The sequence below is a fragment of the Bufo bufo genome, chromosome 6 (genome assembly GCF_905171765.1).
Source record: "Bufo bufo chromosome 6, aBufBuf1.1, whole genome shotgun sequence".
In the NCBI taxonomy this organism is placed as follows: Eukaryota; Metazoa; Chordata; class Amphibia; order Anura; family Bufonidae; genus Bufo; species Bufo bufo.
The window spans coordinates 164,133,550-164,205,638 of NC_053394.1; the positions used below are offsets into that span (position 1 = coordinate 164,133,550).

The 72,089-nt window shown below is 44.9% G+C and overlaps 1 protein-coding gene across 1 annotated transcript; it reads right to left on the reverse strand.

The window, feature by feature from the left end:
* Positions 1-6,227: 6,227 nt before the first annotated feature.
* RPL7L1 (ribosomal protein L7 like 1) lies at positions 6,228-34,322 on the reverse strand. Its single transcript, XM_040437554.1, has 7 exons — positions 34,214-34,322; positions 30,478-30,583; positions 20,753-20,916; positions 20,305-20,442; positions 17,438-17,547; positions 8,144-8,354; positions 6,228-6,613 (listed from the first exon to the last, which is right to left on the reverse strand). Exons 1-6 carry the CDS (start codon positions 34,285-34,287, stop codon positions 8,146-8,148), a joined length of 801 nt encoding a protein of 266 aa, XP_040293488.1. The 5' UTR covers positions 34,288-34,322; the 3' UTR covers positions 6,228-6,613; positions 8,144-8,145.
* Between the last annotated feature and the right edge of the window lie 37,767 nt (positions 34,323-72,089).

Consider the following 72,089-nt stretch of genomic DNA (forward strand, 5'->3'; position numbering starts at 1 on the left):
TTTTATCAAATCAGGGGAAAGGGGAGTTTTTTATCTTTTTTTAACTTTCAGCTTTTTTTAATTTTATTGAAAACACTTTTTTTTTTACAAACTTTATTTCTGTCCCACTCTGGGACTTCAACTTTTGGGGGTCTGATCCCCTCTGCAATGCATGTATTGTAATGCATGCCTGTTAGTGTATGACACTGAGTCATACACTAACAGGTTGCCTAGGAGACCCAGCCTGAGGCTGGATCTCCTCGGCTCCCATAGAAGGCAGGTCCCGATGCCGTGCAAGGCATTGGGCAGCCTCTGCACGGTATCAGGCTGCCTTGTCAGCCATCGGGTCCCCGCCACAGCAGCATGGGGACTCGATGCGCTCCTTCACCCGCCGCAAACCACTTCTATGTCACGGTCAGCGCTGAATGCGGCATAGAAGGGGTTAATCCACCGGCATCGCTGTAAACAGTGATGTCGGCGGATACAGCAGGGGCCCGGCTACCAGGGACGACCGAACCCCTGCAGTGATCGGGCAGGCGCAGTGACTGATCGGAACAATTTTTTGAGACTTTACTAAGAGCATGATATCCTCTTTACCTACGGGTCCATTCACATGTCTGTAAGTGCTTTACGGTTTGCAAATTGTGGATGCGGGAAAACATGGATACCGGCCGTGTGCGTTCCGCATTTTGCGGACCGCACATTTCCGGCTCCATGATAGAAATGCCAATGGACAAGAATAGGACATGCTCTATCTTTTTTGCGGGGCAACGGAATGGAACTATCGATGCGGACCGCACACGTTGTGCTGTCGGCAACTTTTTCAGTCCCAATGAAGTCAACGGGTCCTTACGAATGCGGAGCAAGATCTACAGATGTGTGAATGGACCCTTAAATCACAGTTACTACGTGTAAAACATACAGTGATGATGAAAGACGTAGGATCCACCTGGATGAAATTAGAAAAATAGGACTATCCCAATAGTTTGCTTAAGACCGAATTCCGGAACGGAACGTTTTTTAGCCGGAGAAAATACTGCAGCATGCTGCGCTTTTTGCTCCGGCCAAAAATCCTGAAGACTTGCCGCAAGGCCGGATCCGGGATTAATGCCCATTGAAAGGCATTAATCCGGATCCGGCCTTAAGCTAAACGTCGTTTCGGCGCATTGCCGGAACCGACATTTAGCTTTTTCAGAGTGGTTACCATGGCTGCCGGGACGCTAAAGTCCTGGCAGCCATGGTAAAGTGTAGTGGGGAGCAGTATACTTACCGTCCGTGCGGCTCCCGGGGCACTTCAGAGTGACGTCAGGGCGCCCCAAGCACATGGATCACGTCATCCATGCGCATGGGGCGCTCTGACGTCATTCTGGAGCGCCCCGGGAGCCGCACGGACTGTAAGTATACCGCTCCCCCTATGGCAACCAGGACTTTAATAGCGTCCTGGCTGCCATAGTAACACTGAAAGCATTTTGAAGACGGCTCCGTCTTCAAATGCTTTCAGTACACTTGCGTTTTTCCGGATCCGGCGGGCACCTCCGGCAACGGAAGTGCACGCCGGATCCCAACAACGCAAGTGTGAAAGAGGCCTAACTCACACTGGCTGAATGTGCTGGGCGACCTATCCGGAATTTCTCTGGAGGTCAGGGAATTTTTTGCTATCAATGCGGGGACGGCTTCAGTACCCGGAGTCTGGGATGCCATGAAAGCATTCTTGAGGGGAGTCTTGATGAAAGAAATTAGCAAGCATAAATCTAAGTCTAGAGAGGCGGACGTTAAAGCTCATGTCCTAGTGGCTGAGGCTGAGAGGGAGTTTGGTCGATCCCCTACTCTGATTAATAGCGAGGCTCTGGCGGTAGCTCAGGAGCAGCTGAGGTGTCATTTAGTGCAGGCTGCAGAGAGGAAAAGTAGTTTTTATCGCCAGAGATCTTTTGAGGAGGGTGAGAAGGTAGGTCATCTGCTGTCGGTTGTTTCCCAGGCCCAGAGAGGTTCCTCCTGTATTCAGGAACTGAGTGATGGATTGGGGAATAGTAGTCAGGACACGAAAGGAATATTGGATATTTTAAAAAGTTTTTATGTGTCTCTATACGCTTCCACTGTCTCTAGCTCGGAGGAGGCTTTGAACGCCTTCCTGATGGAGGCACAGTTATCGGTGCTGTCAGACGAGGATAGAGAAAGGTTAGAGGAGCCGATCTCACTTGAAAAATTGGAAGCTGCACTTGGGGATATGGCGAACAGTAAGGCTCCGGGGGCAGATGGCCTACCTGTGGAGGTATATAAAGAGTTGCAGGGGATACTCCTTCCTGAATTGCTTAAGGTACTTGAACACTCACTGGAGGCAGGTTCGCTACCACATTCGATGCAGGAGGCTATTATTGTAGTTATTCCTAAACCTGGGAAAGACCCCAAACTACCAGATTCTTATAGACCAATTTCGCTTTTAACGGCGGATGTAAAGCTCCTAGCAAAAGTGCTGGCGAACAGGTTGTCCAGAGTGATTTTGACCATTGTGCACCCGGATCAGACGGGTTTTATGCCTGGGAAATCGACCGCTATAAATCTCCGTAGACTATATGCTAGCCTGAATATCCTGGCAGATAATTGTGGAGACAGGGCCTTGCTTGCTCTTGATGCCGCCAAGGCGTTGATAGCGTGTAATGGAACTACCTGTGGGGGGTCCTGAGAACCATGGGTTTCGGAGCGCGGTTCATTCAGTGGGTAAGGGTGCAGTACTCGAGTCCCAAGGCAAGAATTAGAGCCAATGGGGGGTTGTCAGATGGTTTTGCCTTGGCCAGGGGCACCAGACAGGGGTGCCCACTATCGCCCTTGTTGTTTGCTCTAGCAATAGAGCCGCTCGCGGCTTTTATTCGCCTGTCACCGAATATTGATGGGTTTCGATATAGTGTGCTGCATAATAAAGTGGCTATGTACGCTGATGATACTCTGCTATTCTTGGGCGATACTGGTGCATCCCTGGATGCGGCCATGGCATTGATTGACAGATTCGGGAGCTTCTCTGGGCTTCAGATAAATTGGCAGAAGTCCGCTTTGATGCCAGTTGATGGACAGGCCCTGTCAGGTGGGCGTGTTGATAGTTTGGATCCCTGGGTGGATAAATTCAAATATTTAGGGCTGTATATAACACCTAGACTGTCGGACTTTGAAGACCTTAATCTGTCTCCGCTGCTAGGTACTTTTAGACTAAAGGTGAGTACATGGTGTAGACTTTTCCTATCGGTGGTGGGTAGAGTAAACCTTTTAAAAATGGTAATGATGCCCCAGCTGCTTTATGTATTGAATAATGCTCCCGTGTGGATTCCTCTGGATAGATTTAGGAGAATGCACACTATGTTTAGAGATCTTATTTGGAAGTACGGTCAGGCTAGGATTAGGCTGGAGACGTTGCAATACCCTAAGTCTGAAGGTGGTCTGGCTGTTCCTAATGCATGGATCTTTTTCTTAGCTTCCCAATGTCAGCATTTTAAGGGATGGATTAATTTCCAATTGCCGGATATGACGGGACAGATACTGCAACACTGGTTGGGCAGTCGGGACCTTATGGGTATTCTGGAGGGGTCGGGAATGCATGCTGGGAGAGAGAAGTTCATGCTTATTGATCTTATGAAGAAAGTCTGGGCGAAGGTGAAGCAGCTTAGAGGTGTAGGTGGCGCCTGTGAACTTTCCCCAATTAGGAATAATTACTTGTTGCCTGAGTTCCTAACAATGTCAGGACTCCGGAATTGGGAATCTCATGGAGTGATGAGGATTGGCCAACTAACTGAGGGCAAGATATTTAAATCGTTTCAGAGTTTGCAGCAGGAATTCAATATTCCCAGGGTATGGTTTTATAAATAGCTTCAATTGAGGCATGCCTTTGAGGTCACGATGAGGAAAGGTTGTACAATAGCACAAATGGAGGTGGTCCATAAACTTGTTCTTCCGACAGGGGGAAAAAAAAGAAGACTGATATCGCAGGTGTATACTCTCTTACTGGTCAAATTTTTAGAAGGATTTCTGCTTTCAAGGATGAAGAAGTGGGAGGCTGACCTGGGAGTCATCTCTAATGATCAGTGGGATGACATACTGGAAGGAGTTCCCAGAGTGTCCCTGAGTGAATAGGGCAAGCTGTCTCAATTATTCATCATTCACAGAGTGTACAAAACGCTGGTGTTCTTAAAAAAGGTGGGGGTAAGAATTGATGACAAGTGTCCAAAGTGTATGGAAGATGGCGCGGATCTGCTACATATGCTTTGGTCTTGTCCAGTAATAGGTAACTTCTGGGAAGGAGTACTGAACATGATTAATAGTAGTATGATGCTGAGACTTCAAAAGGATGGATCCCAAGGTGTGTGTGTTGGGGTATGTGTCAGATATTGGAGGGACTGAGTCGGTTAAGGTAGCGGTGGGGAGGCTGTTGTATGTGGCCAGGAAGTTGGTGGATCCAGGGGAGTCCGCCCACATTGGAGGAGTTTGTGCGGAAGGTGCATGACATGTTGATGATGGATAAAGGTGTGTTTGTGAAGAGAGGTTGTCCTCAGAAGTTTGAGAAACTATGGAGTGAATGGTTATCTCACACTCATGTTGTTATCTAGGCTTTCTTGAGGGGTTCACGATTTGTTCATGGGGGGGAGGAGGGGGTGGGTGGATGCTAGGATAAATGCATCTATTGTCTAATTTTGGTCTTACGTTTCTATACATTATATACCGCTGTATGGTGATCCTTGTATGATGTTATCATATGTTACTGCTGTATACGGACTCCATTTTGGAATGAAAAAAGACAATGTATTGTTTTAAAATAAGATGCTTTTATTTGATTATTAAAAACGATTTGATTCAAAAACTGATGAAACATCCTCTTTAATGAGGTAATACGAAAGCCCATTGACAGATGGATAAAGTGTATTGAAAAACAGGTAGATTATGTAGAAAAATGATTTGTCTTTTCTGAAAGTTAAAATAAATTCCACAGCCAGAGTGCAGTTATTTGGAGTTCTTCTCGTCATGGCACCTAAGGAACACTGGGGATACTTATCGACACTGACGTTTCCTATGCAAATCCTGATCTCCGATGCACCTCATTTATTAAGAAGCAGATGCTGGCCTCCCATGCACCAGAAACTCAAACCAAACAGCAGTTAGTGGCTTGCGTAGACTTGAGCTATAACTTTAAATATAGTAAATGTTGTGGGCCATGGAGGCCCCACCACCTACCACTAAGTCCTGCCACTTCAGAAAAGTGTCAAGAAGCTCAAAGTTGCAGATTATGACTTTTGTGGCATAAAAAAAAGGGTTGTATGACATTTTGATACTGATGGCCTGTTTTAATAAGCTGTGGAGCTCTGGTGAGCACTGTGACCTCCTCACAGCTTACCAAGCACAGCACCATACATGGTATAGTGACTGTGCTTGGTATCGCAGATCTGCTTCATCCACTTGCATGTGACTGAGTTGCACAAAGGTCATGTGATCAAAGAACGTGACATCACAGGCCAAGGAAAAGGTGGCAGCCTCTTCCAACAGTTGAACCGTAGGGGTCCTGTCTGCATCTTTTGCGGCCCCATTGAGATGAATGGCTCCGCATCTGATCTGCAAAAAATGTGCATCAGATGCAGACTGAAACTATGGCCGTGTGCATGAGTCCTAACATCCTCAAACGCACTCATTTTTAAGAGTGCTTTGAAATTTTTTTTTTTCCAAGGAGGCCTATATCTCTCTCCTGTAGATTGTAATCTCTTATGGAAAGTGACCTCTCTCCTGTAGCTTGTAATCTCTCATGGGAAGTGACCTCTTTTCTGTAGTTTGGAAGCTCTTATGTGCAGGGGCCTCTCCCGTAGATTGTACGATCTTATGGGCAAGGACATTATATAAAGATCAGCTATTGCATGTTAAGGGCTCATTCAGACGGCCGTATGCTGTCTGCAAAAACGGACTGCATTCAGTTTTTTGGCTGATCTATAGACTTCAATAAAGGCCATGTCCTGATTTTCACTGATAAGTATAGGACATGTTTTATTTTTTTGCTGAGCCGTGCAAATGGAAGAAAAGTGCCCCATAAAAGTGAACGGGACAGCATCTAATCCACAAAAAAAAAAACATTTGCGGACAGCATACGGCCGTCTGAATGAGCCCCAAGTCTAATAATGTATATTCTGTGCTGCTCCTTTATTGAAAATCTGCAATGAATGTGCCAAGTCTATATGTGGTAAAGTCTATTATTGCAAAATAGCTGGAAAAGTGCGACTCTCAGAAAAGGATGTAATTTTTTTATTCACTCTAAAAACACCAGTCCAAATAGAGGTATAATATAAACTTTAATTTACATAAAAATAAAAAAATCAAGAAAGTTCCTGATACCACGTCAGGCTGACATAATGTTATATACACTATGAAAGTACTCCTTTACCATAGTCCATGGCCGCATGAGTCCAGGTAAAATGTCAAATTCTTTACAGGTAATGTACATTTACTCTGACAGATAAAGTTTGAAGGTGTCACAAGTCAGATGTCCAGAAGATTTGGGGGTCCTGCCGCTCTTCGGTTTACAAGTCTTCATGTAGCAATCCGCTGTGCTCAAGAAACATCTGAATGAATACCACTTCAAAGGGCACTGGTGATCCAAACGTGTGAGGAGAGCCTGAAAAATAAGAAAACACAATCTGTATACTCCCAAAATTGACATAGAACACATGGGGCAACTTACGTGGATCCACTTCTTAAAGAAGACATGCCTGTTTTAATAGCTTCATGCATTCCCCATGTAATAACAATTCTGGAGCATCTATTCTTATGGCTCTATGTACCATTCCTTTGTTAATTCTGCTAGCAGTCTGCAGTAAGGGTACAGAGGGGTGGTAACCAGTTGGGGGGTGTACCTGCACAGTCTGAAAATGACAGCACTGATTGGATAGAGTGAGTCTGTGCAGGTACACAGCCCCAACTGGTTACCTCCCCTCTGTACCCTTACTGCAGACTGCTAGCAATTCATTCATAACTTCTAGTAGAAATAATAAAGGAATGGTACAACATAGAGCCATAGGAATAGTTGTTCCAGAATGGTTATTACATGGGGGAAAGCATGTAGCTATTAAAACAGGAATGTTAGCAGCAGTGACAGGTCCTCTATAAAGGGTTTACATAGTTCCCTCTACCAAGTTAACAACCAAATTCTCTCCATCAAGCACTAAAAACTGCAGTACTACATGAACAGTATAGCATACACTGACTCTGCATCGCTACCTTATGTGTGTATACTCCCTCCTACTGTGCTGCCACAAACCGCCACTGTAATACATTGACCGGACTCATGAACTTGGGCTCAGGAAGTCCTCTCATTGTTTCACTTCTCTGCAGGTGAATAAAGGGGTTGGGGTCAGTATACACAAAGTAGTGATCCAGAGTAAAAGGGGTTGTGCGAGAACGTTAAGTTTTTTCAAGAACCCATGCGGCATCAGAACATCACAAGCTTGGAGAAGGAGCAGGGAGCCAGCACCAGGAACGGGTAAATCAGCTTCACTTTAGAGTTCCGGGAAGGTTTGCCCAAAACACTCAATTCTTGCACAATACCTTTAATGTCCGCTATAGTACATATACATATTTAATAGTGCTTGAGGGAGGGGGCAGACTCTCTTTAAATGAATGTTCCCGCTGACCACCGTTTTTCACCTAATTAGGACCAATATTCTGTAATGACCAATTTCTCCCATTAAGGGGAGCTTACTGCTTATAGCTTAGGATGGGCTCACACTAGACTTCTTGGTTCTGCTGGACTACGAAAATAACAGATGTGCCCGATCCAGCAGATAAACTAACAAGGCCGGATGGACCCCATTGTCTATAATGAGGTCAGTTAGGTTTTTGTTAGGGAGTCCAATTTTTTACCAGACAGAATAGCGCAACATGCTGAAGGAATCTGCAATGAAGGCTCCTAACAAAGCCCCCAACACCGATATGAACAGAGCCTTACACATTGAATTCAATGGTAAAACAGTACGCAGTAAGGACTCATTTACTCCAGTCCCAAGAACAGCATTTGGAGTTCTGGTATCAGAAAAATGGAGCTCCAACTGTTAGGGGAAAACAATGAGGAAAAACAATGAGGAAATTAATCAGCACAGAATGGCAGAGCAGGGGGCATTCACGTTCAGATTGCTGGCCAACTTCTTACCTTTAGTTGAGCTTCCGTATAAGCTGGTTAATGCCAACACCTCGGTTTCCAGGATCGCCAACTTCAGTGAGATAACCTTTCCTGTTAATGCCTGCGTGACGGGCTATAGACAACTGGAAGGGGCACAGGAACTTATTTACAGCTGTAAAGTTGCTTCCTGCTGAATATAGGTCATGAATCACATCTTCTAAGCAGATGATTCCAAATTGCCCTAAGACAGGAGGAAAATAAAGGTCAATACTTAAGAGTCATTCGCACACCTTTACAAGCAGTTTCTGCCTTGTTTTTGTAATGAACTGCAACATGTGCCAGGGTAAAACTTGTAATCAGTCACCAAGTTTGGAAAATGTGAGTGAGTAGTCTCCAAAGAGGCATAATTGAACCCCTTCCCGACATATAACGTAATAGTATGTCATGGTGGCAGGTGTGTTCCCGCATTTTGACGTACTATTACGTCATGGTGATCGGGCGGGCACCGAAAGTTTTTTAATAAAAATAAACTAAAAAAAGTTTCAAGAACAAAAACGAAAAAAAACAAAAACGCCCCTATCACATGATCCACCCCGTCCGATAAACACTGTAAAAAAAAAAAAAAAATAGAATAAAACAGTGCAAAAAAAAGCCCTTTTTTGTCACCTTACAAGCACAAAAATTGCAACACCAAGCGATCAAAAAGGCGCATGCCCCGCAAAATAGAACCACTCAAACAGTAATCTCATCCCGCAAAAAATTAGCCCCTACCTAAGACAATCGGTCAAAAAATAAAGCTATGATCTCAGACTATGGAGACACAAACATTTATTTTGTTTCAAAAATGCCATTATTGTGTAAAACTTAAATAAATAAGAAAACGTATACATATTAGGTATTTCCACATCCGTAATGACCTGCTCTATAAAAATATCACGTGAACTAACCCCTCAGGTGAACGCTGTAAAAAAAAAAAAAAAAAAAAAAAAACTGTGCCAAAACAACCAATTTTTGTGGTCACCTTGCCTTATAAAGTGTAATAATGAATGATCAAATAAAAATCATATGTACCCAAAAATGGTACCAATAAAAAAAAGTCAACTCTTCCTGCAAAAAATGAGCCTATAAAAATATGGCGTTCAGAAAATGGACACAAAAACATTTTTCTTCAAAAATGCTTTATTATGTAAAACTGAAACAAAGAAAGTAGGCATATTTGATATAGTCCGTAACAACCTGCTCTATAAAAATAGCGCATGATCTAACCTGTCAGATGAACGTTGTAAAATACAAAAACAGTACCAAAACAGCCAATTTTTGGTTACCTTGCCTCACAAAAAACGTAATAGAGCGATTAAAAAAAAATCATATGTACCCCAAAATAGTACCAATAAAACAGTCACCTATCCACTAGTTTCCAAAATGGGGTCACTTTTGGGAGTTTCTACTGTAGAGGTGCATCATCAAGGGGGGTTCAAATGGGACATGGTGTCTAAAAACCAGTCCAGCAAAATCTGCCTTCCAAAAACCATGCGGCAGTCCTTTCCTTCTGCGCCCTTACATCAGTTTACGACCACATGTGGGGTGTTTCTGTAAACCTCAGAATCGGGGTAATAAATGTTGAGTTTTGTTTGGCTGTTAATCCTCGATGTGTTAAAGAAAAAATGGATTAAAAAATAGAAAATCTGGCAAAAAAGTAAAATTGAAAAATTTCATTTCCATTTTCCTTTAATTCTTGTGGAACACCTGAAGGGTTAACAAAGTTTGTAAAATCAGTTTTGAGTAACTTGAGGGGTTTAGTTTCTACAATGGGGTCATTTATGAGGGGTTTCTATTCTGTAAGCCCCACAAAGTGACTAAAGACCTGAACTGGTCCTTAACCTCTTCAGGACACAGGGCGTACCGGTACACCCTGATGTCCTGGTACTTAAGGACACAGGGCGTACGGGTACGTCCTGTGTATTTCCGATCACCGCCGCCCGGTGATCGGAACCCGGTGCCTGCTCAAAACGTTGAGCAGGCACCTTGGCTAAATGCAAGGCGGGGTCCCGTGGAAGGTGAAATAAGGCTGTGTCCTTACACTGCTGGGGCTCCGATCGGAGGGGTCCCTGTGGCCACTGCCACCAATGATTAATACTGGGGGGCGCACTGTGCCACCAATGTTTTTAATACTGGGGTGGGGGGGGCGCACTGCGCCACCAATGTTTTTAATACTGGGGTGGGGGGAACACTGCGCCATCAATGATTAATACTGGGGTCTTGGGGGGGCGCACTGCGCCACCAATGAAGATAAATCTCTCATTTATTCATATACAGGAGGCGGGAGCTGGCTGCAGAATCACATAGCCGGCTCCCAACCTCTATGGCGGTAGCAGCGATCCGCGGCACCTGAGGGGTTAACTACCGCAAATCGCGGCTACCGCTCAGAGGAGGTCGGGAGCCGGCTATGCGATTCTGCAGCCAGCTCCCGCCTCCTGTATATGAATAAATGAGAGATTTATCTTCATTTGTGGCGCAGTGCGCCCCCCCAAGCCCTCCAGTATTAATCATTTATGGCGCAGTGCGCCCCCCACCCCAGTATTAAAAACATTGGTGGCACAGTGCGCCCCCCCACCATTAATCATTGGTGGCAGTGGCCACAGGGTCCCCTCTGCCCTCCGCCTCCGATCGGAGCCCCAGCAGTGTAAGCCTGGGGCTCCGATCAGTTACCATGGCAGCCAGGATGCTATTGAAGCCCTGGCTGCCATGGTAAGCTCCATGCTGCTGTGTGCACAGAGCAGCAGGGAGAGTGTGAGGTCCTATTCACAGCCTCTCCCCTCCTCTTGTCCTCCCTCCTCTCATTGGCGGCAGCAGCAGCACGGGGGGGGGGAAGAGACACTGCTGCCTTCTCCCCTGTGCTGCTGAGGGAACACGGAGAGCGCTGTCAGCAGCGCGATCCTTGTTCCCAGTACGTTAACGGAATATCGGCAAAATAGAGGCCCATACCGATAACGGTCAAAATCCTGAATATCGGCCGATAATATCGGTAAAACCGATAATTGGTCGATCCCTAATATAGAACAACCAAAAATCATATGTACCCTAAAATAGTACCAACAAAACTGCCACCTTATCCCGTAGTTTCCAAAATTGGGTCATTTTTTGATTTTCTACTCTAGGGTTGCATCAGGGGGTCTTCAAATGTGACATGGCAGCTTAAAATTATCCCAGTGAAATCTGCCTCTCAAAAACCATATGGCGTTTCTTTCCTTCTACGCCCTGCCGTGCTCCCATACAGCAGTTTACAATTACATATGGGGTGTTTCTGTAAACTACAGAATCCGGGTCATAAATATTGAAGTTTGTTTAACTGTTAACCCTTTCTTTGTTAACGGGAAAAAAAATTAAATGGAAAATCTGCCAAAAAAGTGAAATTCTGAAATGTCATCTCCATTTTTAAAGTTTGTAAAATCAGTTTTGAATACCTTGAGGGGTGTTGTTTCTAAAATGGGGTCATTTTTGGGTGGTTTCTATTATGTAAGCCTCACAAAGTGACTTCAGACCTGAACTGGTCCTCAAAACGTAGGTTTTGGAAATTTTCTGAAAAATTTCAAGATTTGCTTCTAAACTTCTAAGCCTTTTAACGTCCCCAAAAAATAAAATGGCATTCACAAAATGATCCAAAAGTAGACATATGGAGAATGTAAAGTAATAACTATTTTTGGAGTTATTACTATATTATAAAAGTAGAGAAATAGAAATTTGGAAATTTGCAAGTTTTTCAAAATTTTTGGTATATTTGTTTTTTTTTATAAAGAAAAATGACATTTTTGGACTCAATTTTACCACTGTTATTAAGTACAATATATGATGAGAAAACAATCTCAGAATAGCCTAGATACGTAAAAGCGTTTTAAAGTTATTACCACAAAGTGCCAGATGTCAGATTTGCTAAAAATGGCCTGGGCAGAAAGGTGAAAATGGCTTGGTCCTGAAAGGGTTAAGTGAAAATAGTGAAAATTTTGGTGCAACCAAAAAATGCAGTGAAATCAGCAGGCAGCACACTACAGAGCAGGAGGAGCTGAGCCGATTGGGAAATGATTCAGTAAAACTTGAATTTATATATTTAAAATCTCTCTTATTTCTGACTTCAGTTGTACACTGGGGAGGTGTGCTCAGTGATTGATGCACTCCCTGAATAAGTGTGTATACATAGATGGCTGTCAGCCACTGATAGCTGGTCATGGGGGTGGTCTTAAAGGAAAACTGTCACCAGTTTTCTGCTGCCCTTACTTTTAAATCCTAACAGCTCCAATACATAATGAGTCCCAGGGGTGTAGCTATAGGCTCATGGGCCCTGGTACAAGAGTTCAATTTGGGCCCCCCCTACCCTCAATACCGTTTCCTACCACCACCAGACCCCTGCGCGCCCACCATGCCCAATAGCAGAACTAAAATTTCAGAGAAAATAAAATTTTAATCCAATAAGTGCATAATAATAATGATGATGATAAAGATGCCATCTAAAAGTAGTAAATTTTTATTTTATTTTTTAAAGTAGGCAGTCTGTGGCAGCATAGTGACTTCGGTGTTACAGGGGGCTGTCCTCGCTGCCAAAGAATCTCCCCCTGCCACTTGATTGACAGGGACGGATATCTCGCCGTACCAGGACAATTGCACACCTGCGCTGCTGCTCTGAGTAGTGGCGCATGTGCTCAGAGTCAGAGTCTCTGCTGGAACAGAGACTGTGCATTCACTGCAACCCAGAAGTAGCAGCACATGTACTCTGCTCTTCTACCATTGTAGCAGCAGTGCAGGAGGGAGACTTTCAGGGCCCCACAACATGTCCAGAGACTCCAGCCTCCAGCTCTATCAGTCAAGAGGGAGGGACAGATGAGATTACTCATCTGCAGCAGCCAGCAGGGACAGTCACAGACTGGGGGTGGGGGAGGGGGGGTTAGTTTATCACGCCACCAGTTAATACATCCCTGTGGCCCACAGCAGAAGTATATGCCAATCGTCCACCAGCAAGGCAGCTGGCACTGGGATCTCCATGTTATTGGTCAGTTAATACATCAGGGACCCCCTGGCATGGGGCCTGGGCATAGCCAAGTGCAAACTGGGTGATCCAAAGGCAGGACCGGGTGGCTGCCCTCATCCACCAGCCCGTCCCTAATGCCAGTCAATACCCCCTTAGGAAATCTCTCATTAGATGTGAGAGCAGCAGCGATCGATCAGCCAGGATTAATGTGCACAGTGGGAGGCCCCCCCCCCTTAGGCAAGTGACAAACTGCCCCCCTTCCTCATTCTTAGGCAAGTGACAAACTCAGCTCTGCTACATCTACAATGAGCAACTACAACAAATGTAATGCCAAACTGCAGTTCCTCTATGTGATGCCTTGGATAGCTTCCACTGGACCCACAGGCTGTGGGTCCAGTGGAAGCTATCCAAGGCATCACATAGAGGAACTGCTGTTTGGCATTACATTTGTTGTAGTTGCTCATTGTAGATGTAGCAGAGCTGAGTTTGTCACTTGCCTAAGACTGAGGGGGGGGGGGGGGGGTTTCCTAAGGGGGTATTGACTGGTCTGGGCTCATCACGATCTCACCGGCGCTCTGGGTCAGCCACCAGGCGGGTCAGGGGACTCACTCAGGCCAGGGACAGTCACTTACTGGACCGGACCAGGACTCCGGTCGGACGGTACAGTAGTTTATCACGTCGCCGGCGCCACGCTCACCTCAGTATATCAACAGTCAGTCAGTGTCTCGCAGTCGCAGGATAGGAGAGAGGAGTCACTCGCAAGTTCGCAGCACCTCTGCACACAGCTTCCTCTTCCTGAATTAAAGCCGCTCCCCCTCCTCACTTCGCCTGCCCTGCACAGTCAGGGCTCGCCTCTCAGCCTCCGCTCCCTGTGAATCTGATTTCAGTTATCAGCTGCGGGCCGCGTTCTCCTGGCTTAGGGGCCCGGTCGCAATTGCGACCGCTGCAAAACCCTATAGCTACGCCAGTGATGAGTCCCCATTTTCATGAGTTCCCGGCTCTCCCTGCACCAACTGCCTCTTATTGACAGCAGCAGGTAGGCGGGGAGAGCCAGGAGCTCATAAATATTCGGGACTCCTCATTATGCACTGGAGCCGTTCAATACAATATGGCTAGGTTAATTAAAGAAAGTGACCCAGCATTTTTCTAAGGGGATATATCACTAGTTTGTATTGCCCTTAGCTAGTACACCATAAAACTGGTGACAGATTCCCTTTAACCACTTCCCATCTGGGCCCTTTGCCCCCTTCCTGACCAGGCCAAATTTTGCAAAACTGACATATCTCACTTTATGTGGTAATAACTTTGGAACGCCTTTATTTATCCAAGTCATTCAGAGATTGTTTTCTCGTGACACATTGTACTTCATGATAGTCATAAATTTGAGTCAAAATATTTCACCTTTATTTATGAAAAAATCCCAAATTTACCCAAAAATTTGAAAAATTTGCAATTTTCTAAATTTCAATTTCTCTGCTTTTAAAACAGAAAGTGATACCTCATAAAATATTTATTATTTAACATTCCCCATATGTCTACTTTATGTTGGCATCATTTTGGAAATGTCATTTTATTTTTTTAGGACGTTAGAAGGCTTAGAAGTTTAGAAGCAATTCTTAAAATTTAAGAAAATTGCCAAAACCCACTTTATAAGGACCAGTTCAGGTCTGAAGTCACTTTGTGGGGCCTACATAGTGGATACCCCCATAAATGACCCCATTGTAGAAACTACACCCCTCAAGGTATTTAAAACCGATTTTACAAACTTTGTTAACCCTTTAGGCGTTCCACAAGAATTAAAGGAAAATGGAGATCAAATTTTTAAATTTCACTTTTTTAGCAGATTTTCCATTTTAATCAATTTTTTTCTTTAACACATCGATGGTTAACAGCCAAACAAAACTCAATATTTATTACCCAGATTCTGCGGTTTACAGAAACACCCCACATGTGGTCATAAACTGCTATATGGGCACACGGCAGGGAGCAGAAGGAAAGGAACTCCACATGGTTTTTAGATGCCATGTCCCATTTGAAGCCCCCTGATGCACCCTTACAGTAGAAACTCCCAAGAAGTGACCCCATTTTGGAAATTAGGGGATAAGGTGCCAGTTTTATTAGTACTATTTTTGGGTACATATGATTTTTTGATCATTCATTATAACACTTTATGGGGCAAGGTGACCAAAAAATTGGTTGTTTTAGCACAGTTTCTATTTATTTATTTTTACAGCGTTCACCTGAGGGGTTCAGTCAAGTGACATTTTTATAGAGCAGATTGTTACGGACGTGGCGATACCTAATATGTATACTTTTTCTCATTTATTAAAGTTTTACACAATAATAGCATTTTTGAAACCAAAAAATTATGTTTTAATGTGTCCATGTTCTGAGAGCTATAGTTTTTTTATTTTTTGAGAGATTTTCTTATGTAGGGGCTCATTTTTTGCGGGATGAGGTGACGGTTTTATTGGTACCATTTTGTGGGACATACGCGTTTTTGATCACTTGGTGTTGCACCTTTTGTGATGCAAGGTGACAAAAATTGCTTGTTTTGACAGTTTTTTTTTTTTTACGGTGTTCACCCGAGGGGTTAGGTCATGTGATATTTTTATAGAGCTGGTTTTTACGGACGCGGCAATACTAAATATGTCTATTTTATTTTATTTTTAATTTTTTTTTTTATTCCTTACTTGGGATTTTTTTTTTTTTTTACATGTGAAACTTTTTTTTTATTTTATTTTTTCAACCCTTTATTTTATTTTACACTTTTCGTCCCCCATAAGGTCATACAAGACCTCTGGGGGACATTTACTTCACTTTTTATTTTTTTTTCACTGTTGATTTCTCCTGTAACTGGGGCTGACATAGTAGCCCCAGTTACAGGACAAATGCACCCCTATAGAGGCTGTACAGCAGCAATCCAGCGCTGTACAGCCTCACAGCAGGGCTGATCGAGGTCTCTGAGAGACCTCACACAGCCCCTGCACTCTCCGGTCCCGGCGGTCACATGACCGCCGGGCCGGAACAGGAAGCGCACAGCGCTTCCTGCTCTGCAGACACAGCGCTCGGTGAAGGGCACTGTCCCTGCCTTGTCTTAGGGTTGCCCTGCTGTCACTGACAGCGGGCAACCCGATCAGCAGCTGCACGATTAGCGTGCAGCTGCTATTTCTGACAGGACGTTTTAAAACGTGCTGTCAGAAATAGACGTCCACCCATAGGACGTTTATATCCTATGGGCGGACGTGAGGCGGTTAAAGTCTATGTACACCTTTGGGGGCTTTTTTTATTTTTATTAGTGGATTCTACTCATTATGAGCATAAAATCATTTTTTCAATTGGTCTTCATTAGAAAATATGTAGTCCTTTTCTCTGAATTTTCTCTCTGCTCTGTCGGTTGAGGAGTTGAAGGGTTTCTCGTCTCTGCACTCAGACCTTATAAACACAACAAAGGTCAATCCTTATCTTATTGATAAGGACGTTTGATAAGTGTTATTAGAGATCAGGGTTATTAGACGACTGGCACAAAGTGAAAGTACCAGTCACACAACTAGAAAAAAACAGTTAAACCTTTGTGACAGAACGGCTCAATATTTTTAATAAAGAGCAATTGAAAAAAATTATTTTTAGCCGCAAATGAGTAAAATGCAATCAAAAAATTTCCCCGAAGGTGTACATAGCCTTTAAGGATAGAAGGAGCAAATATATGTGTAAATTACAAGTTTTACTGAATATTTTCCCATAAAATTACATATCAATCTGCTCAGCTTATCCTGCTCTATAACATGCTACCTGCAGACTGCACTGTATTTCGTGGTGACAGGTTCTCCTTAATTCTATGCTCAAAATTGGTTACTTTAAGATGTAAATTTGGCGAACATCACTACCTCTGTAACTTTGATAGTCGGCAAATACACAGTTTTGGAAATGCTGGACGATAAAGAAAAACTATCAGGACTGACACTGCTGTAAATATACCACCAATGGCTGATCAGCAGCAGACCGAGAGCTGAAACTCTAGAAAGCAGTTGTAGCAGTGCTAGGAAGCCCCATGCCACCTCATCTCCTTTATTCCTCCTTCTTTGAGGGCCACATGACTGGTCCACTATAGTCAATAGCAGGACACGTAGCTGCATGAAAACAGCGTGCCCACAGAAGTGGTGGCATAGGGCTTTCCTAGAACCTCTTCATTTTAGCATCACAATCACAAAAGCTGATCAGACATCCTAGTAATAGTCACAGACGTCTATTGCCTAAGACAATGCCTGAAACAATCATATGTATTACGAAAACAAGACACTTACCCAACTGCTCTTCTATCATATTGTTGTCCGTTAGAGGCATCTTTTTGCCTTTCACCATTCCTTGTCCACGTTTTAAGATGAGTTCTCGTACAGATTTCAAGTTTGGGAAACTGCAAAATAATAACTGGGTCAAATACGAATAATCTAAAGTAAATATATTTAAAAATATTACATCTGAGAGAACTGAATGGGAAACTCCTCTGATCAGAAAGTGATAGTATGAGATTATGGGAGTTTATAGCAGGCTTTCCTCCGTACACTTCTCTAGGGCCATCTGGTAATCTAGCACTCATCATGCTCCATTTGTGCTAGATTAAAGGAATTACATTAAAATATAAATGCCTTTATTTCTGTCTAATGATAGAAATCTGAGCGGTGGCCTGACATCAGAAGTCAATATCATCGCCTCACATGTATTTATGATACCAATTTGATGTGCATTTCCACTTATTATACAATATGCAAAATAATGAATAAGGCTACTTTCACACCTGCGTTCGGTACGGATCAGTCTTGTATCTGCACAGAAGGATCCACACCGATAATGCAAACGCTTGTATCCGTTCAGAATGGATCCGTTTGCATTATTCATAACAATAAAATAAAAAGTACGGATCCTTCTTGACTTCCATTGACTTTCAATGTGGGACTGATCCATTTTCAGTTGCACCATATTGTCAGTGAAAAACGGATTCGTCCCCATTGACTTACATTGTAAGTCAGGACGGATCAGTTTGGCTCCGCATGATCAGACGGTGACTGTCTAAAAAACGCAACGGAGACAAAACGCAGCCAAATTGATGCATTCTGAACGGATCCTTATCCATTCAGAATGCATTGGGGCTGAACTTATCCATTTTGGGCCGCTTGTGAGAGCCCTGAAACGGATCTCACAAGTGGACCTAGAAACGCCAGTGTGAAAGTAGCCTTAGATAGAAACTCTAATGTAATGCAAGCCTGAACAAACCATAGCCGGCTGTAAGAGCCAATAATGATGAGCTGTATGGCCAGATCTGCACGTCATTCAAGGCGTGACACCACCCTCCAGTAGATAGACCAGAGCCCTCTCTGGTAGTTACACTAAATTGCTACTCCCTCCCTCGTTAAAGGGGTTGTCACATGACAAACACATATTCCCTGGTGCTCCTGGCAATCATGAGAATGGGGCTGTGTGTTCCCGTGTTTGAATGTGAAGGCAGTCATATATGCACTGCCAAGAACCCGGCAATCGCCAGCAGTCCCATAGAATAGAATGGAGCAGCAGTGCACACACACTCTAAATGGGAGAACACAGGGCCCCCTATCTGGTGATTGATGGAGGGACCAGCAGTCAGCCCCCCCACACATCAGACGCTTATCCCCATCCTGCTCATAGGGGTAAGTGTTTGTCATGGGACAGTATAACTTATCCATCGCCTCATTATGAAAGGTCCATTCACACATGGTAGTACAGATCTGCACCATAAAGTCAACATGACAAAACCACAACCGCCATTCTGCCACGATGTGGCCCATGTGAATGTATCTAAAAACTGTGCCCCACACTCTCCACTTCAATTACCCAGTGAAAGAGATTGAACGCCTGTAATCCGGCCAAAATAAGAAAAGGTAAGGACCTACCTCACAGATACTGCACCGCCGCTCTGGTTCTTCCCGCCAGGCTCTAGTTACCAGTTGCAAGGTCGACGTTACGTCGACAATATGTGACCCCTGCAGCCAATCACATGGTGTTGACGTAACGTCACCGATGCAGCCAGGTAAACAGAGCCTGGAGTGGTGGTTCTGGATCTTTGAGGTAGGTCCTTACTGGAAAACCCCTTTAAAAAGCTGCTGTCCCATCTTTCATTTAAATGCTAGTCACATAAGGCTTTCCTTTCACCCCTAATAGTCACAGGGGCACTAACTTCCCTCTTCCTCAAGAGACAGTAACAGCTTCCTAACAGTCCACCACTACTCCTAGAAGTCACAGCCAAGTATCCCTTATCTAATGCCAGAGTGTGCCCTCTGCTGGAAGGAAGCTACATATGAGCAGCCCACTATATAGAACAGCTGCATGCCTTTTTCTGCACTGCTTCTCAAGACGACATGGACATTGAGGCACCAGGAGGAAGCACTAAGTTGCCAAAAGTTCAGTGGGCAAAACCAGTTTACCAGGGCTTTACCATGGTGACTAGTTTGTATCCAGCCCTGCTTATGATAAGATACTGTAGGGTTTCTCAGAGAACATAACATCTCAATGGATTCCCATTCTACTTGGGGGAGATTTATGAAACTGTCTAAAATAAAAATGAAAAATAAAATAAAAATAAAAATAAAACCATCTGGCAGCCAATCACAGCACAATCAGTTTTCAGGATCACAATAATGCAGGAAAGCTGAGCAATGATTGGTTAAAGCCTCATGCACACGTCCGTGAAACAGGAACCGTATGATACCGGCCTGGATTTCTCCTGCGTGCAGGAGCGCACGGCGTCACTGGTTGCTATGACGCCGTGCGCTTCCTGCTGCCACAGTACAGTAATACACTGGTATGATCTAGCAGGCATGCTCAACCTGCGGCCCTCCAGCTGTTGTAAAACTACAACTCCCACAATGCCCTGCTGTAGACTGATAGCTGTAGTCTGTTCGAGCATGCTGGGAGTTGTAGTTTTGCAACAGCTGGAGGGCCGCAGGTTGAGCATGCCTAATCTAGAGCGACCAATGACGCCGTGCGCTCCTGCACTCAGAAGAAATCCAGGCCGGTATCACGCGTGTGCATGAGTCTTAATATGGGCAACAAAGACTGTTTTTCAATTAGATTCATAAATCTTTCTTCATTCTATTTTGAAGCTCCGTGACCCCTGGGGGTAACACACAATGCTACTCACCCCCATGCCACGTATGGCTCGATCGCTTGTATCATCTTCAAAGATTCTGGGGTCAGCTTCACAAAAACGCCAGAGAAAATCTTTCCCAGTCTAAAGATTTTGATGATTCTGAGCACGTGCTGGTTCACACCCTGAATGCTGAGGGACAGATTGGAAAGCTACATGAGGCAGACATAAAAAATAGACGGAAGTGACCATGTCTAGATAATCGAATACAGGAAAAGACCAACCAAAGGAGAAAAGGTTACTTGCCACCAGCCATACCGGCTGTCATGGGGCTACCTGCATTGTCAACCAGTCACCCATAATGTCTCTCTGAGGTCCCTCTGGCAGAACCAGCCCCCGACCCCTCCTTCATCAGAGACCAGATAAACAGGGACAGCTGGCGGTGTAACAAGTAACCAGCTTCTCTTCCTAGTACACAACATGTGTCACTACGGCAACGTACTCAGTAATTCTCACTACAAAGGCGAGCTTCTCGCTGGATATGTTGGGGATGATCTTCTTATAGATCTGCATTCTGCGTAACCTGCAGTCATCTCTCAACTTTCTTCTGGAGTCTCTCACAAAACTTTCAAGACGTTTAAATTTTATCTGCTTTCCCGGCTGAATCTGTAAAAGTAAAAAAAAAAAAAATAAAAAAAAAAAGTGGATTAAAAAGTTTAAAAAAAAATGTCAAAATCCTAACCCAACCCTTCCGCAAAAAACTGCAATGAGTTTAAAGGGGTTCTCTGTGCATGTCATCTAATCAGCAGTTGGTACCAACCTGAGGAAGGAAGATCTTTTAGTATTAACCCCTTCCTCTAATGCCACCATCTCTCCTGCGGGCTCTTCAGCCCAAGTCCTGACCGGATGTGGCCACATGTTTTCCTGCTCAACGCAAAGCAGTAAATACAGCTGAACAGGTAAAGGAGCGGCCGCATCCAGCCTGTGTAAGTGCAGCATTGACGGAGCAAGGCACGGGTAAATACTTTCTAAAAGATCTACCTTCCAATATTGATTTTTTAGAGCAGATACCGATAATCTATGAACTTCCAGGCTGATAATTTATACCAATATTTTATATCTTATAATATGTATTATATTAGTTGGTAGTCACTGAGGTGGTGGAAATTTGCATTTGGCACTAGTATATTATAAAAGTAAATAATAAATTAATAAAGCCCTTAGTTGGTAGTCCATTTATAATTTACATTTATAATATACTAGTGCTAAATGCCAATTTCCACACCATCCCCCCCTTCTCACTGACTTTATTAACCCCTATCAGACCTTAATTAATTCCTATCAGACCTCAGATGAATAAAATAAACTCCTCACCTCTCCTTCATCTCCAGGTCCCGCGTCTCGCTCCCCTGTCTTCTCCGGCCCCCGCTGAACTGTCACCAGGCAGCGTCAGCTTATAGTTCTGACGCTGTACGGGGTCAGGACAATGCAGCGCGGGCCCTATCAAAGAAGACCAGGGAGGGAGAGTATCCGAAGCGCTTGCTGCGCTTCTTCCCCACTCCAGACGCATACTAGTGCGCACTTCCATAATGGAAGTGCTCACTAGTATTTGCTTTATATGCATTATCGGTATATCGGCAAGGTTAGAGGCTGATAATGTACAAATTCCTAAATATATGCCAATAATATCGGTACTTCCGATAATCGGTCGATCCCTAGTACCAACTACTGATTAGATATAATATGCAGAGACCCCTCTTAAAGGGAACCTGTCACCAGGATTTTGGGTATAGAGCTGAGGACATGCGGATGTGCTAGCGGCCATCTAGCAACCCAATACCCAGTCCCCATAGCTCTGTGTGCTTTTGTGTGAAAAAAACCGCAATTAGACTTACCGGTAATTCCGTTTCCTTGAATCCACCATGACGGCCCACATTGACCTCTGTAGGGGCAGGAACACATAGAGAGTTTAAATTCCCCCCACCCCTCCACCTCCTCAGTGCTTTACAAATTATCCGAAAGGTGGAAAAGAGTAAAAGATATTGATTCATACCCTTAAACTCTTATTTTATATATATATTTATTTATTTTATATTTTTTTTTTTTACTACATATAATATGTGTGTTTTTTTGGGATGGGAATAGTACGGGGCCGTCATGGTGGATTCAAGGAAACGGAATTACCGGTAAGTCTAATTGCGGTTTTTCCATTTCATCCACCATGACGGCCCACATTGAGACGTATCAAATGACTACATGGGTGGGGATATGGCCTGTATAATCTTCCGACCAAAAAGAGACTCATTCGAGTCCGGAAGATTAAGGCGATAGTGTCTTACAAAGGTGTTTGTGCTAGCCCAGGTTGCAGCCCTACAAATCTGGTCTAGTGAGACGCCTCTTTTTTCAGCCCAAGAGGAGGCAGTGGCCCTAGTGGAGTGGGCTTTAATATTGCCGGGACTGGGCCTGCCCTGTATCCTGTAGCAACACTCGATGGTGGACCTGATCCATCTAGCTATGGAGGATTTGGCTAGCTTCTTCCCTTTATTTTTCCCAGAGAATTGAACTAGTAGATTATTGTCTATTCTAAGAGCCCTGGTAGCCTCCAGGTATTGAATTACCGTATCCTTAACGTCTAAGAGATACAAGTTATCATCAGACCCTGCAACTTCGGACCTAGTGATAGAAGGTAGAAAAATTTCCTGTTCCTGGTGGAAGGAGGAGACTACTTTAGGGAGGAAACCAGGGTCGAGCGTTAGGCGGATGTGATCATTACAAATTTGGAGATATGGTTCCCTGCAGGATAGGGCCTGAAGTTCTCCAATACGTCTTGCTGAAGTAATTGCTATCAGGAAAGCAGTTTTCAGAGAAAGGTGTTTTAAGGAGATCTCTGATAACGGTACGAACGGAGGCTTTGTTAGGCCTTCTAGGACGATGTTCAAGTCCCAAGTTGGAGCTCTAGATTTAAGGGTGGGTCTTAACCTTGAAGCTGCTCTAATAAATCTCCTGACCCATCTGTGATTGGCTAAGCTGCAGTCGTAGAAGGTACGGAGGGCTGATATTTGTACTTTCAGAGTACTAGGTCTCAGACCTAATTCCAGTCCGCTCTGGAGGAAGTCCAGAATCTTGTTTATGGGGGGAGAGGAGGTGTCCGGGCGATCAATTCCTAACCAAGAACAGTATCTTTTCCATATTTTTAAATAGATGGAAGATGTCACTTTTTTTCTACTGGCCTTGAGCGTGAGAATCACCTTATCTGACAGGCCTCTGTTCTTTAAGGTTTCGCTCTCAGGATCCAGGCTGCCAGTCTGAAGATTCCTGGGTCTGGATGCAGAAGTGGGCCCTGGACTAAGATGTCTCTCTGAAAAGGAATTTCCCAGGGATCCTCCAGCGATAGCTGTCTTAGAGTAGAGAACCAGCTCCTCTTTGGCCACAGGGGGGCTATTAGGATGAGAGTAGTTGGTTCTCCTCGAAGCTTCTGGATGACTCGCGGTAGTAGTGGTATCGGGGGAAATGCATAAGCTAGTCTCCACCTCCACTGAATTGATAGGGCGTCTATTGCCCATGGACCGTTCTCTTGGTTTAGGGAGCAAAAGCATTCTACCTGCGTATTCTTTCTTGAAGCGAATAAGTCTACTTCCGGATGACCCCATCTTTTTGAGATCCTCTGGAAGATTTTTCGGTTCAGGGACCATTCCCCTGGATCTATTTTTTCCCTGCTCAGGTAGTCTGCTACTGTGTTTTCGCAGCCCTTTAAATGGATGGCGGAGAGCGACAAGGTGTTCTCTTCTGCCCAGGAGAAGATTCTCATTGTTACAGCACCCAACAGGCGTGACCTTGTCCCTCCTTGGTGTCGTAGGTATGCCACAGCTGTGGTATTGTCGGATAGAATTTTTAGATGATGACCCCTCAGTAGGTCCTCTCCTTTTGTTAAAGCTTCGAGGACAGCGTACAGCTCTCTGTAATTGGAGGATCTTCTCCTTATGTCTTCTGGCCAAGCACCCTGTAGAAGGTGGTCTCCTATTTTTGCTCCCCAGCCTTCGAGACTTGCGTCTGTTATTACCTGAACGGCCGGATAGTTTCGCCACTGTAGACCTCCAAGCAGCCTTCTTCTTTCTTTCCACCAGCTTAGATCTGATTTTACGGACTGAGGAATCCATACAACTTTGTCTAGGTTTATCTGTCTTCCATCCCATACACTTAGGATCCAATTTTGGATTACCCTTGTGTGGCTTTGGCACCAGGCAACCGAGGGGATGCAGGCAGTTAGACTTCCGAGAAGACTCATGGACCGTCTGATGGAGCATCTGTGAGAACTCTGAAATATTCGGATCTTCTCTATTAATGCTACGGTTTTGTCCTGGGGGAGAAAGGTCTTTAACAGGGCTGAGTCCAGTTCTACGCCTAGGAATCTTATTCTTCTGGATGGAATCAGCGTGGATTTTTTTATATTTATGATCCAACCCAGACTTTCTAGGAACTCTGAGAATCTCTGAGTTGCAGACAGATTTTCGGCTTCTGTATTGCCAAGAATAAGGAAGTCGTCTAGGTATGGGATAATTGTTATGCCTTCCTGACGAAGATAGGCCACCATTTCCACTACCACCTTTGTGAAGACCCTGGGGGCCGAGGAGATGCCGAAAGGGAGGGCGACATACTGAAAATGGTGGATCAAGCCGTCCGGCCCTTTTAGGGAGAACCTTAAGTACTTTTGAGAAAGATGATGGATAGGGATATGGTAGTATGCGTCTTTGAGGTCGATTGACGACATAAACGCTCCTTTCTGTATTAGGGGAATAGTGGATGTGATGGTTTCCATCCTGAATTTCCTGTATAAGATGGATCTGTTTAGAGGTTTCAGGTTTATGATGGTTCGCAGGGATTGGTCTGGTTTCTTTACTAGGAAGAGGGTGGAGTAGAAGCCTTTCCTTTGTTCTAGTTGCGGGACCCTCTGAATTACCCCTAGATCTAAGAGGTCTCGGACGCCCTGCCATATTTTTGGAAGTTCTGTTTTGCTCTGGGATGAGATGCAGAATCTTCTTGGGGGGATAGAAGTGAATTCTATTTTGTAGCCTTGAGAGACTACGTTTAGAACCCAGGGATTTGAGGTGATCTGCTCCCAAGATGGAAAAAACCCCCTCAGTCTCCCCCCTACTCTGGCGTCATTGCTGTTTATTTTGTCGGTTTTGGGGATTGAGGATGAAGCCTCTCCCTCTTCCCCCTTTGGGATAGCTCCATCTGCCCGTTTTTCCTTTCCCCCTGTAGGATCTTTGCTGGGGCTGGAACTGACGAAAGGGCTTCTTTCTAGACTCCTTGTCCTCCGGAAATCCCTTTTTCTTATCCGCTGCTCCCTCTAGAATTTTATCTAGAGTGGGCCCAAAGACAAACTCTCCAGAAAATGGGATAGAACAGAGTTTGGCTTTGGATGCCTTGTCCCCTGACCATGCTTTCATCCATAATGCTCGCCTGGCTGCGTTAGAGAGAGCAGCGTCTTTGGCTGAGAAGCGGATGGATTCCGCGGAGGCATCCGCTAAGAATGCTGTGGCGGAACGAAGGAGTGGAATAGACTCCCTGATTTCTTCTCTAGGGGTCTTATTTTTTAGGTGTTCGTCCAACTCCCCCAACCATATATACATAGCCCTGGCTACTGAAGTTGCTGCAATGTTTGCTTTTACCCCAAACATTGCTGATTCCCAGGATCTTTTTAGAAGCCCGTCTGCTTTTCTGTCCATTGGATCACCCAATTGGGAAGAATCCTCAAAAGGAAGAGCGGTTTTCTTTACAACCTTCGCAACCTGTATGTCGACTTTGGGGGTCTGATTATATATTTTGCTTTCTGCTGGGTCAAAGCAGAGTCGGTTCCTGAACTCCTTGGGGACACCTAATCTCTTCTCAGGATCTGCCCACTCCTCCATTATCATTTCCCGTATATTCTCGTTTATAGGGAAGACGATGGAAGTCTTGGATCTAAGGCCGCCAAACATTTCATCTTGAACGGTCCGGGGTCTAGGGGTATCCTCGATTCCCATTGTGGACCTGACTGCTCTGAGTAAATCTTCCATCTCGTCTGTGGAGAAAAAATATTTTTTGTCCTCCTCCAAAATTTCCCCCTCGGACAAGGGGTCCTCAGCAGGAATCTGTCTGGATGTGACGGAAGCTTCCTCTACATCCTCGCCCTCAGATGAGGAGACGACCGACAGTTTGCGTTTCTTGGGAGGGTTAGGGACACTAGTAGGAACAGACATAGTGGCCAAAGAAGATTTGATTTCGTCCGTAATAAAAGTTTTCATTTCGGACAGGATATCCGGTTGCTCTTCCTTCCATATTTCAGCAGTGCAAGGCTTGCACAGCCTCTTTTTGTAATTTTCAGGTAACCTTCTTGAGCATGCACAGCACTTTGAGAGCTTTGCTTTAGTTTTAGAATCTTTGCTGCCCTGGAGGAAGCAACCAGATATACCGTATTCAGAATTGTAACAGAAGTAGAAATTTTAAAATACAATTTCCCCCCAGAGGGGACTCACTGTACTGATGGCCGAAGGGTCAGAGCCTTCCTGGCGAGGAGTAGGTGCTTCAGACATCGCGGTGCAGCAGTCAAAGGCTGATACCGCGGTCTTTTTTAAATTCTGTCCCGGCGTCTGACGTCATCAAGCAGCGCCCTCGACTGATAGCGTAAGCCTGCGCCGCACCAGCTTGTAGAAAAAGGTACGTGCGCCGCCCGGCCCGCCCATAATGCGCTTCATGCGCCGCACCACTCCTGCTGCCGGTCACCTGTAAGGAAGGACGCCAAGCGCCGCGCGCGAGGCGCCTTGTGAAGCCGGCACCCCCGACTATTACCCAGAAGAGGGAAGGAAGTCTGAGGTAGGGAAGGACCGCAGGCCTCAGCATAAGCTAAGACGAGGGTCCTCGTTGCTCCAAGCTGGCCAGCCTTAGCCCCTGCCGTGGGAGGCCAGCAGGAGATTCCTGTAAAAGAATAAAGCTTGCTACCCTCCAGGAAGGAGGGCTCTCTCTACATGTTGGCCCCTGTAGGGGCAGGAAAGCACTGAGGAGGTGGAGGGGTGGGGGGAATTTAAACTCTCTATGTGTTCCTGCCCCTACAGAGGTCAATGTGGGCCGTCATGGTGGATGAAATGGAAAAAACGATTTGATACATATGTAAATTAACCTTAAAATTAATGCAAAGATGAGTCCTGTACATGAGATGAGTCAGGGACAGGACTTATCTCAGGTTAATTTGCATATGTATCAAATCGGGTTTTTTTACACAATAAAAGCACACAGAGCGATGGGGACTGGATATTGCAGATGTGCTAGCGGCCATCTAGCAGCCCATGTCCTCAGCTATATACACAAAATCCTGGTGACAGGTTCCCTTTAAACTTAGTGGGGTTTTTTTGTTAGGAATTTGAACATTTTAAAAACGTTTTAATGCCCAGAGAACCCCCTTAAATGGGTTGTTCACTACAAAGGACTTTTTCTACAGACCAGACCTGCGGTGATAAACATACTTGCCTCATCCCTGCCACTGGGTTCCAGCTCCATTGCAACCCCGTAGGCTCTGCAGGTCCCAGGTCTCCCTGCATCAACATTAAATTTGATGCAAGCCACATGACCGCTGCAGTCAGTGACTTGCCGCAGCGGTGGAGTGTTACATGGCCCAGTCACCTGAAGCATGGGTGACACATCATTGCTGCAACCAGTAATTGGCTGCAGTGGTCATGGGACCTACATCAACATCTGATGTGTTTCTGGGGCGAAGTGAAGCTGCTGCATCTTAGCAGACCCTGATCAGCATTGCCTTTAAAAAAAGGGGTGCTTTAGGGGGCACAATACTTGACTTGCCCTAGGAGCTGACAACCCACGCTAAACCACTGCCTGGAACGTGCAGAGCTGGCGGGGCAGCAACAGAGTCAGAATACAGTGACCGGGATCAGGCAAGTATGATTACCACCATGGGTTCGGCCAAGCTGCTGGGTCTGTAGAAAAGAGGTGAACAATCACTTTAAAAGGAAAACTGAGAAAAGATGAGTACCTGGGGTCAGTACTGGGCCCTATTCTCTTCAATATATTTATTAATGATCTTGTAGAAGGCTTGCATAGTAAAATATCAATTTTCGCAGATGACACTAAACTGTGTAAAGTAATTAACACTGAAGAGGACAGTATACTACTACAGAGGGATCTGGATAGATTGGAGGATTGGGCAGATAAGTGGCAGATGAGGTTTAACACTGACAAATGTAAGGTTATGCACACGGGAAGGAATAATGCAAGTCACCCGTACATACTAAATGGTAAAACACTGGGTAAGGCCTCATGCATACGGCCGTTGTTTTGGACCCATTCACTTCAATGAGGCCGCAAAAGATGCGGACAGCACTCCGTGTGCTGTCCGCATCCGTTGCTCCGTTCTGTGGCCCGGTAAAAAAAAAAATATATATACATATAACCTGTCCTATTCTTGTCTTGCGGACAAGAATAGGCAGTTATATCAATGGCTGTCCGTGCCGTTCCGCAAGTTGCGGAACGCACACAAACGCCATCTGTGTTTTGCGGATCCGCGTTTTGCGGACGGCAAAACACACACCGGTTGTGTGCATGAGACCTAACACTGACATGGAAAAGGACCTAGGAATTTTAGTGAACAGCAAACTAAGCTGCAAAAAACAGTGTCAGGCAGCTGCTGCCAAGGCCAATAAGATAATAGGTTGCATCAATAGGGGCATAGATGCCCGTGATGAGAACATCGTCCTACCACTTTAGGCTGCTTTCACACTAGCGTTTTGGTTTCCGTTTGTGAGATCCGTTCAGGGATCTCACAAGCGGTCCAAAACGGATCAGTCACGCCCTTAATGCATTCTGAATGGATAAGGATCCGCTCAGAATGCATCAGTTTGGCTCCATTCCGCTTTGGAGGCGGACACCAAAACGCTGCTTGCAGAGTTTTGGTGTCCGTCTTTCGAAACTTAGTCAAACGGATCCATCCTGACACACAATGAAAATCAATGGGGACGGATCAGTTTTGGCTATGTTAAAGATAATACAAACTGATCCGTTCTAAACAGATGCATGCAGTTGTATTATTTGAACGGATGCATTTGGGCAGATACATGACGGATCCGCGCCAAACTAGAGTGTGAAAGTAGCCTTACAAATCGCTAGTCAGACCACACAGAGTACTGTGTACAGTTCTGGGCTCCTGTGAACAAGGCAGACATAGCAGAGCTGGAGAGGGTCCAGAGGAGGGCAACTAAAGTAATAACTGGAATGGGGGGACTACAGTACCCAGAAAGATTGTCAAAATTAGGGTTATTCACTTTAGAAAAAAGACAACTGAGGGGAGATCTAATTAATATGTATAAATATATCAGGGGTCAGTACAGAGATCTCTCCCATCATCTATTTATCCCCAGGACTGTGGCGAGGGGACATCCTCTGCGTCTGGAGCAGGGATCAGCATTCTTCATCTTCCAGCATGCACACTTCCTTGGTTGTTATTGTAACCCCACAGAAGATTCTGGGAGTTGTAGTGTCAGAACAGCTGGAGTGCTGGAGGTTGCTGATCCCTGGTCTAGAAGAAAGAAGGTTTCTACGCAAACGTAGAAGAGGATTCTTTACGGTAAGAGCAGTGAGACTATGGAACTCTCTGCCTGAGGAGGTGGTGATGGTGAGTACAATAAAAGAGTTCAAGAGGGGCCTGGATGTATTTCTGGAGTGTAATAATATTACAGGTTATAGTCACTAGATTTCTGGAGAAGGGTCGTTGAACCAGGCAGTTATTCTGATTGTTAGGATATGGAAGGAATTTTCCCCCCTAAAATGAGGTGGAGATTTATCAAAGTGGTGTAAAGTAAAACTGGCTTAGTTGCCTATAGCAACCAATTAGATTCAACCTTTCATTTTTCACAGCTCTATTGGAAAACGAAAGGTGGAATCTGATTGGTTGCTATGGGCAACCAAGCCAGTTCTACTATACACCACTTTGATAAATCTCCCCCTGTGTTACCCGACTACTCCACGTGACCACTGCAGCCTATCACAGGTCACCTGGGGTAGTCTGGTAGGTCATCGTTGCAGCACCAGAAACATAGACCACGGGAGCACCAAAGTGGTGGAGCTGGAAAAGCAACGGGATTGAGCGGGTGAGCAAAGAATTCTTGCATGCATTTTAAAACATTCCCCTCTGCAAAATTAGCTGTGGTCCCAGAAAAAACTGCAGTAGTGCACAAGTACCTTTCTCTTTTCCTCTAGAGCTCTCTTGGCCTCTGCTGCCTTAAGACCCTGATATTTCTTCCTTTTCTTCAGAAGATTCTCGGGGACACGTGGAAGTTTCCGGGGTCTAAGAGAACGATAAGAATTTATAAGGCAGGGAATGCAGCTTGTCTGTTATTTTGGTGGACAACTTTCCACACAATCCTAATACATTTTGCTAAAGACTAGCATACAAAAATACCATATAATAAATGTACAGCCCCCAGTTACCTCTGGAGTAGAACAGGGGACCCCTGACCCACATCTCTCTGGGAGAGGCCCCCCCCCCCAGTATGGCCAGACCCGCGATGGTAATCACACTTACCTGATCCCCGTCACTGAGTTCCAGCTCTATCAATCCCCATCTGGTGCTGCAGGTCTTGGGTCTCCCAACGTCAACATCCGGTCTGATGCGGGTCACTTGGTAAGGACATGTCACCCATGCGTCACATCATTGGCAGCAGCAGCCATGTAACCTGCATCAAATAGGATGTTGAAGCAGAAGGACCAGAGACCTGGAGCACCTAAGGAGGAAGTATGGAGCAGGAACCCAGCAACGGGGATCAGGCAAGTATGATTCCCACCGCAGGTCCAGCGACAGCCACTCTGAGGGGTCTGCAGAAAAGGACCCCAGAATGGGTTCACAGACCTGTACTACAAGACGTTTCGATCGGAACTCTCCCCCCACCTCCTGGCCTTACTCAACTTGTTTCTACTGTGCTCCCCAATCCCGTCGTCCATGATGTCATCCCACATTGTAGTCATCCACAAGACAGGTAAAGATCCTCAGGACTGCGCTAACTATAGACCAATCGCCCTTCTTAATGCAGACCTTAAAATTTTAACTCAAATTCTCGCTGCTCGCCTGAATGTGTGGCTCCCCACCCTGGTCCATAAAGGACCAGGTGGGGTTTATCCCCTATCAACAGGGTGGAGATAACGCTCGCCGGGTTATTAATTTGATTGACGTGGCAACTCGCACCATGACCCCCACAGTAATTTTGAGCCTTATCGCAAAGAAGGCCTTTGACCGGCTCGACTGGTCTTCCCTATTCGAAACCCTCCGAACCTTCGGTATCGCAGAACCCTTTATAAAAAGCCATTCTCAGCCTCTACTCTGCCCCTTCGGTACTTGTCAAGTTGCCCTTCTGCTCCTCCACTCCGTTTAACATCTCTAATGGTACTCGTCAGGGCTGTCCACTTTCACTGTTTATTTTTGCGCTGTGTATAGAACCCCTTGCGGCACACACGACTGAACCCCGACATCCAGGGACTTAAAGTTCGGGATAAGGAATTCAAGATCTCCCTTTACGCAAACGACTTCCTCCTCACCCTGACCAATCCCCACATCACACTACCTAACCTACAAACAGCCTTATCACATTACGGCGCCCTCTCAGGATATAAGGTCAATACTTCTAAGAGAGGCCCTACCTGTCCTTATACCCACCTGTGACCTAACACTGCTCCTAAGAAACTTTCCTTATCGATGGTCGGATACCACGCTGAAGTACCTGGGGGTTTATATAACCCCTACGTATGCCTCCCTGTACTCTAGTAACTTCCCTCCCCTCTTTCGCGAGCTCAAATCCCTCCTTGTTAAATGGAAACCCCATACATATCACTGCTAGGCCGCATAGCAACGGTGAAGATATCCCTCCTTCCAAAATTGCTTTACTACTTTGAGACCCTCTCAGTGTCAGAACTATGCCTCCGCCAACAGGCCATTCTCGACTTCATATGGCAAGGTAAACGACACCGCATCCCCCGCAAGGTCATGTTTGACCCAATATTATGCACTATTACTGGGCTTCTCATTTACGTGTCATTCCATTTTGGGCGTCCCAACAGGCACACACACCCTTGATCATGGAGAGTACCAGGGGTCCCTGAATCCCCAATGATCATGACATATGGCAGCAATACTCAGTCACCGACTAAGATGAAAATCCCCCTTCCATCACTGTACGAGAGGGTCCCTTGTTTTAGAAGGGTTGTCACAGAATGACAGCTTATCACCTGTCCAGCAGATATGAATGGAGTTGCACTGCGCAGGCTCCACCACTGCTGCATTCACACAGGACCCTCATCCTTATGATCTGTGGGGGCCCAGCAGCCAGACCCGTAGCCATCAGACACGCATCATCTATTCTGTGGCCATGTGGCAAGTTCTCATTCTTGGACAACCCCCTTTCTCCGCTCGGTGTCAGTGAATAAGCATTCTTCAGAAACCCTGCAGGATGCTCTTGCCTGTCCTGACAGTTTGCTACAATGTATCAGTCTGGTGTTCAGACCATGTGGATACATTGTAACAGATGCTCAGCTGTGAGACAGGTTGCTTGCTCACTAGATTCAGTCAAAAGGGTAGCCACAAGCTGTAACACCCCATGGATGCCATTGCCTATCAGCCATATGTTTAGCTGGTTTACATGTACTATACTGGATGTCTCTTCAGATAAGCGGCCCACCATTCTGGCTCATAGAGGGGCACTCCAGCTGTTCTGAAACTACAACTCCCAGAACGCTCATTTCACTTCTATGGTAGTTTAAAAAAAAAAACACAGCCAAACAAGTGTGCACGCTGGGAGTTGTAGTTTCACAGCAGCTGGCGTGCCGTAGGTTGCTGACCCCTGCTCTAATGGAACACATGGACAAAAGACTGAAAAGGCAAACCCTTAAAGGGGTTGTCCAGTTTCAAGAGCAAACCAGAGAACTCAGGATCAACTTTTTATAAAGAACACATGATCAGTTACCAAAGATCCTGCGCCGTCACAGCTCAGTTTCTCCCGGCAGGGCTCTGCTTTCTTGGCTGCAGCTACCAATCATTGGCCCCTTCAGTGCACCTCTGAGGCTACAGATTGGCTGCAGTGGCCACATGATGTCACTGCTGCAGCCAGGAAAACAGAGACCTGCCGTTTGAACCAGAGCTCTGGCGGTGAAGAATCTTGCGGAATGGGTGCGGACCCATTCATTTTCTATGGGGATGGAATGGATGCGGACAGCACACAGTGTGCTGTCAGCATCTGCATTTGCGGAGCGCGGCCCCGATCTTCAGCTCCGCAAAAGATAGAACATGTCCTATTCTTGTCCGCAGCTTGCTGACAAGAATAGGCATTTCTATAGGGGTGCCGGGCGGGTGTGTTGCGGATCCGCAACACACCACGGACGTGTGAATGGAGCCTAAGGCCCATGCCCACGTCCGTAACAGTTTTGGTGTTCGCAAACCGCAGATCGGCAAAATATGGATACCGGCTGTGTACATGTCGCAGCTTCTTTGCAGAAATACCCATTCGGGTGCAGACAGCAAGCGGAGGACATCAGCCATGCCCGGATTTTTCGCAGACCCATATAAATGAATAGGTCCGTGTGAGATCCACAAAAATACAGATCAGACGTGAACCCAATACAGTCGTGTACATGAGGCAGGACAGCAGCTCCCCACTGTGGGGGTCCTGAGCAGGCCCCCTCTTCCTGCCTCATTAATATACGGTGGCCTACACACGTAATAACAAGGCTATGGGGCAAATACTTGCTGCCAACTGTTATGCCAGCATGCAGCGATCAGAGGTCTCCTCGTTGTCACAGGAGGTAAGCCTTCCCTCCTCTATGTCCTGCACCGTAATCACGGCACGCACTAGCCCCATATCATCCCCGCTCGGCAGCCATCACACTGTCACAACGCACTGATGGCTTTGGATTCTACTCCCAAGTCACTTACTCTGTCCCTTCCATGGCGCTGTACCGATGAGCAGCGTAAACCGGAAGTAGGTAGAAACACGCACTTCCGCCCATAAACACGTGCAGTCCGACATGTTGAGGCCGGGCAAAGCATCGCGAGATTACACTGCTTTGTTTATAACACACGCTAGCCATAGAGCCTCATCCGTGCGCATGCGCAGCTAGGAAGGGTCTTGTTTGGTGGTATTGAAGTGCTTGCTGTGTGTAAAGCAAGGAGATTTTTATGTGAAGAAGACCATCCATGTCATATGTAACTAAGGCTGCTTTCACACTTGCGTTCTTTTCTTCCGGCATAGAGTTCCATCGTCGGGGCTCTATGCCGGAAGAATCCTGATCAGTTTTATCCTAATGCATTGTGAATGGAGAGAAATCCGTTCAGGATGCATCAGGATGTCTTCAGTTCCGGACCGGAACGTTTTTTGACCGGAGAAAATACTGCAGCATGCTGCGCTTTTTGCTCCGGTCAAAAATCCTGAACACTTGCCGCAAGGCCGGATCCGGAATTAATGCCCATTGAAAGGCATTAATCCGGATCCGGCCTTAAGCTAAACGTCGTTTCGGTGCATTGCCGGATCCGACATTTAGCTTTTTCAGAGTGGTTACCATGGCTGCCGGGACGCTAAAGTCCTGTTTGCCATGGTAAAGTGTAGTGGGGAGCGGAGGAGCAGTATACTTACCGTCCGTGCGGCTCCCGGGGCGCTTCAGAGTGACGTCAGGGCGCCCCACGCTCATGGATGACGTGTCGCATGGATCACATCATCCATGCGCATGGGGCGCTCTGACGTCATTCTGGAGCGCCCCGGAAGCCGCACGGCTGGTAAGTATACTGCTCCCCCGCTCCCCACTACTACTATGGCAGCCAGGACTTTAATAGCGTCCTGGGTGCCATAGTAACACTGAACGCATTTTGAAGACGTCTTCAAATGCTTTCAGTTCACTTGCGTTTTTCCGGATCCGGCGTGTAATTCTGGCAAATGGAGTACACGCCGGATCCGGACAACGCAAGTGTGAAAGAGCCCTAAAACATTTGTAACCCCTCTAAATGTTAAAAATTATCCTGTGCTCACCTGATAGTCCACTGCAATTTACAGCGCCAAAGCTCCGGTTCGCCTGTGGTAGCATACAAATGTGTAGAGGATATACCTCTTGGCAACTGTGGACTATACTCCCTGGTCGTTGTACGGTCAGTGTCGGTCTTTATAATGATGTATATTTGTGGGACCCCAGAGACCAGGGCACCCCCCTGTCAAGCCCTGCATGTTTTGTCCAGGGAGCCTAATCAAATGCAATCAACTGTACTGTCATCTTCAGGATGTTGATATGGTTGAGCACTGCGGTGGGGAACCAGAGCCGAGGTCTCCCTGCACTGTTGTTCACTATCATGGGCTACTTTCACACGAGCAAGAAATACCCTCTGAGTTATGGTCCGTGGTAGTGGAATCCATAACGGAATTCTTAGATAACCCGAACCTTGTACGCCGAACTTGAAGACACAAGTTCGCTCATCCCTATCTGTGTGTGAAGGCTGCTCCTATGACATGGACCAACTGCATTAGAAGGATTTATAATGCTTTGTGTTCCCACCTAATGCTGGGGGGCAGGTCCTATCATAGGAGCGGCATTCAGAATGGGAAATGCCTCGGACACACAGAGGGTATTTCTCACGCTGAATATGGTCTGAAATTGGCCATAGATTACCAGACCTGAAGCCTAAAGGGGACATATAAACAGTGCAAGCGGCAAAATAACATCATTGCCTCTGCCAGAATCACAGCATGGAATGGGAATCAGGTATTTGATATGTTTTATTTTCTACATTGGGGGAAGCATACAATAGGGGGCACAATAGGAGGGCCTTATTACTACTTGGGGCAGTATAGAGGGCATTATTATTACTACTGGGGACATTATTAGGGGACCTCATTACTACTGGGAGCACTATTGAGGACTGTATTACTAGTGGGACACTATAGGGGGCATTATTACTACTACTATGGACTCTATAGGTGCCATTATTACTACAGGGGGGCTTTATTATTACTGGAAGCACTGTAGAGGGCTTTATTACGACTGGGACACTATAGGGGCATTATTACTACTGGACAATTATAACAAACAAAGAAATCCCTCAAAGGAGTTACTACGCAACTATTTACAAAAATTTTTAATTATTAACGGCCACTAGGACCACACGTATTTTGGCAACTCCTCTGACTAATAGTATAAAACTCAATTTTATTATATTTCTTTTAAAACCAACATAATCTTGGGAACATAAAGTGGGGAGATTAAAACTTTCAGGAGTGACAGTCGCACTATAAGTGGCCAGTAATTCTGTGTACAGCTTTTGTCCAAGCCTCGGACTTGCCTACATATTTTTATAAATCATTGATGTAGAGTCTCTTCTTTTGAGACCCATGTATAACACCCTGTCTAACTCCTGTCTAAAACCTAACAACCTGAATCCCTACATGTTTCGCCGAGCCTGTCGGCGTCTTCAGGGGAAACTATCAGGTGAATGTTGGGGGCGGGGTCAGGGCTTTTTAAACCTTCCGGTTTATTTTAATGTCCAATCCTTTTGTTACAGGGGAGGGGACGCTGCCGATAGATGTGCACTCCACCAGCGTCCCACCAATAGGTGGGTGCCCCGTCACATAGACTGTGGGTGTATACTATATGACCGGGCTGTTGACGCTGGTGGAGTGCACATCTATCGGCAGCGTCCCCTCCCCTGTAACAAAAGGATTGGACATTAAAATAAACCGGAAGGTTTAAAAAGCCCTGACCCCGCCCCCAACATTCACCTGATAGTTTCCCCTGAAGACGCCGACAGGCAGTGCCATCTTAAGAGCATTATAGGCCCCCGGGCAATACAGTGCACTGGGGCCCTGTCTACACAATCACGCACTAGAATAAAAATGCAAATTATCAATAAGGCGATATTTATTGGGCATTTCCTCTTGTGGATTTTCCCCAGCAGTAGGATCAGGTAATGATACCATTGGTATTTCTGCTGGAATTGGAGTGCATGTAGATGTGGATGCTACATCTGGAGGAGCAGAACTACTGGCTGACGTTGCACCTGGATTGAGCCAAGATGTTAGTTTTGGAAGTTTGCACATTTTCTCTTTCTCCTCTGCAGCCTTTTTCCTCTTCTGTGCTCCACTCAAAACATTACGTTTCATTTCTGCACTAAAGGTTATTTTCACCAACACGTAATAAACTTTATTTTTCCTCACCTTTTTTACACTTCCTCGAACGAGTGGCAACTCTAAGATTGCTATATAAGGGGGACACATAAGATATTACAGTCAAAACTTGAGGGGCACTAATAACTTAAAGTGGATGTAAACCCAAACATTTTTTTTTTTTGTGATGTCACAATGTAGAGTACCCAGGCAGTACACATGCCACTCCAACATTAATACCCACCAGCACCAGCAGTACCCACACCAGCATTACCCACCAGCACCAGAGTGTGTGTACATTTATATATATATCTATATTTATTTCGTTTTTTTAGTTGTATGATTAAAGTGGATGTAAACCCCCAAGTATGCAGTATAGCACCCTATAGTATACAGCACCACACAGTATGCAGTATAGCACCCTATAGTATACAGCACCACACAGTATGCAGTATAGCACCCTATAGTATACAGCACCACACAGTATGCAGTATAGCACCCTATAGTATACAGCACCACACAGTATGCAGTATAGCACCCTATAGTATACAGCACCACACAGTATGCAGTATAGCACCCTATAGTATACAGCACCACACAGTATGCAGTATAGCACCCTATAGTATACAGCACCACACAGTATGCAGTATAGCACCCTATAGTATACAGCACCACACAGTATGCAGTTTAGCACCCTATAGTATACAGCACCACACAGTATGCAGTATAGCACCCTATAGTATACAGCACCACACAGTATGCAGTATAGCACCCTATAGTATACAGCACCACACAGTATGCAGTATAGCACCCTATAGTATACAGCACCACACAGTATGCAGTATAGCACCCTATAGTATACAGCACCACACAGTATGCAGTATAGCATCCTATAGTATACAGCACCACACAGTATACAGTATAGCACCCTATAGTATACAGCACCACACAGTATGCAGTATAGCACCCTATAGTATACAGCACCACACAGTATGCAGTTTAGCACCCTATAGTATACAGCACCCCACAGTATGCAGTATAGCACCCTATAGTATACAGCACCACACAGTATGCAGTATAGCACCCTATAGTATACAGCACCACACAGTATGCAGTTTAGCACCCCACACTATACAGTACCCCACAGTATATAGTAGAGCAGTATAGACCCCCACACTATACAGCACCTCACTGTATACAGCACCCCAAACTATACACGATACAGCACCCCAAACTATACACGATACAGCCCCCCACACTATACAGTACAGCACTCTACACTATACCGCACCCACAGTATACAGCCCCCCACACTATACAGTACAGCAGTATAGCACTCCCCCCACTATACAGCCCCCCCCCACACTATACAGGCCCCCCACACTATACAGGCCCCCCACACTATACAGGCCCCCCACACTATACAGGCCCCCCACACAGTATACAGGCCACCCCCCCCCCACACACAGTATACAGCCCACCACACAATATACAGCCCATTACACAATATATAGCCCACCACACAATATACAGCCCACCACACAGTATACAGGCCCCCACACAGTATACAGCCCCCCACACAGTACACAGCACCCCACTATACAGTAGTTTACAGTATATTAAAATAACAACCCCATGTCACCTTTTTCTGATGTAATCTTTACACAGAAAAGCTCCACAGTTAAAGGGACTCTGTCACCACTTTCTAACCCCCCCTTTTCAAAGTATTGTTATCTGCATGGCGCCCCTGTGATTATAAATGTGTTGTTAGAAGTTAAATTCGCCGTCTCCTTTTGATAAAAAGAGCTTTTATCTAACCTGTCAATCTTCTTGATAAGGTGCCCAGGGCGTTTCTTTTCGTCTCAATCTGCCGCCCGCCGCCGCCACCGTTGGTGCCCAGCTCCTCCCCTCATGCTTTCAGCGCCGCCTGAATGTAATCAAATACGCCTCCGGCTCTCTCTCAGTGCCCCCTCCTCCTTTTCAAAGATCCCGCGCGTGCGCACAGGGCTGTGCCTGATGCGCCCGTGCGGACATTTACAATCAGCCTCATTGAGCGAAGTGCGCATGCGCGCACTTCGCTCAACCTCCTCATCAGACGAGCACTGCAGCCAGCCGGCTGCAGTGCTCGTCTGATGAGGAGGTTGAGCGAAGTGCGCGCATGCGCACTTCGCTCAATGAGGCTGATTGTAAATGTCCGCACGGGCGCATCAGGCACAGCCCTGTGCGCACGCGCGGGATCTTTGAAAAGGAGGAGGGGGCACTGAGAGAGAGCCGGAGGCGTATTTGATTACATTCAGGCGGCGCTGAAAGCATGAGGGGAGGAGCTGGGCACCAACGGTGGCGGCGGCGGGCGGCAGATTGAGACGAAAAGAAACGCCCTGGGCACCTTATCAAGAAGATTGACAGGTTAGATAAAAGCTCTTTTTATCAAAAGGAGACGGCGAATTTAACTTCTAACAACACATTTATAATCACAGGGGCGCCATGCAGATAACAATACTTTGAAAAGGGGGGGTTAGAAAGTGGTGACAGAGTCCCTTTAACTTCTGCAACACTCCTGATAGGACCTGTGATGACTTCATAGCCATGTGACCAGTAATTGCTAGGTTACTGGTCACATGGTAATGATGTCATTAAGGTCCTAGATCAAAACTCATTAAGGTCCTAGAATTAAGATCATTAACACAGTATGATCATGATGCCTGTGTAGCCGACAGCCTGACACCCGGGGCAGTAGCTAGCAGGGCTCAAGAGGCAGCTGCCTTGGGCCCCCCCAGGAGCAACTGGGCCCAGGGCAGCTGCCCCTTTTGCCCCTTGGTAAAGACGGCCCTGGCGGCAACGCTGCTAAATGACGGTTGGGAAGTTGGCTGGTGGGTTCACTGGGCAGGCGGGCCCCCAGGCAAGTGGGGCCCCCGGGCAACTGCCCAGCGTGCCCATTCGAAAAGACGGCCCTGCCGACAGGCTCGGCGAAACATGTAGGGATTCAGGTTGTTAGGTTTTAGACAGGAGTTAGACAGGGTGTTATACATGGGTCTCAAAAGAAGAGACTCTACATCAATGATTTATAAAAATATGTAGGCAAGTCCGAGGCTTGGACAAAAGCTGTACACAGAATTACTGGCCACTTATAGTGCGACTGTCACTCCTGAAAGTTTTAATCTCCCCACTTTATGTTCCCAAGCATTATGTTGGTTTTAAAAGAAATATAATAAAATTGAGTTTTATACTATTAGTCAGTTATTACTACTGGGGCACTATGGGAGGGGAATTTTGTTATTACTGGGGGCACTATAAGGAGGCTTTATTAATATTGGGGGCACTGTTGGGGCCTTATTACTAATGGAAGCAGTATAGGGGAACATTATGATTGGGGGCACTGAGGCGAGCTTTAAGGGGGTCTTATTACTACTTGGGGCGCTAGAGGGGTTGAGCTGATTGGTGTGATGGTGGTATGTGGCTTTTTTAACACCTGTCTTTTTGTGACCTTTTTTAGGCGTTTTAGCAATGTGCTTGACTTTTTAGCATTTTCTTAAATGCATTTTTACACTATACAGAAGATGACGTGAAAATATCTTTGATCCAGCCCTCCTCTGCTTTGTCCTCTTCCACAGGTTGCTGCAGTGTCAACATCCCGTATACTGCTACAGCCAATCACTCGCTGTGCTGTTGCTTTCATATTGAATTTCTGCAATGTATTATTTCTTGTTTTACCTATGTTGTTTAAGTCTATTGTTCTCTGCTGCCATCTGCTGGCCGGAATTTGTATGCTGCACGCCTCGTTCGTTGTCTATAAAGTTTTATCTCTGGGCGTGGTTTTAGCAGCCTTGGGCCTGGTCACTTCCTGTAGCCTTTTTCAGTGCTGCATCCTTTGTGACTGGAGACACACACCTTGGCTTGTGAAGGCATCAGTTTTTGACCAGCAGTTGCCTCAGCAGTTAGCCTCAGAAAAGACATCCACATGACAGCATCTACTGTATTCCATCACTGTATGTCACTGCTCTGGATCAAATAAACCCACGTTTGATTGCATCCTCATGTCTACGTCTGGATCCATCTAACCTGAGCATCTGCCGGTCCGGTCTGCTCCACTGCTTGGATACGAAGGTAGGCCAGTCACAAAGCCATTATCAGTTACACCTTCATTCGCCTTCATGTGGGGACAGAACAGTCAAAAACTGCCTTAAAGCCTTATACCCCAGTAAATACCCGTCTGAATGTCCAATGCCCGGCTACAGATCCCCTCAGAGCCCAGTGCCACACTCAGGAACCTCCCCTGCAACAGGCCCACTCCCAGCAAATCTGCCCAGCAACAGTGCACGTCCCATAAGCCCAAGGGGAAGCACGGCGTGTCCGCAGTAGATATACTCTCGCCTGGAAGTCCTCCACTACTCGCCAAGCCATTTTCTACATCCTATATTAACCCTTGCTCGCATGATATAAGAACTGTTTACGCACGCGGGGCCTCCCTTAACCCCTTAAGGACATAGGACGTACCGGTACGCCCTATTTCCCGAGTCCTTAAGGACCAAGGACGTACCGGTACGTCCTAACTTTTAAATCGGGATTCCGGCGCCCGAGGGGTTAAACGGAACGGGATTTCGGCTGAAATTCTTCAGCCGGCATCCTGTGACAACGCCAGGGGGGGTGATGTGACCCCCCCGTGTCGGCGATCGCAGCAAATCGCAGGTCAATTCAGACCTGCGGTTTGCTGCGCTTTTTGCAGTTTCTGATGCCCGCGGTCCCTGACCGCGGGGATCAGAAACTTTTGAGTGCCTATAATCTATATTTTTCACCCCCCCCCTGCACCCCTGCATGATTTGATGCCGGCGGGTGGTGCGGGGGGGGTGTCGCAGGCGGTGGGGGCGTTGCGGGAGGCGGGCGGTGCGGCAGGCGGGATCGCGATCCCCCGCCCGCCTCCCCATGAATGATCGTTGGCTTCTAGTGGTTATACCAGGGTGCCAGCACATTGCTGGCACCCTGGTATAAACGGCTGACATCTGTGCAGATGTCAGCCGTTTAACCCTTTCCATACCGCGGTCCGTACGGACCGCTGTATGGAAAAAGTTAACTGTCATCGGTCAGGGAGCTCCCTCCCTCTCCATCGGGGGGCTGCTGTGCCTTTGCAGCCCCCCGATGGAGAGGGAGAGAGCCCCCAGAGAGCCCCCCTTAGCCCCGTGCTTACCCTTCCCCGTCTGCGAAGTTCTGAGCAGACGGGGAGGGTTCCCATGGCAACAGGACGCTGAAAGCATAGATCTGTTCAGTGTAAGTAAAATACAGTACAGAACAATATATATTGTACTGTATTATACAGACATCAGACCCACTGGATCTTCAAGAACCAAGCGGGTCTGTGTCAAAAAAATGTAAAAAAAAAGTGAAAAAAGTTAAGATAAAAAAAAAACATTTATCACTGAATAAAAATTAAAAAAATAAAATAAACTACACATATTAGCTATCGCCGCGTCCGTAACGACCTGATCTATAAAATGGTCATGTTACTTTCCCCGCACGGTGAACACCATAAAAATAAAAAAATAAAAACTATGAGAAAATTGAAATTTTGCCCACCTTACTTCCCAAAAAAGGTAATAAAACTGATCAAAAAAGTCGCATGTACGCCAAAATAGTACCAATCAAACCGTCATCTCATCCCGCAAAAAATGAGACCCTACTCAAGATAATCGCCCAAAAGCTGAAAAAACTATGGCTCTTAGACTATGGAAACACTAAAACATGATTTTTTTTTGTTTCAAAAATGAAATCATTGTGTAAAACTTACATAAATAAAAAAAAAGTATACATATTAGGTATCGCCGCGTCCGTATCGACCGGCTCTATAAAAATATCACATGACCTAACCCCTCAGATGACCACCGTAAAAAAATAAAAATAAAAACAGTGTAAAAAAAGCCATTTTTTGCCATCTTACGTCACAAAAAGTGTAATAGCAAGCGATCAAAAAGTCATATGCACCCCAAAATAGTGCCAATCAAACCGTCATCTCATCCCGCAAAAAATGAGACCCTACTCAAGATAATCGCCCAAAAACTGAAAAAACTATGGCTCTTAGACTATGGAGACACTAAAACATTTTTTTGGTTTTAAAAATGAAGTTATTGTATAAAACTTACATAAATAAAAAAAAATGTATACATATTAGGTATCGCCGCGTCCGTGACAACCTGCTCTATAAAATTACCCCATGATCTGAGGCTACTTTCACACTAGCGTTCGGGGCTCCGCTTGTGAGTTCCGTTTGAAGGGTCTCACAAGCGGCCCCGAACGGATCCGTCCAGTCCTAATGCATTCTGAGTGGAGGCGGATCCGCTCAGAATGCATCAGTCTGGCAGCGTTTGTCCTCCGCTCCGCTCAGCAGACGGACACCTGAACGCTGCTTGCAGCGTTCGGGTGTCCGCCTGGCCGTGCGGAGGCGAACAGATCCGTCCAGACTTACAATGTAAGTCAATGGGGACGGATCCGTTTGAAGTTGACACAGTATGGCTCAATTTTCAAACGGATCCGTCCCCCATTGACTTTCAATGTAAAGTCTGAACGGATCCATTTGCATTATCATGAACAAAAAAAAAAAAAAAAAAAAAATTTTTTTTTTTTTTTTTTTTTGTTTGTTCATGGTAATGCAAACGGATCCGTTCTGAACGGAACCAAGCGTTTGCATTATAGGTGCGGATCCGTCTGTGCAGATACCAGACGGATCCGCACCAAACGCAGGTGTGAAAGTAGCCTAACCTGTCAGATGAATGTTGTAAATAACAAAAAAAAAAAACGTGCCAAAAAAGCTATTTCTTGTTACCTTGCTGCACAAAAAGTGTAATATAGAGCAACCAAAAATCATATGTACCCTAAACTAGTACCAACAAAACTGCCACCCTATCCCGTAGTTTCTAAAATGAAGTCACTTTTTTGGAGTTTCCACTCTAGGGGTGCATCAGGGGGGCTTCAAATGGGACATGGTGTCAAAAAAACCAGTCCAGCAAAATCTGCCTTCCAAAAACCTTATGGCATTCCTTTCCTTCTGCGCCCTGCCGTTTGCCTGTACAGCTGTTTACGACCACATATGGGGTGTTTCTGTAAACTACAGAATCAGGGCCATAAATAATGAGTTTTGTTTGGCTGTTAACCCTTGCTTTGTAACTGGAAAAAAAATATTAAAATGGAAAATCTGCCAAAAATTTGAAATTTTGAAATTGTGTCTCTATTTTCCATTAAATCTTGTGCAACACCTAAAGGGTTAACGACGTATGTAAAATCAGTTTTGAATACCTTGAGGGGTGTAGTTTCTTAGATGGGGTCACTTTTAGGGAGTTTCTCCTCTAGGGGTGCATCAGGGGGCTTCAAATGGGACATGGTGTCAAAAAAACAGTCCATAAAAATCAGCCTTCCAAAAACCATACGGCGCACCTTTCCCTCTACGCCCCGCTGTGTGGCCGTACAGTAGTTTACGGCCACATATTGGGTGTTTCTGTAAACGGCAGAGTCAGGGCAATAAAGATACAATCTTGTTTGGCTGTTAACCCTTGCTTTGTTAGTGGAAAAAATGGGTTAAAATGAAAAATTAGACAAAAAAATTAAATTCTCAAATTTCCTCCCCATTTGCCAATAACTCTTGTGCAACACCTAAAGGGTTAATAATGTATGCAAAATCAGTTTTGAATACCTTGAGGGGTGTAGTTTCTTAGATGGGGTTATTTTTGGGTGGTTTCTATTATGTAAGCCTCGCAAAGTGACTTCAGACCTGAACTGGTCCCTAAAAATTTAGTTTTTGTAAATTTCTGAAAAATTTCAAGATTTGCTTCTAAACTTCTAAGCCTTATAACATCCCCAAAAAATAAAATATCATTCCCAAAACAATTCACACATGAAGTAGACATATGGGGAATGTAAAGTCATCACAATTTTTGGGGTATTACTATGTATTACAGAAGTAGAGAAACTGAAACTTTGAAATTTGCAAATTTTTCCAAATTTTTGGTAAATTAGGTATTTTTTTGTGCAAAAAAAAAATAATTTTTTTGACTTCATTTTACCAGTGTCATGAAGTACAATATGTGACGAAAAAACAATCTCAGAATGGCCTGGATAAGTCAAAGCAATTTAAAGTTATGAGCACTTAAAGTGACACTGGTCAGATTTCCAAAAAATGGCCTGGTCCTTAAGGTAAAAATGAGCCCGGTCCTTAAGGGGTTAAACCAATTCACTCAAAACACCTTGGGAAACTCATCGGGGTGCCTCATCTGAGCCGCACTGCAATTTTCAGCCCCCAATTTAAAAGTTCATTTTCTTAAAGAGACAGCGCACCTTAAATCAAAATGGCCGAAAAGGACCTCGTACAGTTCCCCAGTGATGAAATAAAGCAAATGCAACCTGATACTGATCATTATGAAGAGCTGGAGGTAGAACCCACACTTACAGCAGACCAAGTCACGCGACCAAGGCGCTCTCTCAAACCAACTATAAAGATCACAGAAAACTATCACACCATGAAAGATGAGCTATGTGACAACCTGGAAGAGCTATGGGAACGAGTTTCCTCCCTCATATCAGGACTTAAGTCCTCCTCAGGCGACACCACCAGTTTACAAGTTGCCGTCGGGCGGCTGAACGCAGCCCATGAAAGATACAAGAGACTGTCCACAAGGTATATAACCTTTCTAAAAGACTCTAATATTGAAGAAGCCCCATCAGAATTGTGCAAGGCAGAATCAATAGACAGACAAAGAGACGCCATGGTGCTGGATGCTAAAGATAAAGTGGAACTCCGCATCTCTCATTTGCAAGAAACCAGATCACACAGATCGCATTCATCCAAACATTCCTCGCGGTCCTACAGATCATCATGCTCTAGAAGCTCCGCCCTGAGCGACAGATTACTAGAGGCCCGCATAAATGCAGAGCAATCCAAAGTGAGGCGTTCCTTCACCGAAAAAGAAGTCCTTGCCAGGGCAGAAGCAGAGGCTCGAATAAAGATCCTTGAATCAGAGAGGGAAGAGGAAATCGCACTAGCAAAAGTAAGACTACTCGAGCAAGCATTGAGCCAAGGCCTTGATTCAGTCTTCTTGCCACCAGAGGAGATAGACGATCCAGTTGACCGCACCAGCGACTACGTACTGAAACAGTTATCTGCACCACCCCCAGTGTGCAGTACTGTCCAAGCCAACACTGAAACCTCCAAGTCAGCTCTACCTGCAGTGGCAGTGACACCCACAGCACCCGAGCAATCCAATAACAGTCGCCCAGACGCGCCCTTTCAAGGGCAGTTATTACAGCAAGATGGCTACCAGGTGTTTCCTGGCCTACCTCCACAGCTCAAGCAGCAGTCATCAGAATCTACAGAGGCTAGACCACAGCTCAACCCTGCAGCAACATCATTCTACCCGGAAGCATCTCACCCTTTCACGCCACGCAGCCTATACGCCCCAGAGGCATCACAAGTTGTCATGGCAACAAGCAGTGAGAAATCAGATATGTCTGAGTTTGCCAGGTTTATGGTGAGCAGAGAGCTAATTAACACCAGTCTCTCAAAATTTGATGACCATGCAGAGAGCTACAGAGCCTGGAAGGCAACCTTCAAAGCCGCCATCGCCAACCTCAACCTAACTGCAGAGCAGGAGCTCGACCTCTTGATCAACTGGCTGGGCCCAGGCTCCACAAATCGCATCAAGAGCCTTAGAACTGTCTATGTGGGACAAGCAGAAGCAGGTCTCGCTGCAGCCTGGCAGAGACTCGAACGCACCTTTGGCAGTGCAGAAGCAATAGAGAAGGCACTATTCAGGAGACTGCAGAACGTCCCCAAGATCAGTCTCAAGGATGTCCACAAGCTTCAGGATTTAAGTGATTTGCTCATGGAACTGGAGCTCGCCAAAAGAGACCCTCGTCTGTCCGGGCTGTGCTACCTGGATACAGCCCATGGGGTGAACCCAATTGTCGTGAAGTTACCATACAGTCTGCAAGAGAAGTGGGCGGCATCAGTCTCAAGGTACAAAAGAGTGCATGACGTCACTTTTCCCCCATTTATTCATTTCTGTAGGTTCATCGATGAACAGTCCCAGATGAGGAATGACCCCAGCCTCGACTTCCTGGAGTTCAATACTACAGCTTCAGTGACACCATCATCAAGGTATGAAAGTATTGTGCATAAACACAGAGACTTTAAGAGCAGCGTGAATGTTAGAAAGACTAACCTACCATCATCTGCAGTACCCACTGGTAGACAGTACACTACCTCATCAGGAGACAAGGCCTTCAATCGTGAATGTCCCATTCATAAAAAAACACACTCACTGAACAAATGCAGAGGATTTAGATCCAAAACCATACAGGAGCGCAAGAAAGTCCTCACCGAGCTTGGGGTATGCTTCAGGTGCTGCGCTTCATTGGAGCACATGGCTAAGTGTAGTGTACGGGAACTGTAATACCCGTCACTACCAAAGTGTCACTTGGTGTGCTGTCGTCCCTCCTAATTATGGGGAAGTTGGTATATGTCAGTTTTATAAAATGTCATGTAATTTAATGTTATGTATTTCCCTGTTACTGTGAAACTTGCATGTACAGGCCTGCAGGGGTGTCATTCCAGCTTCTAGTCGCTAGAGGGAGCTAGAGAGCCCTAGTTTATATAAAGCCCAGACAGGGAAGTAGAAGGCAGACGGAGTCTAGTATCTGTAATCTACAGTTGGAGATTAGACAATGTCCGAGACAAGTCCAGGCCTGAAGCCTGTTGTTCAGGAGAAGATTCCCTCCTGAATTCCCATATGCAGAAGCAGGAATACCTTAGACTAAGAGCCTGAGGAACCTTTCAGAAGCTGAGAGAGACAGAGGCAAAGATCAGGAAAGCAAGAGGTACTCAGAATAACAGAGGAGGTACTTTTATAAAGCTACATCCAAGGATATAAAGCCAGAATTAGGTTAATGGGCCTTGGTGAAGAATTGCTGTATTCCAGGATCAGACAGAATTAGAGTGCAAGCTCCTGTGCTGCAAGTCCTGTGTTCAACACTCTGTAATTACCCTGCTATAACTGAATTGCCTGCATCGACCGAATTGCAAAATCGACTGTATGCTAAGGAACTGCATTTCCATTATTGTCTCTGCTTGCAAAACTACTAAAGTTGGAGTTCTGTTTTAAGACTACGTTTCCTCAATTTATTCCTGCATCCGCAAACGGCGTGCCACCGTTTACTTGGCACTGGCGTCACAAACTATTCCCTACCTATACCTGCCCTTGCAGAGAGTCAGCTGTACCAGGTTAGTGTATATTGCACTACATCACCCAGAAACACCTACTACACACAACTTGAGTACGCTGCATAAGGACTGTAAATCCATCATCAAGTGTGAGGAGTGTCATAGTGATAGACATGCCTCAGCTATGCACCCAACTCCACTCACAAGGGATTCACCTGCTGCTGTCACCACCAGTCCTGCTCAAAGTCATGGCGGGGAGCCCCAGAACCACGCTAACACAGCCACCGCTGTTTCCTGCTCATGCTCGGACGTATGTGGGAGGGCCAGAGTGAGAAATGTTGTGCCCGCATATGCCTAATCAAGGTCTACCCGGAGGGGCTACCAGAAAAGGCAGTAAAAATGTATGCCATCATTGACGACCAAAGCAACCGCTCCCTAGCAGGACCTAAATTCTTTGAAGCCTTTGGTATAAAGGGACCGTCAGAACCCTACATCTTAAACACCTGCTCGGGTCGCATAGAGACTAGCGGCAGGAGGGCACAAGGATTCATCGCTTGTTCAGTCAGTGGAAACACGGAAATACCTCTACCGACGCTGATCGAATGCGATCAAATACCCAACCATAGGGATGAAATTCCTACCCCGGAAGCTGCATTTCACCATCCACACCTAAGGCACCTATCCAACGTTATCCCACCTATGGACAACAACGCCGAGATTCTACTCCTGCTTGGCAGAGACAATCTAAGGGTACACAAGGTGCGTCAGCAGTGTAATGGTCCCGACTATGCACCATATGCCCAGAGACTGGACTTGGGATGGGTAGTCATAGGAAATGTATGCTTGGATCAACCAAAAATCCGCTCATTCAAAACGTACGTAGTAAGCCTCATCACTATGAGGTGAAAGAGAAGCCTCCAGACCTCATACAACCACCTGACGACATTCCTCCCTTTGCCGACAACTTGGGAAGATTAGTCTTTCATACCAGCAAGGACGATGATAAAGTAGCTTTGTCAGTAGAGGACAGAGAATTTATCAAGATAATGGACAATGAGTTCCTTAAAGACGAAACCAATCACTGGGTTTCTCCATTACCCTTCCGAGCTACCAGGGTGAGACTCCCGAACAATAGGGAACAAGCTCTGTCTAGATTTAACTCTCTTCAGCGTACCATGAACAGTAAGCCTGAGATGAGAGAACACATCGTTGCCTTTATCGACAAAATATTCCGCAACAACCATGCAGAACCAGCTCCATCCTTAGGGAAGAATGACGAGTGCTGGTACTTGCCTTCATTTGGAGTGTATCACCCACGGAAACCTAATCAAATCAGGGTCGTTTTCGACTCAAGTGCCAAACATCAAGGTGTATCTCTTAATGATGTCCTTCTCACAGGTCCTAATCTGACGAATAACCTAGTTGGAGTGCTGATGAGGTTCAGAAAAGAGCTTGTTGCCTTCACCGCTGACATTAAACAGATGTTCCACTGTTTCGTAGTGAGAGAGGACCACCGGAATTTCCTCAGGTTTCCGTGGTACAAGAATAATGACACCAACGCAGAGATGGCAGAATATCGAATGAGGGTACACGTATTTGGAAACAGCCCTTCACCTGCCGTGGCAACTTACGGCCTTCGGCGAACTGCATTAGAGGGAGAATCCGAGTACGGTAAAGACGCCAGAGACTTTGTAGAAAAGGACTTCTATGTAGACGATGGACTCAAATCACTACCGACTGAAGAAGCGGCTATCGATCTGCTCAAAAGGACTCAAAGTATGTTGTACCAAGCTAAACTTAGACTACACAAAATTGCTTCAAACAGCCTGGCCGTTATGAGGGCCTTCGAATCAGGCGATCATGCACCAGGATTCAAGGACATTAACTTGGGACTGGACAGTCCACCTGTGCAGAGGAGCTTGGGCCTCAGATGGGATCTCTCAGCCGACTCCTTCGGTTTTCAGATAAGTTGTGCAGACAAGCCATTCACAAAACGAGGCGTCCCATCAGTGGTAAACAGCCTATTTGATCCGCTGGGATTTGTAGCGCCCATCACCATACAAGGTAAATCTCTACTGAGACAGTTTTCTGAAACAGTCAAGGATTGGGATACCCCACTTCCCTCCGAGAAAGAGCAAAAATGGGAAGCCTGGAAGCGATCTTTGTGTGCCTTGGATGAGATCCACATCCCGAGATGCTATATTAAAACCTCACTTTCCTCTAGCATAAAGAAAGAACTCCACGTGTTCTCGGACGCCTCCACGGAGGCCATCGCAGCGGTTGCCTATCTGAAAGTCACAGGACCCAACAACCAAAATAACGTTGGATTCGTCTTTGGTAAGGCTAAGTTAGCCCCCAAGCCCGATCATACTATTCCCAGACTGGAACTTTGTGGGACCGTGTTGGCAGTGGAGATTGCGGATTTCGTACAACAAGAACTGGGTGTCGACATAGCTGAAGTCCAGTATTACACCGACAGTAAGGTCGTTTTAGGTTACATCCACAATCGGACCAATCGATTTTATGTGTACGTTAGTAACCGCATAGAGAGAATCAGGAGGTCCTCCAAACCTGAACAATGGCACTACGTACCATCCGAGCTTAATCCAGCAGATCACGCCACTAGGCCTATGTCTATAGGCTCCTTTACTAACTCTACTTGGCTTACAGGTCCAGAGTTTCTGCTTGGAGAGGCAGACGAATGTGTACAGGAAGTTTTCAGACTCCAGGATCCGGATAATGATCCAGAAATCCGCGCTGAAGTTAGTGCATTAGTCACTGGGACAAAGCAAACCGCCAGCTTTGGTTGTCAGCGTTTTGAACGTTTCTCCAGTTGGGTGAACAGGACTGTATCTAGCTTCGCAGATCTTCTCCATTCCAAGTTGGAAAACAGGACTAATCTATGTTTGCATTCTAACATGTTTTTCTTTTATAGGTTGTTTATATTTTATGGACATTCATCATAGTGAAATCCCCAAAGTGAATTTCAGACGGGGAGTGTGCTGTTCCTTTCATATTGAATTTCTGCACTGTATTATTTCTTGTTTTACCTATGTTGTTTAAGTCTATTGTTCTCTGCTGCCATCTGCTGGCCGGAATTTGTATGCTGCACACCTCGTTCGTTGTCTATAAAGTTTTATCTCTGGGCGTGGTTTTAGCAGCCTTGGGCCTTGTCACTTCCTGTAGCCTTTTTCAGTGCTGCATTCTTTGTGACTGGAGACACACACCTTGGCTTGTGAAGGCATCAGTTTTTGACCAGCAGTTAGCCTCAGGAAAGACATCCGCATGACAGCATCTACTGTATTCCATCACTGTATGTCACTGCTCTGGATCAAATAAACCCACGTTTGATTGCATCCTCATGTCTACGTCTGGATCCATCTAACCTGAGCATCTGCTGGTCCGGTCTGCTCCACTGCTTGGATACGAAGGTAGGACAGTCACAAAGTCATTATCAGTTACACCTTCATTCGCCTTCATGTGGGGACAGAACACTCGCCTCTGTGGTCTTGTGCCATACACTACTGAGGCCAGTGATTGGCTGCAGCCAAAACAATACGTCTCCGCTCAGCCTGGGGAACAGTGCTGGATCAGAGGTGAATTGGAAAAAGTAAGGTCCTTTTTTTTCGATTATTTTTCCAGGGTCCAGGTAGGTTAGATCTATATAAAAAAAAACTTGGACAACCCTTTTAAGCCTTATGATACCATGAGAGAGTCAACATTTGGATACAAAATCTAGCCATAAACCAGGGAGCATTGTACAAAGTCATTAGGGCAATATACTTGGTATAGGTGGTTACTCACAACAGTATATATTTTTTTCAGTGTTTCAGTGTGCTGTCCGTTTTTAAACATCCATTTCTTTAAAGGATCCATGTGCCTGATCCGTGCAACTTACTGCAGGTCTTATTCAGGTCTATTGTTAATGGGAGTAAGAAAAATAAGTACACACAGATTTTTTATAGATAGAAAATCAGGCACTGGCATGTAACATATCCCTATCAGTAAAAAAAAATTATCAAAAAATTCATGTTCACGGCACTCACCAATTGCAGTAACGTAACTTCTTTATTTTCACTTGAAAGATAGGTTACACGGGCTGGGGCGGACATGAAGCATAAGAATACTTAGATGAAGAATGCTTCATGTCCGCCCCAGCCCGTGTAACCTATCTTTCAAGTGAAAATAAAGAAGTTACGTTACTGCAATTGGTGAGTGCCGCTATTGTTTCTTATCTTTGGATCATACCTTGTTTTGCCTGACTGTATGTGAACCTAGGCCTAATCTTTTATAGGCACAATAAAACTTAGAATTTAAAACATATGCTAATTTGTGCATTTCACAAACACAGTCTAAACTTTCCCTCTCTACATGAATTTTTTGATAATTTTTTATTACTGATAGGGATATGTTACATGCCAGTGCCGCTATTGTTTCTTATCTTTGGATCATACCTCGTTTTGCCTGGACTCTTTTTCATCTAACAGCAGAGCACCAACGTGTATTGCTATAATTGGACTGGGTTTCACAGTATACCGCCCCACACCTGGATTGGGTTTACAGCAGTGCCGCCTCACACCCCTTCGTATTTGTATTCACATACAGCCAGGTCCATAAATATTGGGACATCGACACAATTCTAACATTTTTGGCTCTATACACCACCACAATGGATTTGAAATGAAACGAACAAGATGTGCTTTAACTGCAGAATGTCAGCTTTAATTTGAGGGCATTTATATCCAAATTAGGTGAACAGTGTAGGAATAACAACAGTTTGCATATGTGCGTCCCACTTGTTAAGGGACCAAAAGTAATGGGACATAATAATAATCATAAATCAAACTTTCACTTTTTAATACTTGGTTGCAAATCCTTTGCAGTCAATTACAGCCTGAAGTCTAGAATCATAGACATCACCAGATGCTGGGTTTCATCCCTGGTTATGCTCTGCCAGGCCTCTACTGCAACTGTCTTCAGTTCCTGCTTGTTCTTGGGGCATTTTCCCTTCAGTTTTGTCTTCAGCAAGTGAAATGCATGCTCAATCGGATTCAGGTCAGGTGATTGACTTGGCCATTGCATAACATTCCACTTCTTTCCCTTAAAAACTCTTTGGTTGCTTTTGCGGTATGCTTTGGGTCATTGTCCATCTGCACTGTGAAGCGCCGTCCAATGGGTTCTGAAGCATTTGACTGAATATGAGCTGATAATATTGCCCGAAACACTTCAGAATTCATCCTGCTGCTTTTGTCAGCATTCACATCATCAATAAATACAAGAGAACCAGTTCCATTGGCAGCCATACATGCCGACGCCATGACACTACCACCACCATGCTTCACTGATGAGGTGGTATGCTTAGGATCATGAGCAGTTCCTTTCCTTCTCCATACTCTTCTCTTCCCATCACTCTAGTACAAGTTGATCTTGGTCTCATCTGTCCATAGGATGTAGTACCAGAACTGTGAAGGCTTTTTTTAGATGTCGCTTGGCAAACTCCAATCTAGCCTTCCTGTTTTTGAGGCTCACCAATGATTTACATCTTGTGGTGAACCCTCTGTATTCACTCTGGTGCAGTCTTCTCTTGATTGTTGACTTTGACACACATACACCTACCTCCTGGAGAGTGTTCTTGATCTGGCCAACTGTTGTGAAGGGTGTTTTCTTCACCAGGGAAAGAATTCTTCGGTCATCCACCTCAGTTGTTTTCTGTGGTCTTCCGGGTCTTTTGGTGTTGCTGAGCTCACCGGTGCGTTCCTTCTTTTTAAGAATGTTCCAAACATTTTTGGTTACGCCTAATGTTTTTGGTATCTCTCTGATGGGTTTATTTAGTTTTTTCAGCCTAATGATGGCTTGCTTCACTGATAGTGACAGCTCTTTGGATCTCATCTTAAGAGTTGACAGCAACAGATTCCAAATGCAAATAGCACACTTGAAATGAACTCTGGACCTTTTATCTGCTCATTGTAATTGGGATAATGAGGGAATAACACACGCCTGGCCATGGAACAGCTGAGAAGTCAATTGTCCCATTACTTTTGGTCCCTTAACAAGTGGGAGGCACATATGCAAACTGTTGTAATTCCTACACCGTTCACCTGATTTGGATGTAAATACCCTTAAATTAAAGCTGACGGTCTGCAGTTAAAGCACATCTTGTTTGTTTCATTTCAAATGCATTGTAGTGGTGTATAGAGCCAAAAATTTCAAAATTGTGTTGATATCCCAATATTTATGGACCTGACTGTATGCACTTTTAATTCCAGCAGTCTGTTGCAGCGGAGGAACAGACTTCTGGAGTTCACTGTATCCAGCATTGCCTACCGTGCACCGCAGTAACCTCATTCACTGTAATGGGATCTGACGGGGATCCGGCCGCTTTCCGGTATGTATGCTGGCTTAACAAAAAATGCTGCGTGTACTGCTCACTTATGAGGGCAACTATACTGTACAGTTGGCAATGAAATCTCTTAAGCAGGACATGGGCATCCGTGTTCTCAGTGGGCTGCCAGGATCTCTCTTCAAGACTGAAACCCTTTCAGTCAACCAAGAAGAAGTTTTTACCTCTAATCTTCTTCATGCCCAAGATTTTCTTCACCTTGTACGTACCATCAGAGCTGACCGAGGAGACAGCAGGGGCAGACACTCTGGTAAAATCGGTTAAAGGGGTTTTCCAAGATTTTTTAACTAGGCCATCGGTATCTGATCAGTGGGAGTCTGACATCCGGGACCCCACCAATCAGCAGTTTTTTGAAGGCACCGGTGCTTGCAGTAGCGCCATGGCCTTCTCTCTGCTCGACAAGCACAGCGCCATCCATTTGATAGCCGCTGTGCTTAGTATTGCAGCTCAGCCCCATTTTCTGAAGTGGGGCTGAGCTGCACCTAGGCCATGTGACCAATGAACCAATGAACATGACATCACATGACCTAGGGCAGTGGTGGGCATGCGCTACTTTTTTGCGGTGCGGAGGCACAGCCAGAAGCACCACGGAAGCACTCTGTAGCACTCATATCCCGGATCCTGGACCCATTCAAGTGAATGGGTCCATGATGCGGGCTGCACACGGCCGTGTGCAGCCCGCATCATGGACCCATTCACTTCAGCATGCGCTACTTTTTTGTGGTGCGGGCAGTCGGATGCGGATCGCGAACCCCATTCAAGTGAATGGGTCCACGATCCTCATGCAGCTGCCCCATGGTCTGTGTCCGTGCATTGCGGACCGCTATTTGCGGTCCGCAGCACAGGCACGGCGCCCTTACATTCGTGGGCATGAGCCCAGAGTGTGTTTTTACATACTTTTATATTTTCTTTTATTTGGATCTTGATTATTATTTCAGTTTATCTTTATCATTTTTTACTTTTATTAAACTTGTCTGCAGACATTACTTTTGCTGTTTAAACACATGCCAAGTAAATGCTGATGCCAAATAATTGAGTCACCTGTAGAAGGAGGTTCACTGACTCTGAAAGGAGGTAGAAGGAGGTACACTGACTCTGACCTTGTAGCCTGCAGCGGTGTTCTATCTCTGGCAGATTTCACTGCCTGGGAAGTTTTCAATACCCCTCGTCACTTCCTCTTCGTTCCGACGTCTACTCTGGAAGGAGGTGCGTACTGCCGGCCCTACTGTGATGCGCGTGCGCTAATACTAGTTATCTTGCCTGTGGGACGCATTTGCGTTCCACAAAGCAAGAGAGGGCGTGTCTGCTAACTAGTATTAGCGCACGCGCATCACAGTAGGCCCTACTGTGATGTGCGTGCGTTTGCTTTGTGGAACGCAAATGCGTCCCACAGGCAAGATTCGATTCCTCTGTAGTGCAGGATGGGTCGCCGTGGGAAATAGCCGCATTGAAGGGTCTAAAGAGCCGCTTGTGGCTCGCGAGCCGCACTTTGCCGACCACTTACCTAGGGAAAGCTGCGAGAAGGCCGCGGTGCTACTGCAAGCGCCAGTGCCTTAAACAGTTGATAGGCGGGGGTCCCAAGTGTTGGACCCTCCACTAATCAGATACTGATGACCTTTCCTCAGGATAGGTCATCAGTTCAAAAATCTCAGAAAAACCCTTTTAAAGACCAATGGCTTGAGGAGAGAGACATACAAAATTCATAATGGACCGGGTTCAATTGCTTAAACATCTTGAAAGGACCAAGAAATCAACATGCCAAGTTGTACGAGGATACCTTGAGTCTGATATTCTTAGCAGATAGCCAGACCTTCTTCTCTCAAGAAAAATGAGATGGGAACCTACGCTTACGATCAGCAAACTTTTTTATCCAAACAGATGCTTGTAGTAGAGAGTAGAGTTTTCTGCCAGATCTTAGAGAAATTTTCAAAAGAGGAGTCTGCTGCCAGGGAATACAGATACAGGGAGGGGAGCCGTAGCTGGTGGCTATACGCAATGAAGAAGGGAGACTTGCTGGTGGATTAATTCTGCCCATGGGAGCAAAGTGGCCCAGTTCTACTGACATGCAGAGGTGAGGTGGCATAAATAGTTGTCCGAGACTTGATTTATGTACTCAACCTGCGGAGGCTAAGCAGATGAGAAATCCAATTTGATGTCCAGAAGTTTGCAAAAAGCTGTCCAGAACTTGGACATGAACTGAACTCCAAAGTCAGACACAATGTGCAATGGTAATCCATAAATATGGAAAATGTGTTCCACCAACAATTTTGCTACGTGACTGGCAGATGGTAGACCAGGAAGAGGCATGAAGTGGGCCATTTTCGAGAAACGATTGTTGAAGAATCAGGATTAGATCCGATAGTCAGCCATGTTGTATCAAGCAGACATCTTGTGTCCTTGCTATAGAAAGGAGTTTAGTTGAGGAATTAATTATCGTGTTGAAGTACATTGTGATGTGATCTAGTGGTAGGAGATTTAAGTAATGGATTAAAGGGTCATGATGTTGTCGGGGGGTAATAATTCAATTAAGAATTATTAACTATGGTCATAAAAAAAGAAAATGTCACTACCAGAGCTTTGAGACGTTCTCACAGCTCTGTTTCTCCACCCCTGTGATGATGTCACTTCTAGAGCTTGGAGGAGTTCTCACTGCTCTGTTTCTCCGCCCCTGTGATGAGCTCTTTACTTTCTGTTTCCTTCCTCTCAGCTGTTCCTCCTGCGTTTGATTTACCTGCCTTTAAATCACCCCTACTCCTTTTGTAGGCTGTGGATTATATTTCTCATTTGAGTTGTAGCTCTTGCTTGAGTATCTTCCCTTGTATGCTATCCTTTCACTGGACCTGTGTTCTGCTGCAGCAAGTACTCCGGATATTGCCAGCCTGTCTTTGGATCCGTCTTCACGGCGGCTGCAGCTCCTTCAGCTAAGTGTGCAGACATTGTACTGTATCTGTGTGTTTTCTGACTGGATTCGAGGCGACCACGGTTCCCTCAATATACTGAGCAGGGCACCGGTGGCCGTGCCCCTTCCACTATTGTAGGGGTTACAGTGGTCATCAGTCTTAGGTACGTGGGCATGCCTCGTTCCACCTTTTGGATCCGGGCATGGGCTTAGCAGCATAGGGAGAGCTTTGAGGGTCTGACAGGGGTCACCCTTTATCCTCCCTGGTTTGGGTCCGGTCAGTAGCTCTATTTTCTGTGCATGCTCTTGTTGCTCACATACAGCCGTGACAGAAAATTTATAAAATTTGTCATAAATTCTTAAAATCATGACCTGGTGAATTGTAGACAACCTAATTGATACAATTCACGCCTGAGTCCGACTATTTCCTCAGATAAATAAGTTATTTTTGACGTGAGATGACGTTAATGATAAAATGTAGTTCTGCATTATACAATAATACACAGGTATTATAAAAATATACTGAGCAAACAATAGGGCGGTGGCTCACTCTAGACGGAGATGTGGAGCAGGTGCTACTAGCCCAAAATGAGGGACACCCACCCTCAGAAAGGTAAATGGGTAAAACTAAAATAATGGGCGAGCACACTTCATTTGTATCATAGAGTGCATAAAATTTAATTAAATCCAATAAATCGACACGTGTATAAACATAAAATCAAGTCATGCAATAATAAAATACAATAAAATATCATAAAACTTGTGTACTTGGAATAATACACTTATATAGAAACCGCAGGTGAATGGGATGGTTTGCACAATGCACTGAGATCCAATTGCTGGTATTTGGACCAGAATGTCATATACCCATTGGTATCATATGGAAGTCCGCTAGTTTAGTGAGATATCTCAAATTCTCCTGTCCAGGAGATCTCCAATCACAGGTCTATTGCACAGATAAAGCACCAAAGATATATGCTGGTGTTAGCTCCAATATAAATAGAAAGTATAAGGATCACCTATTTCAGTCTCTTGTATATTCCCCAAAACTTTGGGTGCTGGTTTTGTACACCAGTTTGCTGAATAGTGTTACAAAGTCCCTTAATCACTGTAAATATTGCAGCTTGTGTATGAAAGCTTCTTACCTCCCTCGTGGTGGACGGGCTGTTTCCAGCGTGAGTCGGGCAGCGCGGGACACTGCCGGCGTCTGACTACGTTCAGCTGCAGCTGACTTACCCGAAGTCTCACAGGATTTCCAAACGGGATTTCGTCCGGCACAAAAGAGAGGGTACAGTGAATCGCCAATATATTTCTAGTTATTGGAAAAGTCCTTCGATTCAATTTCACAGCATGGCCATGCTTGTAGACGTGGAGGTGCTTTTGTTACAGGTGTGTGATCCGGCCCATACGCGTTTCGGGAACGCTCCTTCCCTTCATCAGTGGTGTCACATCACCTGTGAGCCTCCACCTTTTATATCTTGAATAGCACCAAAATATGGATCACTGGATTGTTTCTTCTGGAATATAGGCATGTGTTTTTAGTGCATACACTTACTATACATCTATTTGGATACTTTTGCGGTTTTTTGTATCTCACTTGTTACTCCCGTCATTATACATATATCTATTTGAACACAATTTATCATATAGATTGCACTTCAAGATTATTCAATCTTGAAGCGCCAGATGTAGGTCCCTGGATTCCTTCTTCTGAGAAATCGGCACGCATTTCTTACATGCGTTTTTTGTGCATGCGGTTCCTAAGCGTTATTTTAGTACTCATGCGTTTTTTTACTTCACTTATTCCTTCTATCAATCTAAACAGATCTATGTGAACAGGATTTGTAATATAGATAGCATATCGGAGTTAACCAATATTAAAGTTACATTTTATAAATTCACTTATTACTCCCGTTTGGAAATCCTGTGAGACTTCGGGTAAGTCAGCTGCAGCTGAACGTAGTCAGACGCCGGCAGTGTCCCGCGCTGCCCGACTCACGCTGGAAACAGCCCGTCCACCACGAGGGAGGTAAGAAGCTTTCATACACAAGCTGCAATATTTACAGTGATTACGGGACTTTGTAACACTATTCAGCAAACTGGTGTACAAAACCAGCACCCAAAGTTTTGGGGAATATACAAGAGACTGAAATAGGTGATCCTTATACTTTCTATTTATATTGGAGCTACCACCAGCATATATCTTTGGTGCTTTATCTGTGCAATAGACCTGTGATTGGAGATCTCCTGGACAGGAGAATTTGAGATATCTCACTAAACTAGCGGACTTCCATATGATACCAATGGGTATATGACATTCTGGTCCAAATACCAGCAATTGGATCTCAGTGCATTGTGCAAACCATCCCATTCACCTGCGGTTTCTATATAAGTGTATTATTCCAAGTACATAAGTTTTATATAGAATGCTAAATACATTCTGCCCCCCCTAACCAACTACTGTCAGGGAACCAGGGGGGCTGTTTCGCATCGGGTTCGCAGGCGCGGGCGGCGGGCGCAGATAGCTCCTCCTCTTCCTCCTGACAGGACACCTGACGTCAATGTGGCCAGTGCGCCTGCGCGAGTCGGACGCCGGGTGCCCGTACGCGGTACACAAGCCGCGTGCGCAGGGATACAAGCGTAGTGCACATGCTCCACTCCAGACCACAGGTGCTACTCAGGCTGGGGGAGGGCTTCAGCCTCCGTCACCGCCCTCAGCCTTATGATTGGCTTCTGACTAAGGAAGCCTCCTGGTTGCCCGGCAACCAGGGGGGCGGTCCTGGGTTCACTGTGTACTTAAAGCCAGTCAGAGCCTTGACTCATTGCTGAGTTATTCAACCTTATGGTGAACACCCAGCTCCCTCCTGTGAACCTGTTGTTTAATCTGACTTCCCAGCTACCGACTCCTTGCCTGTTTCCTCGATTACGAATTCTGCTGCCCGCCACGACCTGGAACTGGAACCGACTACCCGATTGGATTGACCTTTTTGTACTACGCTAATTTTTGGGATTATTTCGTCCCTGCCAAAGGATTCCATACCTGATCCACTATTCCAGTCCTGACAACTACACATCACATGGCTTCAAGATGGGCACTTCCATCCAAGGATATAACTTAGAAGAGATAACTGTATCCTTCAGCCCCATCCTGGACTATTTTCACATATATGACTTTGGTAAGACTATTAAGACAAATAACAGGGATCTAGGATCTTAAATGGGAAGGACTTGAAATAAGTCTTTCCTGTGGGAATCCATCACTTAGCTTGGCGAAGAATGTTCTATCAATATATATATAAGCAATTATTTAATGCTTAGCTAGATTATGAGTCTAGATTCTTCTGCAGGTAGAATGAAGCCTCACAATATCCTAAGACTACATCTCAATATGGAGATGATCAATTAATTTAATTATTTATTTATTCGCCAATCTAGATGGGATAATTTCACCCACACTATCAAATTAGTCTTAATAAAAATTAAATATCATTTTCTGTGTCTCTTACCAAGTCCTAGTAGGAATCTCACTTCTGCTCCTAGGAAAGCTGGGTGGTCCATCATAGCGCATCTCACCATGGCTTTCATCTTGATGGACCCCTTTAGAAAGCTCAACTTCCCTTCTCTCTCTCTTCCTTTTTTTCTCCTTTGTGTATGGTTTACGATCACAAACTTATCAGTTAGACACACCTTCCTAGTTTGGATCTTTCCAATCATTGTCGGATGGGCGTGACCATTGATAAAAATGTGACATCATAATCTTACCCAGAATGCACTTTTGCTACTGTTGTATTGTCACCTACTGATATCTAGGTGGCACTGCTGTATAAGCTATTTGCATCATAGTATAAAGGGTTAACTTATGTAAGTCTGAATAAAATGTATTTTATACATTTGACCTTAAAAGCTTTAATTCAAAGCTATAGGGATTATTTCTGACATTTGTAGCAATTAGAGACAGACCTCTAGGCGTCTCTCTGAATGTTTCACACACTGTTGATTTATGGACCATATAGTATAAATGGCCTTGTTTTCTCACAGAGATAGTACCTCCTGTCATACCAAATATGTGATTAATTGTTACAAAACATACATCTTCACAGACACTCTTTTAGAGACGAATATTCTCCTAATGAGAAATATATATAATATACTGGATACATGTTGTCTTGATAACATATAACAATATAATATAAAGTAATATATATATATATATATATATATATATATATGTTCTACTGATTGTCTTATGCTAAGGACTAACTAAGGCTCATTAATGAATACATAAATATTATATATTTTGCTTCATTAATAAATGCCTAATTGTATAGGTAATTATCATCAGCTGCATAGAGCTTATCTTTATCTCCCGTCATAAATTTATAAGTAGACAAGGAGGATTCTTCTCAGATTGGTACATTCATGAGAAGAATAACACTAAAGGTTATAAACCTTTGTACGACCTTACTTTGGCCTACTCAAGACATACAAAATTGTAACTATAGTCGAGTATGGCTCTTAAAGGAAATTAACATCCATCTTGACTATGAATGAATTGGATATCAATGCATTTACCTATGAAAAGGCACAACAATGTAAGGGTGACCTTGAGAAAGTAAATGGTATATGTATTAATGGTAGACATCTTGGCTGGAATAAAAATACTTGTTTACTGAAATTGTAGAAGTTCATTGAAATGTTTATGATTATGTTTGACCCTTGGTGTTGGGATAGGTAATAAATAAGGATGACCAATTCAAGTGTTAATGGTCCATATGTCTCCTTGGAGAAGGAGAATGGAGACAAGGACTAAAACTAGAGAATATTGATGAATGACCCAAGGGAACAAATTACTTATGCATGACGTGTTATGATAAAAGTTGTTGGAGGCGTAACTTATGTACATCAATGTATATGAATAGTAAAATATTTCTGATGACATATGTTATGTATAATAATGATGTAGTGAGGTAATCTGTGTGTAAACATTGATGTCTAGCTACCACCCAGATGACTGTTTAGTCATAAGAAGGAGGCAAATCAGTGATGAAATTAATATAGAAATATTTGTAGTTGAAATCCGCTCGCATCAGCCTTTGTGTAAGGAAAGGCAAATCTCTCAACCACAGTCAGACAACAGTGTTTACATCTTGAATTCTTGCTGAGCACTCCCCCTCCTCCACAGTCTGCTCACCTTTTATTTAGTCACAGTAACAATAGAAAAGGGGCTGGCCCATCACCCGACCACTTACTAAATGTAACAAGGATGCAGGAAGTGATGACATACAGGAAGTGATGACATAGGAAGACAAGACACCATCATTTAGAATAACATAGCTAGCTAACAAACACATGTATCCTATAACCACTGGAGTTAACTTTATCCAGCCTTGCTCAGTGATCAATGCCAGATAAAGTTTCTATGATCCTCATGCATGTTTATTTACAGGACAACGTCATTATCTCCAGCGGCTCATCAGGCGCACTAGAGACAAAAAACGCACGTTCCTTTCATTTATTGTTCTCTTAACAAATGCATCCACGCCAAGCCGGCGGGGGCCCTAGCCGGCGTCCATACATCAGCCAACAAAACACTGCTCTGCTGAACACATCAGTCTCCCCTGGCCCACAGCCCAGTGCTTAGAACATGGACCATTCGCCGACGGAGACCTCTGCGCCCAGCAGCTGTGACAGGACATACACAGAAAGATATCCACTCCAATGGTTTACCCTGACACTGAGAGACATGATGACAATACACAATTAGAAACACATCCTAATAAAAATTTCCACAACATTCCCTCCTCTTTGTCATATGCTCCCCAGTGTCCCTCGACGAATCTCGATCTTCTTCTTTGAAAAAAACTGTCTTGTCTACGAAAAGTCCTGAATCCATAAAACAAAACAGATGATGGAAAACAGAAAGTCAATCTTGACATGTAGCTCAAAAATAAATCTTGACTCGCAGATTCTTTTCTTCGGGAGCTGACTCAGGAGGTGGTGTTTCGAGCTGGTCGCCGGCTGGTTTGGAATCCTCTGCATCTGGTCCATGGTTTGGTCTTCAGGGCATCTTGTCTGTTCGGGCTTCGGTAACTCAGTCGATTAGACATCAGGAACATCTCACTCCGGCGTATAGAAGGAATGGAAACTAAAAAACATAAGTACATGTCCTATTAACTTTCGCCCGGATCCAATGGAAAACCAGTGAGCCCCAAGACCCCCCAAAGCTTTAAAAAGGATTCCAACCCTCACTAGTCATAGCTCCGCCTCTGCCCTGCTCCTGTCAGTATGGGCCTGACCCTTGTCAATGGTGTCTGCTAGCCAGGCATAACCATCATCTAATTCACAGAAACCCTCCTCTGGACGCTCTACTGATGTTTCTCAGTGATCTCTCTCACTGCCTCAACAGTTTCTTTGAACATCTCATCCACTATGGACGAGAAATTGTTCAATCGCTTCATAAGTCCAACTCCCCATCCCGTCCAGCCAGAAAACAAATCCCTTCCATCTCTCCCTGCCTTTCTTACCTCCTTCCACACCATCAGTTTCTCCCAATCGGCTGCAACGTAAGATACAGGGACAAGCTTCACCAGGACACATGAACCTCTGGCATTAGGGGGAATTACCTTATAAGCGGCAAACCCGCATAGGAAATAGTATGGACCCGTCAACTCCACACAAGAACTTCTGACGGTCACGGGCTTCCAGTAATAACTGAATAGACTGAGGGATCACTCCCTGAGTCTGAACGTCACACCCTTCTTTCCAGCAGATATAATCTGGTCTATGGGTTTTATTAAAGAGATCGGGGGTTTCATTAGTAAGGTTGACCGTTATACCTTCCTCACAACTGGAGGATCCCACAAAATTATGACCTTTACCACATCTATGGGTCGCCTAGCTGCCCAGACACCCATACAGGATTAACAAGCGAGGAGCAGGAGCCCGAGCTATTATTAAACCTATAGCTGATATTACCCTCTAGACATGGAAAATCAGTGCTATCAACAAATGTCTCCTTGTGGCCCTGGCTAGTTTGATGTGCGTTTCCCTCCCTAAAAATTTAACGAAACAAATAAACAAAAGTGATACTCTTCATTCTTTGAATTAGTTGAGCAGCTTCTTGCAGTGACCGGTGTGGATCCAGTTGTCTCGTCCCTCGAACTTCAGAGAGGTTGGCGTCATCAGCAGCACCTGGAATGGCACAAGATATCCCTTTCCTCGGATGTTTCTTTAGCACGACCCAATCACCTGGTTGACTAGAATGAACATTGGTTATTGAGTCTGGGTCCGGGAGAAACTCCCGAACCCGGTGGTGGACATCGGGTGATAACCCGTGGGGCTGCCTGGGGGCATACCTGATGGAATAAAACGGTTACAGCTGAACATTTAGGCCATGGATCGGCCGTGATTTTTACCTTCTTTGCAAAAATCTGACCCAAGTACCATCAAAGAAAAGGCAGTCGTGATGGTTCTCAACGTAATTCCCTACTAGGTTAGAAAATTGATTGACAGTTGAGAGGTTAGAATGGTTAATACAAAGTTTGAAGATTGTTGTTTTCGGCACCACTTTCCCCCCTTTTCATCGTCCTTAAAACCAGGACGAAGAGAAGCTGGATTCAACATGGTGCATCGTCTCAAGTTTAGATGGAGAGATGAGGGAGGGATGAGAGAGAGAGAGAGAGAGAGATAGAGAGAGAGAGAGAAAGAGAAAAGCGCTTCTCTTGGACTCTGCAGTCTTAGCGGGACGGGAGCACATGACAGTGTTAGTTTGCACTGTCTGGGACTTTTGAATGCCCTGTTGCTGGAGATCGATGGATTCGTGCAGCCACAGTTCTGCTTTCTGGAGGGAACCATGGCTTTGGAGTCTAGTGGGGAATTCACGGACAAACTTTTTCCCAATCCAGACCTCAAAGGTCCCTTCTTTGGGGATGTCCACTCTGAACCTACAGTCCCTTGATGCCAATCTTTGAGGGGCTTAATAACTCCTCCTCCATAGATGGATTTCATGTACTGCTTGGCTGTCCTATAGTCAGAAGTGGTACCCTTCTGTTCCCTAGATTTCCCTACACCCATGCTCGAGCCTTCTAAAAGTAGGTGCGTTCACCTACAGTGTCCCGCGACACACGTCTGGACTGTCCCGCGACACACGCCTGGACGGCTGCTACTCCCTAGGGTTTCTGGCACCGACACACGGATTCCGTTCACCCTAGTTAGACCTCAGGAAAAGGAGTAGCAGTGTGAGGAAAAGGGCTCTCACTGACACACGGCGGCCCTCAGAGTCTCCTAATGAGATATACCAGCCTTGGTTTTGGCTCTGAATAGTGACCTGACTACAGGATAGGGCTTCCAATTGACCTGGAGTGGAATGTGCGCACAGGAAAACCACAGTACTCCTGTGGGGACGGGGTACACACAGAGAACACACAGTACCTTCTGTGGGGACGAGGGGCGCACAGGAAACAAACACACAGTACTCCTGTGGGGAAAGGGGTTACTATTGGTATGCCCGGGTGATATATATCACCTTGTCGCCTTAAAAAAAAGCTCATCAACTCACTTTCCTTTGCCTATATTATTCTATATAGTCAAGCTGAACAGCACACAAAGCCTTTTTGCAGTGACTGATCAAAAACCTCTCGCTCAGCAGCAACCCTTGAATTCAGACAGTAGTTCCCACACAATATCATGAGACCCCCAGTATTCCCAACCAAATCTACAGAGAAGAGAGAGAGAAAGAGAGGGAGAGAAAGCTAAAAAGAATGAGAAAAGCGCCAAAATATGAAAAAGGAAAAACTGAATAATAGACTAAAAATAAAAATGGGTTAGTAAAAAGGAAAAACTGAAAAAAAATAAAAATAAAAACCTAAAAAATAAAAATGGGTTAGTAAAAGAAAACATAGAAAACTTCAGTTACAGCAGTGCTTCTCAATTATTTTCTGTCATGCCCCCCCTAGGAAGAAGAAAACATTTTGCGCCCCCCGCGCGACTGTAAATAGTATCATTTGTCTATAAAATTGTTATAAGTACACCTCTGCATAACACTGTATCCTTATTAACGTATAAGAGAATAAAAAAAGAAAGAAATGTGGATCGGACACACACTTATGGGGGGATCTGTGGATGACGGACACTTATGGGGGGATCTGTGGATGACGGACACTTATGGTGGGATCTGTGGATGACGGACACTTATGGTGGGATCTGTGGATGACGGACACTTATGGGGGGGATCTGTGGCGGGCACTGTTACAGGGGGATCTGTGGCTGGCACTGTTATATATGTGCCCTCCACAGACCCCCCACCCCATAACAGTGCCATCCACAGTGCCCCCCCAGCCCATAACAGTGCCATCCACAGACCCCCACCCCTTAACTGTGCCATCCACAGATTCCGTGTGCCCGCTGCGGCCGTTTAAAGTTATTAAACATGCCCCCCTCACTCCTAATAGTACCGTATATCCGAATTTCTTCTGTATAATGCCGGCAGGCGGGCGCGTTCCTCAGTGACGTCACTTGTCTGCGCCGCCTGCTTTCATTCATAAAGCAGGTGGCGCAGGCACGTGACATCACTGAGGGACGCGCCGGCCGCCCGGCCTGCCTGCCGGCATTATACAGAGGAAATTCGGATATACGGTACTATTAGGAGTGAGGGGGGCATGTTTAATAACTTTTAATTCAATAATACATTTTATATTAGTATAGCGGAGGGAGCGGTGGGGCGGGGCTATAGTACAGTGACCGCACCGCCCCACCGCTATCGCTATTGTAGCACCAAACACCACTACACTACACCCCCCCTTGTCACTTATTAACCCCTTATTCACCCCTGATCACCCCATATAGACTCCCTGATCACCCCCCTGTCATTGATCACCCCCTTGTAAGGCTCCATTCAGATGTCCGTATGATTTTTACGGATCCACTGATACATGGATCAGATCCGCAAAACACGTACGGACATCTGAATGGAGCCTTACAGGGGGGTGATCACCCCATATAGACTCCCTGATCACCCCCCTGTCATTGATCACCCCCCTGTCATTGATCACCCCCCTGTAAGGCTGCATTCAGATGTCCGTATGTTTTTTACGGATCCACGGATACATGGATCGGATCCGCAAAACACATACGGACATCTGAATGGAGCCTTATAGGGGGGTGATCAATGACAGGGGGGTGATCACCCCATATAGACTCCCTGATCACCCCCCCTGTCATTGATCACCCCCCTGTCATTGATCACCCCCCTGTCATTGATCACCCTCCTGTAAGGCTCCATTCAGACATTTTTTTGGCCCAAGTTAGCGGAAATTATTTATTTTTTTTCTTACAAAGTCTCATATCCCACTAACTTGTGTCAAAAAATAAAATCTCACATGAACTCACCATACCCCTCACGGAATCCAAATGCGTAATTTTTTTTTGACATTTATATTCCAGACTTCTTCTCACGCTTTAGGGCCCCTAGAATGCCAGGGCAGTATAAATACCCCACATGTGACCCCATTTCGGAAAGAAGACACCCCAAGGTATTCCGTGAGGGGCATATTGAGTCCATGAAAGATTTAAATTTTTGTCCCAAGTTAGCAGAAAGGGAGACTTTGTGAGAAAAAAAATATCAATTTCCGCTAACTTGTGCCAAAAAAATAAATAAATTCTATGCCCCTCATTGAATACCTTGGGATGTCTTCTTTCCAAAATGGGATCACATGTGGGGTATTTATACTGCCCTGGCATTTTAGGGGCCCTAAAGCGTGAGAAGAAGTCTGGGATCCAAATGTCTAAAAATGCCCTCATAAAAGGAATGTGGGCCCCTTTGCGCATCTAGGCTGCAAAAAAGTGTCACACATCTGGTATCGCCGTACTCAGGAGAAGTTGGGCAATGTGTTTTGGGGTGTCATTTTACATATACCCATGCTGGGTAAGATAAATATCTTGGTCAAATGCCAACTTTGTATAAAAAATGGGAAAAGTTGTCTTTTGCCGAGATATTTCTCTCACCCAGCATGAGTATATGTAAAAAGACACCCTAAAACACATTGCCCAACTTCTCCTGAATACGGCGATACCACATGTGTGACACTTTTTTGCAGCCTAGGTGGGCAAAGGGGCCCACATTCCAAAGAGCACCTTTAGGATTTCACAGGTCATTTACCTACTTACCACACATTAGGGCCCCTAGAATGCCAGGGCAGTATAACTACCCCACAAGTGACCCCATTTTGGAAAGAAGACACCCCAAGGTATTCCGTGAGGGGCAAGGCGAGTTCCTAGAATTTTTTATTTTTGTCACAAGTTAGCGGAAAATGATGATTTTTTTTATTTTATTTTTTTCTTACAAAGTCTCATATTCCACTAACTTGTGACAAAAAATAAAAACTTCCATGAACTCACTATGCCCATCACGAAATACCTGGGGGTGTCTTCTTTCCAAAATGGGGTCACTTGTGTGGTAGTTATACTGTCCTGGCATTTTAGGGGCCCGAATGCGTGAGAAGTGGTTTGAAATCAAAATCTGTAAAAAATGGCCGGTGAAATCCGAAAGGTGCTCTTTGGAATGTGGGCCCCTTTGCCCACCTAGGCTGCAAAAAAGTGTCACACATCTGGTATCACCGTACTCAGGAGAAGTTGGGCAATGTGTTTTGGGGTGTCTTTTTACATATACCCATGCTGGGTGAGAGAAATATCTTGGCAAAAGACAACTTTTCCCATTTTTTTATACAAAGTTGGCATTTGACCGAGATATTTATCTCACCCAGCATGGGTATATGTAAAATGACACCCCAAAACACATTTCCCAACTTCTCCTGAGTACGGCAATACCAGATGTGTGACACTTTTTTGCAGCCTAGGTGGGCAAAGGGGCCCACATTCCAAAGAGCACCTTTCGGATTTCACCGGCCATTTTTTACAGATTTTGATTTCAAACTACTTCTCGCGCATTCGGGCCCCTAAAATGCCAGGGCAGAATAACTACCCCACAAGTGACTCCTTTTTGGAAAGAAGACACCCCCAGGTATTTCGTGATGGGCATAGTGAGTTCATGGAAGTTTTTATTTTTCGTCACAAGTTAGTGGAATATGAGACTTTGTAAGAAAAAAATAAATTTAAAAAAAATCATCATTTTCCGCTAACTTGTGACAAAAAATAAAAAATTCTAGGAACTTGCCATGCCCCTCACGGAATACCTTGGGGTGTCTTCATTCCAAAATGGGGTCATTTGTGGGGTGTTTGTACTGTCTGGCCATTGTAGAACCTCAGGAAACATGACAGGTGCTCAGAAAGTCAGAGCTGCTTCAAAAAGCGGAAATTCACATTTTTGTACCATAGTTTGTAAACGCTATAACTTTTACCCAAACATTTTTTTTTTATCAAAGACATGTAGAACAATAAATTTAGAGAAAAATTTATATATGGATGTCGTTTTTTTTGCAAAATTTTACAACTGAAAGTGAAAAATTTCATTTTTTTGCAAAAAAAATCGTAAAATTTTGATTAATAACAAAAAAAGTAAAAATGTCAGCAGCAATGAAATACCACCAAATGAAAGCTCTATTAGTGAGAAGAAAAGGAGGTAAAATTCATTTGGGTGGTAAGTTGCATGACCGAGCAATAAACGGTCAAAGTAGTGTAGGTCAGAAGTGTAAAAAGTGGCCTGGTCATTAAGGGTGTTTAACCCCTTAAGGACCGGGCTCATTTTCACCTTAAGGACCAGGCCATTTTTTGGAAATCTGACCAGTGTCACTTTAAGTGCTAATAACTTTAAAACGCTTTGACTTATCCAGGCCATTCTGAGATTGTTTTTTCGTCACATATTGTACTTCATGACACTGGTAAAATGAAGTCAAAAAAATTATTTTTTTTTGCACAAAAAAATACCTAATTTACCAAAAATTGGGAAAAATTTGCAAATTTCAAAGTTTCAGTTTCTCTACTTCTGTAATACATAGTAATACCCCAAAAAATTGTGATGACTTTACATTCCCCATATGTCTACTTTATGTTTGAATTATTTTGGGAATGATATTTTATTTTTTGGGGATGTTATAAGGCTTAGAAGTTTAGAAGCAAATCTTGAAATTTTTCAGAAATTTACAAAAACTCAATTTTTAGGGACCAGTTCAGGTCTGAAGTCGATTTGCGAGGCTTACATAATAGAAACCACCCAAAAATGACCCCATCTAAGAAACTACACCCCTCAAGGTATTCAAAACTGATTTTGCATACATTATTAACCCTTTAGGTGTTGCACAAGAGTTATTGGCAAATGGGGAGGAAATTTGAGAATTTAATTTTTTTGTCAAATTTTTCATTTTAACACATTTTTTCCACTAACAAAGCAAGGGTTAACAGCCAAACAAGATTGTATCTTTATTGCCCTGACTCTGCCGTTTACAGAAACACCCAATATGTGGCCGTAAACTACTGTACGGCCACACAGCGGGGCGTAGAGGGAAAGGTGCGCCATATGGTTTTTGGAAGGCTGATTTTTATGGACTGGTTTTTTGACACCATGTCCCATTTGAAGCCCCCTGATGCACCCCTAGAGGAGAAACTCCCTAAAAGTGACCCCATCTAAGAAACTACACCCCTCAAGGTATTCAAAACTGATTTTACAAACGTTGTTAACCCTTTAGGTGTTGCACAAGATTTAATGGAAAATAGAGACACAATTTCAAAATTTCAAATTTTTGGCAGATTTTCCATTTTAATATTTTTTTTCCAGTTACAAAGCAAGGGTTAACAGCCAAACAAAACTCATTATTTATGGCCCTGATTCTGTAGTTTACAGAAACACCCCATATGTGGTCGTAAACAGCTGTACGGGCACACGGCAGGGCGCAGAAGGAAAGGAATGCCATACGGTTTTTGGAAGGCAGATTTTGCTGGACTGTTTTTTTGACACCATGTCCCATTTGAAGCCCCCCTGATGCACCCCTAGAGTGGAAACTCCAAAAAAGTGACTCCATTTTAGAAACTACGGGATAGGGTGGCAGTTTTGTTGGTACTAGTTTAGGGTACATATGATTTTTGGTTGCTCTATATTACACTTTTTGTGCAGCAAGGTAACAAGAAATAGCTTTTTTGGCACGTTTTTTTTTTTGTTATTTACAACATTCATCTGACAGGTTAGATCATGTGGTAATTTTATAGAGCAGGTTGTCATGGACG

Excerpts from the sequence above, each read along its gene's own strand:
- RPL7L1 (XM_040437554.1), bottom strand. The coding sequence starts at position 34,287 with ATGGGCGGAAGTGCGTGTTTCTACCTACTTCCGGTTTACGCTGCTCAT. Across the intron at positions 20,917-30,477 it reads CTCTAGAGGAAAAGAGAAAG|ATTCAGCCGGGAAAGCAGAT; the intron begins GTACTTGTGCAC and ends TTACTTTTACAG. Across the intron at positions 17,548-20,304 it reads GAGCCATACGTGGCATGGGG|TTTCCCAAACTTGAAATCTG; the intron begins GTGAGTAGCATT and ends ATTATTTTGCAG.